Source organism: Gobio gobio (genome assembly GCF_949357685.1).
Source record: "Gobio gobio genome assembly, chromosome: 2".
Lineage (NCBI taxonomy): Eukaryota > Metazoa > Chordata > Actinopteri > Cypriniformes > Gobionidae > Gobio > Gobio gobio.
This window is the reverse complement of record NC_137098.1, coordinates 8,716,169-8,788,257: the sequence shown is the minus strand read 5'-3', so window position 1 is coordinate 8,788,257 and position 72,089 is coordinate 8,716,169. Positions and strand designations below refer to the sequence as shown.

General features: G+C 39.1%; 6 protein-coding genes across 19 annotated transcripts in view; 3 read left to right on the top strand and 3 right to left on the bottom strand.

Moving 5' to 3' along the window:
* Positions 1-2,073, bottom strand: part of sbf2 (SET binding factor 2) — a 220,477-nt gene extending 218,404 nt beyond the window's left edge. For 2 of the 3 annotated variants that reach the window (XM_079802011.1, XM_079802013.1), the window contains exon 1: positions 1,922-2,071. In XM_079802011.1, coding sequence (XP_079658137.1) covers positions 1,922-1,976 — 55 coding nt within the window. In that variant the 5' untranslated portion in view covers positions 1,977-2,071. Of the gene's footprint in view, positions 1-1,921 lie in introns of all 3 variants that reach the window. The other variant, XM_079802012.1, reaches the window with a different exon arrangement.
* Positions 2,074-5,477: 3,404 nt separating this feature from the next.
* LOC307143621 (pro-adrenomedullin-like) lies at positions 5,478-7,703 on the top strand. The gene is made up of 4 exons (XM_079845348.1): positions 5,478-5,574; positions 6,028-6,131; positions 6,228-6,341; positions 6,440-7,703. Exons 2-4 carry the CDS (start codon positions 6,040-6,042, stop codon positions 6,738-6,740), a joined length of 507 nt encoding a protein of 168 aa, XP_079701474.1. The 5' UTR covers positions 5,478-5,574; positions 6,028-6,039; the 3' UTR covers positions 6,741-7,703.
* Positions 7,704-20,159: 12,456 nt separating this feature from the next.
* Positions 20,160-21,212, top strand: LOC307139653 (uncharacterized protein; the record flags this gene model as incomplete). The annotated part of the gene is made up of 4 exons (XM_079838704.1): positions 20,160-20,240; positions 20,653-20,756; positions 20,853-20,966; positions 21,065-21,212. Exons 2-4 carry the CDS (start codon positions 20,665-20,667, stop codon positions 21,210-21,212), a joined length of 354 nt encoding a protein of 117 aa, XP_079694830.1. The 5' UTR covers positions 20,160-20,240; positions 20,653-20,664.
* A 6,134-nt stretch (positions 21,213-27,346) lies between these two features.
* On the top strand, positions 27,347-59,185 carry ampd3a (adenosine monophosphate deaminase 3a). 7 transcript variants are annotated; one of them, XM_079808212.1, is made up of 18 exons: positions 27,347-27,423; positions 29,860-29,906; positions 29,992-30,031; positions 30,300-30,377; positions 39,624-39,846; positions 40,349-40,526; positions 40,655-40,820; positions 41,217-41,436; positions 41,530-41,659; positions 41,739-41,933; positions 42,019-42,150; positions 44,257-44,420; positions 44,508-44,634; positions 45,217-45,380; positions 49,326-49,446; positions 49,901-50,074; positions 54,442-54,552; positions 54,635-59,185. In XM_079808212.1, the coding sequence occupies exons 4-18, from the start codon at positions 30,317-30,319 to the stop codon at positions 54,803-54,805; spliced, it is 2,337 nt and encodes a 778-aa protein (XP_079664338.1). In that variant the 5' UTR covers positions 27,347-27,423; positions 29,860-29,906; positions 29,992-30,031; positions 30,300-30,316; the 3' UTR covers positions 54,806-59,185. The 7 variants fall into 7 exon arrangements, with proteins under 7 accessions (XP_079664338.1, XP_079664339.1, XP_079664336.1 ...); XM_079808213.1 differs by having other exon boundaries at positions 27,359-27,423; positions 29,860-30,031; XM_079808210.1 differs by lacking the exon at positions 29,860-29,906 and having other exon boundaries at positions 27,371-27,423; positions 29,963-30,031.
* A 161-nt stretch (positions 59,186-59,346) lies between these two features.
* Positions 59,347-65,452, bottom strand: lyve1a (lymphatic vessel endothelial hyaluronic receptor 1a). The gene is made up of 6 exons (XM_079808276.1): positions 65,085-65,452; positions 64,767-64,929; positions 64,552-64,691; positions 63,596-63,856; positions 61,982-62,060; positions 59,347-59,816 (listed from the first exon to the last, which is right to left on the bottom strand). The coding sequence occupies exons 1-6, from the start codon at positions 65,167-65,169 to the stop codon at positions 59,651-59,653; spliced, it is 894 nt and encodes a 297-aa protein (XP_079664402.1). The 5' UTR covers positions 65,170-65,452; the 3' UTR covers positions 59,347-59,650.
* Positions 65,453-71,022: 5,570 nt separating this feature from the next.
* mrvi1 (murine retrovirus integration site 1 homolog) overlaps positions 71,023-72,089 on the bottom strand; it is a 72,277-nt gene continuing 71,210 nt past the window's right edge. For 4 of the 6 annotated variants that reach the window (XM_079845273.1, XM_079845276.1, XM_079845275.1 and 1 more), the window contains 2 exons: positions 71,844-71,972; positions 71,023-71,758 (listed from right to left, as the gene is read on the bottom strand). In XM_079845273.1, coding sequence (XP_079701399.1) covers positions 71,518-71,758; positions 71,844-71,972 — 370 coding nt within the window. In that variant the 3' untranslated portion in view covers positions 71,023-71,517. The remainder of the gene's footprint in view (positions 71,759-71,843; positions 71,973-72,089) is intronic. The other 2 variants (XM_079845274.1, XM_079845277.1) reach the window with 1 other exon arrangement.

Sequence of the window (72,089 nt, the reverse complement as noted above, 5' to 3'; positions counted from 1 at the left end):
GCTCAGTTGCTTTTAAAACAATGTAGCTTTTCCAGAAGCTAACTTCTTTTTCCAGCAAGTAGCGGTGTAGCGTGACCAAAAGCTACATTCTGTTTTGTGTTTTGATGAGCCTGCAATGCATTGAAGCAGCACAGTTTTCTTCTTATTTGATCACGTCCTAACATCGCATATATGGAGGACTAAATTACTCAAAATGAAATAATTCAATAAATAATTAATTCAATAAAACAACAAATAAATGTACCAGTTTATTCTGAAATAATTAAATAATTAATTAAAAAATTAATTAATTAATTTCATAATTAACTAATTAATTTAATTAATTATTAAATACATAAATAAATGTATATTTATTTAGCGAAATTACATGAAAATATAAAATAAATACAAAATAAATAGATTTATTTATTGAATTAATAATTAATTAAATTAATTAGTTAATTATAAAATTATTTAATTAATTATTTAATTATTTCAGAATAAACCGGTATATTTAATTGTTGTTTTATTAAATTCATTATTTATTTCATTATTTCATTTTGAGTAATTTGGTCCTCCATACGCATATAGCCTATATATGCATGCATTTTTGTCTACTCCTGTGTATCAAAGTTGCTTATATTTTGTTATTGCATTGATGGGACATGACATTTGTAGCGATTTTACACTTTGACAGTCAGTTTGAGATATAGACTACATTTGAGTATCGTATATTTGGATAGTTTACAAAATAAAACTTTACTCTTATCATAATTGTATTGCATTGTGTTGTTTTAAACCCCAAACATTTAACTTAAAACATTCTTCATTAACGATTATTCAGTTATTTTGTAAATATGCAATTTAATTGTAAAAAAAATCGAAGTAGTTTCGATGTAGCTAGCTACATTTTGGTAGTAACTTGTAGTGTGTATCTAACTACTTTTTCAGAAGGGTAGCTTGACTGTAGTTTAACTACTTTCATGTATAACTAGCTTGTAGCTTGTCAAACTACTGTTTCAGAGTAGCTTCCCCAACACTGTATACACCTAGGATGGCTTGAGGAGAATTTTCATTTTTGGGTTAACTAACCCTTTAATCAATGTTCATAATGAACAGAAGTGAAAGAAATAGACACTGCACGTATTTCATGTGACAGTCAAAGGGCTAATAATAAAGGATAGTGGAGAACATGACTTTACAGCATCGTGTGTGTGTGTGTGTGTGCGCACGTGCGGTTTCCATCATGCAAACATGATGATGTGCTGTAGATGACAGCACCTGTAGACTCACTCCACACGATTACGCACAGCTCGAGACACGTAAAGTCCTGTTTCCTCTGCATCCGCTTTCCACAACACAGGAAGAGCTCTCCGGCGGATCCACACACAGAGAGACCGCTCTTAAATGAGCCAAACCTCAGGGCCAAATGTGGAAATCAATGCGGGATAGTGCGCTTAATACGCCATTTAGAGATCAATGCGTGCGGCTTGAATGCACATTAGTAACCAAGTAACCGCATGAATCATCGCGCGCGCGCTTTATTTTCACTGTTTACATTTACACGCGACAAATTACAGTAGGTGTGTGCTGAGATTTACTGACTAAAACACTCATATATCAAATTAAAACACATTATACAGAATGTTATCATAAAACATTCGCCTGAGCGGTGTTGTATATACATATCAAAACAAAAGCAAGGACCACCCCATCAAAGTCAGCTTTAAAGCTCCCATTATTAGACAAGCACGTAATTCATAAACACAAACATCAATAATCAGTGTTGGTAACCGACGCGTAATTGCTATTGATACCGATTATAACACGTCAAAGAAAGTGAAATCCATCCATTAATCTCTTGAACCACAGCAGCAGCACTGTTTGTTGCTAACGGCCTAAATAAATCACAACACTCCTCCAAACACACACCGCAACTTACCAGCTTTCTCCTGGTCGTATCCCACCACTGTAAAATAATCAGCAAGTCTAGCCATGGTTTCCTCTTTTGGCGAAACTCTGCAACACAATTCAGCATTTTTCTTTCTTCAAAAGCACAGCCATGTTTGACACAGAGAGGGCCAGTGCGCCTGCGCGGACGGGCAGTTGTCGGACCGTGCATGGGCGTGGGTCCTGCGCGTGCATTCACTTACTCTAGAGATATTAATATACTCATACACTGAAAGGAATTTCTTACGACGGTAATAATGTCGATTAATGTTATACTGCTGGCAATTTCAGTCATGTTTGTTTGTTTAACTTCTCAGCTACTATGCAAAAGTCGGTCAAAGCATCATGCCTCAGAATTAGCTTTTGTTTTTATGATGTCACTAAGAATGTTTCAATATAATATTAAAAATAGCATTTCATGTTGCCTAATAAGGTTTTTATGATGTCACAACCCTATGAATGTTTCGAAATAATATTAAAAATAACATTTAATGTAGCCTATATTGCTGTTATGATGCCACAACCCTATAAATGTTTCAAAATAATATAAAAAATAGCATTTCACGTAGCCTAATATGTGATAATGATTAACCTTTGAACTCAATTCACCACTTTAACTGTTTGTTTGTTTTTCTCAGGTAAAATGGGGACAGATGATCGGCAAAAGTGTGATTGTAAGTTTGAAAAAGTGCATAAGTATTATTATTTTACAGCCCTATACTGGAATGTCATATCTAGTTAAGCTGGTTTTGGTAGCAGGTTGTGGTTTACCAGCTCTAACCATGCTACCACGTCAATCTTAGACCCACCAGTCCACATTATTCATAATCTAGATCCTTTTGGACCAGCTAATGACAACACATTACTCACATCGTAACCATATAATAATATCCAGACCAACTATAACATGGCTCATATTAGGTTATAATAGTATAAACAGTGTTGGAAGGTTACTTTGGAAATGCAATAGGTTACAGATTACAAGTTTAAAATGTAATAAGCAGTCTAACTATTTCAATTACTTGTAATGTAACTGATTAGCCTACATTTGATCACTTTTCTAAATTTCTAACGGATCTAATTTCAAACCTTTAACCTCTAAAGAAATTAGAGATAGTTATATTTAGTTATTTTTTAAAGAGAAAACCCAATTCTATATCATTATACTCTAGTAAAACATGTTTTTCTTCTCACTGATATAAAAAATAGTAAAAATCAGCATACTGTTTATTTGACCAATGTGTGTGTGTAAAGGGAAAACACTACACCATATAAGGCCTCATATTAAGCTGTCATAACATGCATAGTGTTTTTTATATATAAATATATATAGTTATATTCCACCTAAAATATTGTTTAGACTCAATGATAAATCGTAGTTAAATAGCCAATATTTTGCCAGACAAAACAGGACGAACTAATAGAGAGATCTGTCCACTAGTTAGCGCTGAAGGTTAACATTCATCATAGGAGATGCTTCCGCAGGTCGATAGCGTCTTAATAGTTGGCAAACCTATTTTGCACTGAACTGTTATATTTGAGACCTTTTCTAATTTCTAGACTAAATACTTTTTACATATCCAGCACTGGAACGCATTTTTATCACCCTTTTATGTTCATAAACCATCAGAAAAGTGTTTCGTAGTGATTATAGTACTTATAAGATCCTTGCAAATGACTAGTTTTTCTACTATAGGCTATATATTTATTTGTTTTACATAATATTAGTTTATTTATATTATTTTAAAAAATGGAAATTGTCCATACATTTTGTGTAATTAATTTATATTCTTTATTCCCATTGAGAATAAAGCAGTTTTCAAAGGTACTGAATGATTACCATATACTATGGTATTTACTAGGGATGCACCGATATGAACATTTTGACCGATACGATAATTCTTTGAAAGCTGATAACCGATATATTTGCCGTTAAGTTTTTATATATATTTTTTTTGTTTTTATATAATTAAAAAATATATTTTTATATAATTTTTTATATAATTTTGAGAACCTGGTTACAAAACCAGAAGTCTCACCATTAAAAGCCATGTCCCAAGCACACAATGTTCTCATTTTCATTTTATGTAGCCTATGTGACAGATATGGTGCACTTAACTGTATTTTCCATTTTTTTATTTGAGTCCAATCATATTTCAAGCATTTCAAAACTATCATGGCGAACAGTGCGTATTTGAAGTGTTTCAGTGGAAGGGAATAAACCATTATTGATCGGCTTTAATATATCGGCCGCATTTTCTTATCAGGCCAAAAACGATAACATTAAAAATGGACATATATGTCGGCCGATACCAATATGGTGGCTGATATATTGTGCATCCCTAGTATTTACCAAAAAAGTACTTCCAAGAATTTCATGGTACATTTTTGTTAGGAGCTACATGACACATTACTCAAGGAATGTTGCAGTTTAAAAAAAAACTCATCCTATGATCACCCCAAAACAACAACAGTATGAAATTGCTCAATGACATTCGGGGGACTCATTGTAACTGTAGCATACCTGAACATGTGACACACAGGTATATCTAAACTTCTCACCTTCCCTTCATCATACATGATCAAATATCAGCAATTCCTGTGATGGCTATGACATGTTGGTTTAACAAACAATATTCACCATATATGGGCTGAGAGGCAAACAACTGGATGGTGTCAGTGTGTGGATATTGTGCAATCTCTGACTTTCCATATAAGGATAAATCAGGATTGCACAGTAATTAACATGAGCCGATGACATTTATGGGAAATTAATGATGGTGATTCAATAAAAAAAAAAAATTACAAATCAATTTCGGAATTTATTGATTTATTATGAGATAAATTTAGTTTTGATTTTGATGTAATTTGATCTAGTGTCAAGTATATAAAGAACTAGGTGAAGGTCAGCAGGCATTCTCCCCAAAATGTACCGTTATCTGTGTTTACATATACCCAGGAATAGACAGTTTTACCTCTTGCATAGAAAATCTCAAAGGTACTTCAGTAGCCACAGATCAACTGTTTATTTTCTAAATGACTATAAATATCAGCTTAATGTTCATTTCTGACACTGTCGTGAGCATTATATTTTGTATAAACTCATCCAATAACTAAATCGCTTCATTAAATAATAATAAGAGTCAAATCAAGCCCAGATGAATTGCACTCCATTATTTTTATCCATGATATTAATTAAGTTTTGTGCATGAAACAAGAAGCTGATTTTACATTCGGACTGTCTTTTTTAGGAACACACAAATCGTAGTTGTACCCCCAACCAACACCCAGATATAAAAATCATGAGCAATGTTACTGGCATTTTTCAAATAATTCCCCAGATTGGCGGTTGCCATTATTCCCAGAAACACTGATTAAAAAAAATCTGCAATAACCCGTCGATATCCCCAGTTTCGTTTTCATCTCTTTTATGCTGTAATTGAGGTGATTACCCCGAACTACAGGGAGGAAGTGCTGGGATGAGAGAGTGTGTCAGACGCGGGCCCCTCCCATCTCCCTCCTGTATAAAAGCACTAACGCCTGCTGAGGAGAGTCAGACTATTAGTAGAGTATCAGCGCTGCACCAGCCTCTGGATTACTTTCTACTCAGACTTCTGAAGCCAGCCCAAGAGTACTTCAACACAGGTATGCATATGTGTTTCTGTTAGTTGCTCAGTGTCAAGGCTCAGTATGCACAGGTTATCTGTACTGTTATGTAAGTAACTGAGACGTAGTTTTAAATCTATAAGCCAGGGAAGCATGTCTATTTGGCAAAAAAATCTCTTTTTTAGAGTGAGTTTTTTAATTGGGTGCTGATGGAGAAGGAGAAAAATCCACTGTTTTATACATCATTGTCCATTTTGCAGCTCATCAGGGACCTTGGGCATATTTGCAAGTTTACTTATTCGTAGAAAGTGCAACCTCAGCTTGACATTGTAAATAAATGCACGATGAGTGTAAATAGCTTGGATTTTGGACTCTTGTGCAAGCGTGAGCAAAGCATGGTTGGCACAGAGTAGGGGAGTTGCATGCAGGTGATTGGAGGTTTCAGTTGCTTTCTTTCAAAGTGGATATCTAACAGATGCTTTTTCCTTGAAGATTTCAGTCACGATGCAACTGATTCTGCAGTCAATCTTCTGCTGCTGCCTGCTGGCCACCGTTGCACCCAGTGTGGACAGTGCAAAACACGACCTGAAAAGAAGGTAAGCTGATGTGCTGATTTGATCTGGGGTTTTTAGTGGTGTTCGGCATTGGTTGAAATGTTTCTAATGAACGTGGTTCCTCTTCTTGGTGCTTAGTGTCCGGCTGCAGAGATCAAAAAGGGATTTGAGCCTTGCTGCACTGAGGACTTTAGACAACAGCCAGTTTGTCAGACCAGACGATGTCAAAGACAACTTAAGGCCACATTCCAGGTAAGAAAAAATGCCCAAAAGTAATTTCACATGATGGAGCTGTCAACTAAGGCTGTAAGCCATGCATTAACGTCCTCTTCCCTTGTCTGTCTTTCCAGCACTGGCATCAGCATGAGGACAAAACGCTCCAAGAACTCCATCACCCAGTCCAGGAGAGCGGGCTGCTCGCTCGGCACCTGCACGGTGCATGTTCTGGCTCACCGTGTCCATGACCTCAACAACAAGCTGAAGATCGGGAATGCACCCGTCGACAAGATCAATCCCTTCGGGTACGGCCGGCGGCGAAGGTCCGTTCCAGAGAAAGTAATGACACTGCGACGGGAGGGCAGCAGGCTGTGGAGCAGCTCAAACTCTCAGTCGCGGCTGCACAAGCTAGAAGCGCTACTCAGACGGACGTGAGCGCGCAGAGTGGGAGCGCTCAGGGACGCGGCGACAGAGGCTCGCCGGCCAACTATGAAATTCTGCAAATGCCTCAGACTCCTGCCAAGAGTGCTCCAGCGCATTCTTCTCCAAGCACAGGGGCTGGAAGAGCAATCTTGTCTCCTGAAGGCTGTCCTCGGAGGAGAAAACCACAAAGAGAAGCGTAGAAACAACAGCAGCTGTTCATCAAGCACCGTGTAAAAAAGAGGGGAGATGCCGATGGAGCAACTGAATAAGTGTGCCTTGGATATCATTGCACTGAAGTGGACTGGCCTCAGGGAAAAGCAGAACCTCCTCTTCTGGGACAAATGGACTGCCCTCCTGGTGAACCAGTCGGTGGGATTACGACCCCAAGTTTAGCTTTGAAGTCTTTGGACTTCAAGCCGATTCAACAGGGAAAGATTCACGATTCTAGAAAGGAATACACACACACAGAAAGAGAGAGAGACTTTTTAAATGCCAATGAAGGTGTTTCTAATTTGGAATCACTTCTGGACACTGTAAGCAAGATGAATGCCTTTGATTATATGGATTGTCTGTGCCAGTCCACAAGGATTGTATTCTAACTTACTTGAACACTGTTATTGCTATTATTTGTATAGAGATATGTGCAATCTATTTCTTTTTTTATTGCAAGTATATGTATATTTGGGGGAAAAATGGTCAAAGATATCACTATTTAATAGTTTTATATTACTTTATACTACTTACAGAGATCAAGCTATTTTTGTACAGGGAAGAAATAAGGGCATTGAAGGTAGCATTGTTATTATATATATATATTCATTTATGTCAAGGATGTCTCAAGCTGTTGTAATAGGATAACTTTTTATGCAATTATATATTTGTAAATGGAATCTATTTTATTTGTGCGTGCGCGCGTGTGTCTGTGAAATGGATTAATGTTGTCATTCAATAAACTTTTGCATACAATCAAAGCTGATTTCTTCTGGATCTCGTTTGTTTGTTCCACAGGAAGTGTATAGGTAGTAAAAGGAAAGTGACTCTCTATTGTTCCCCGTCCGGATTGCCTGGTGGACAGACAGATGATCAGCACCTGGTCTGGGTTAATACATGTTAAAGGCCCTGGAGGGCAAACGGGCTGCCAAGTGCATTCCTTCTTTCCGTTTTCCAGTCTCACTTCAAGTTATCTGTATTTGAAGGCGCTATGGGCCAGGACTGTGTTTAATGGGAGCTCTGCAGGGGGCGGGTTTGTGGGATGTAGAGCAGAGGTGAGGGGCGCTCCATAGGACATTCCACTTAAACACATAATTTCCATTCCTGTCTTAATGAGATGGAACTTCCGAAATGCACCTTTTTACTGTTGCACCCATGTAGACTTAATATAAAAGCACCATATGATGCCAATCACAAATGAACACATTCAGTCAGGGGGGAAATTTTTTTTTTCTTTAAGAACTATCCATTGAATTTCAACTGTAGCCTTCCATTAATAAAAGTACTCAATAAGCCTGAAAAATTTGACACATTCTGATGCAAAGAAAGCTTAAATCAACCTAGCCAATATTCACATCAGCAACTTCTGGAGTCGAAAACTGCAACTTTAGAATCAACTCTGACTAATTTTGAGGGTATTAAAACATTTGAAAAGCCCAACTAAAACATATCTACTTATTTATGAAAATGTTCACTTGAATAAAGGGTTAAGCCTTTTTGAAGCTGGTCAGACACTTCCAGCCATAACTCACCTTGCAGCTAAAAATAATGAATTGATTCTTTCTTTAATGCTAATGTAATGCTATAGCTCCACCTTGTGGTGATATCATTATTGGAGTTGGCGTTCTTTTGCTAAGAATTTCCTAAATGCATTCTGGGACTGATGCCATCTCTCACTCATCCACACCTCATTAATCTTCCCTCCTGTCAGTGAATATGGACCAGCAATCAACACAATAACTCTTTGGACTTTGGAGTCTGCATATATTCAGATTAGAGGTCAAATATTTTGGGGATTTTTATAAAAGTTTGGGTAAAACTATTATAACTCCCGACGTTTTTAAAGTCAGTTTTGGTGTGCCTTGTATTAAATGAAATCAACATCATTGAAAAGGCTACCTACCTCCCTCAAATGAAAAGAGGTCAGCATTTCACGGTCCTATAATGATAGATTGTTTCCCCTTTTTTAAATATAGTGCTATATCTATCTATCTATCTATCTATCTATCTATCTATCTATCTATCTATCTATCTATCTATCTATCTATCTATCTATCTATCTATCTATCTATCTATCTATCTATCTATCTATCTATCTATCTATCTATCTATCTATCTATCTATCTATCTATCTATCTATCTATCTATATGCATGCCGATCAGACATAACATTATGACTAAATATTGTGTTGATCCTAATATTGTGTTGGTTCCCCTTTTGCAGCCAAAACAGCCTTGACCCGTCGAGGCATGGACTCCACTAGACCGTGCTGGTGCTGTGGTATCTGGCACCAAGATGTTAACAGCAGATCCTTTAAGTCCTGTAAGTTGCGAAGTGGGGCCGAATTGAAAGGCCAAGTCAACTCCTCAAACTCATTGTTGTGCTCCTCAAACCATTCCTGAACCATTTTTTTTGTGGTCTGCTTAGGTAAAGTAACATTCACATGGATGGCAGGACCCAAGGTTTCCCAGCAGAACATTACCCAAAGCATCACTGCCTCCACCGGCTTGCCTTCTTCCCATAGTGCATCCTGGTGCCATGTGTTCCCCAGGTAAGCAACGCACACACACCCGGCCATCCACGTTATGTAAAAGAAAACGTGATTCATCAGACCAGGCCACCTTCTTCCATTGCTCTGTGGTCCAGTTCTGATGCTCACGTGCCATTGTTGGCGCTTTCGGTGGTGGACAGGGGTCAGCATGGGCACCCTGACTGGTCTGCAGCTATGCAGCCCCTTACGCAACAAACTGCGATGCACTGTGTATTCTGAATTTCTATCAGATTTTTGAGCTAGCTTGTATGTTTTGATCAGACCACACGGGCCAGCCTTCGTTCCTCATGTGCATCAATGAGCCTTGGCCGCCCATGACCCTGTGGCCGGTTCACCACTGTCCCTTCCTTGGAGCACTTTTGATAGAGACTGACCACTGCAGACCGGGAACACCCCACAAGAGCTGCAGTTTTGGAGATGCTCTGACCCAGTCGTCTAGCCATCACAATTTGTCCCTTGTCAAACTCCCTCAAATCCTTACGCTTGCCCATTTTTCCTGCTTCTAACACATCAACTTTGAGGACAAAATGTTCACTTGCTGCCTAATATATCCCACCCACTAACAGGTGCCGTGATGAAGAGATAATCAGTGTTATTCACTTCACCTGTCATAATGTTATGCCTGATCGGTATAAGGATTAATATTTGCGTATGCACACCTGTTTTGTTGCTACTGTTATGTTAGCTTCCCCTTTAACTGTGTCCAATGTTGTTTTGTGAGACTCGAAATGAATAAAGTAATAACAAGACCCATGTGGAATATAATAATCCCCTTGCAGGAGATCATTTCTAGTGATGGCGAAGTGAAGCTTTCGATTCATTACCCAACGTTTTTTAAATCACAGCTCGACGAGGACCTCTGCTGGTGAAAGGGATGGAAAGCGCTGTGTCGCAAAATGTTTTGCAACCAACCAGAGAATGGGTTAAATTGGAGGGGAAATTGCTGCCGCTCCAGCCCGCTCACATTGTGTGCATCTCAATCAGCTCCCTAGTTCAGTATTAAGGGCACTGATCAGGTAGTCAGCCCATTGACTTATGTCCTGATCAGTGCCCTGACTAGGTCTACTGAACTAGGGAGCTGATTGAGATGCACGCAGTGTGAGCGGGCTGGAGCGGCAGCAATTTCCCCTCCACGCTCTAAGCATTCAAGACCCTTTTCACAGACTGTGCGTGCGTCTCAATCAGCTCCAGAGTTCAGTAGTCAGGGCACTGATCAGGACATAAGTCAATGGGCTGACTCCCAGATCAGTGCCCTGACTACTGAACTCTGGAGCTGATTGAGACGCAGGCAAAGAAGGAGTATTTGAACGGTCATCAATATCGTATTATATTACCTTTGCATCAAATTACAAAAACAAGTTTCCGCTGCTGTGAGGGTGTTTCTAATACAGCGTCTATGGGAGTGATGGTAAAAATGTACATCTTTCTCTCATTTCACTGCCGTTATCAATCTCCCTCTATTTGTTCCCTCTTTTTAAAAGTTGTGAACTAGTGTGGAGTTTTTCTTTTGCTATGGGGACAAAAAATATATATTTAATGTATACTCTCATTCACCGCTGTAAAAGTTAACCCAACTATGATGACTTCCGCTCTGAGAAACCCGGAAATGTGAAAAGGGTCTTACTCCGCTCCAGCTCCGCTTCCGGGTTCACCATTTCCCAGTCCCCGCTCACTGATATCAGAAACACTGCTCTGTCTTTGCTCCGAGGAAATTTGCAGCTAAAGTATTTAAGTAAGCTCTGAAATATTACAAATGGTTTATAACATACATTAAATTAAAAAAATAAATAAACAATAAGAGATAGTTTCAACGTAGTTTATTGTTTATGAAAAAGTACGTTATAGTAGTTATTTTAACTACGGGTTACTACATTACAGATTTCTGCTCATTCAAAATCGGATACAGATAACTGTAAGCAGATAAGCACTGTAAGATTTGTTTGAATGCATTACCCAAGCTACATAACCTTCTACCCATGATAGTGCACTGGAACGGCAGTCAAACCCGTGACTTCCCACCCGTGAACACCCGTACTAGATTGATGTACTCCCAGTTACACGTTCTGACGTCTCACATAACTCGCGATACAACAGTGGCAGCCCCTACGGATGCGGTGTTTATAAAAGTCGTACACGAATAACGTAAATTAAAAGGTATAACAGCTTGCCTTATGCACTGTTTTTTCTTTCCTCCGTTTCCCTCAAATAAGCAAGGAGTAAGCACCTTTGGCGATAGAAATCATTGTAAATGAGCATAAGCCCTGTACGGTTTATGCAGTTTCTTTTGGCGTCTCCGTGTGGTCCAGTTCGGTCTTGACATCTAAAATTAAAACAATCTCGTTGTTGTTGCTCTGTAACTATACACTGTGAATCAGTGGCGGCTGGTGATAATTATTTTTGGGGGGGCGGTTTTTTTTTTTACGGGGGTGGGGGGGGGGGTAGACAGTGTCTTCACTTTTATCTTTTTACACATTCATTTCCCACATATAATTGAATGAGGAAAGGAAAAACAAAAAACAGCAACAACAGACTAGCATGTTGACTATTTGAACATAAATTTTGCTTTCCTTTCTTTCTGGCCAGCAAATTTCTCAATGACTCTCTGATTAAAGTCAGTCATCTCAGTAGTGTCATGACGTTTGCATTGTTCAGTCAGATACCCGTGGTTGTCCACAAATCTTCAGTACCGACACTTTTAAATAAAAGACAGGCAAAGCAATAAAGGCCATTGCTAACAACATCCAGTCAGCCACCTACGTTTATCATAACAAGCGCGTGAAGCTCCAAGTGCAGCTGCGTCATCTGTCACTGACCTGCTGCTGGATTTGTAAATCGCGTTGGTCCGGTTCGGGATCTTCCAACGAACGCCTTGTGAAAGAATTTGGTTTAACTGCTGCCATCTCTACGAAAGTGATCATCATAACAAGGTTTTGGCGAAGTCGGAGTGACTGTGTCGCCCGCGCACTTTCGCTTTAGTGGCCAAGAATGGAAAGTTGAATGACAGGTGACAAGAACCAATCAGATTGGATAAAATAACACGCATCCAATTCTGATTCGCCAGGGACGCAGCGGCCTGCGTCCAGAGGAGGATCTTTAAAAACCAATTAGAGACCACATGCTGCCCGTATATTTTAGGACTCAGATAGACATCCATTTGTCTGGCGTCCCTCACGCATGAAACCGCATGAAACATATTGAAGAACATATTAGTTAACCAATCAAAGCCAGTTTTTATTAAATGCTGAGGCTCTTACTAACAGCCGTCGTATGAGTAAAACTATTTTATTTTTATTTCATTTTTATATCATTTTTGTATACATGTATATGCCAGCGCCCTCTATTGACCAGCCGCCACTGCTGTGAATTCTGTAAAGTTTTTTTATGTAATGTTTTTTTTATGGGTGCTTAGGTGTGTATAAATGTATTATATAATAGAAGTATATGGACTCCTTATATTTGGTGTCATTTTGGAGTCTCCAATGATCCTTGAAGCTTGCAGAAAATACAGTTTTGTGAGAATCACCCCTCAATCTGATTGTTTACTTTGGATATATCAAATTTTGACAAAATGAATGTGTTTAATAAGATAAATGGCGTATGATTAATTTCACGATAAGTGTGCGATTAAAAATGTTAATCTATTGACAGCCCTAATACATATACAGTATATATATTATTTATTTATTTATTTACAAGCATGGTCCACTCACTAGCCTATGACTTCATACATTATAGACAAGTAGGCCTATCCTTAATTTTCATTTTTCTTTTCTTTTTTTAGGTGAAGTGTTTTAGGTGAAGTGTTCTCCCAGCATACGGCCTATAATAATAATACATCATCCAAGTTTAGGCATTTCCATGCAAAGCATGACAATGCCAGATCCTCTGTCCAAGTTATGGCTAATGTTGTGAACTTTTATCTTCTAAAGTGTAGGAAACTCAGAAGTGAAAACCAGGAGACGTCGGGATTGCGTTCAAACAGAAGTTATTCTTTTAATGAGAACTCTCTGTGCTGCAGGTTGTCCGAAAACAGTCTAACTTAACAGTACCAAACAATGCAATTTATCTACATTTCAGGGGGAGGGATTATACAGCAGGGGAGGAGACATTCAAACAAAGGAATGCATATGTTGTGTAGGTAAAGGGCACACCTAAGAAATAACAGTGTGACCCGTCCTAATTCAATCAGCATAAAAGTGTCATTCAAATGCATAGATGCTAATCCAATCACTCAGGCAGTATTGCTCTAAACTTGTCATGGTAAATAATCAGGAAGTGCATAAAGACAAAGGACTTAATGTCTCAAACACTTACACGGCCTGACGTAATCTCCTTAGAATTTCCTCAAGTTTACTTCAAAATGTAAAACACAAATATAGATAATGTTTTCAGTTATATTCTATTACATTGGAACCTAGATATAACAATGTATAAATTTGTCATCTTACACTAACAACCAGGGTGAAAGCCAGCCTGCTATATACAGTGTGTGTGTGTGTGTGTGTGTGTGTGTGTGTGTGTGTGTGTGTGTGTGTGTGTGTGTGTGTGTGTGTGTGTGTGTGTGTGTGTGTGTGTGTGTGTGTGTGTGTGTGTGTGTGTGTGTGTGTGTGTGTGTGTGTGTGTGTGTGCATGCACCTGCATTTATTTAGTCTTCTTCCTTTATTCATGAGTTTTATTTGTTTACAAACAGGAAAAATGTCCACCCCTGTCAAAAAATCCTATTGGAATTTCAGTTTATATTGTAGGATCTCATTGGATTCTTAGAATCCTATTGGACATTCTGATTTACTGGTCCAATAAGATTCTAAGAATCCAATAAGATCCTACATGACAAAGTGAAATTCCATTAAAATAAATCAGAATGTCCAATAGGATTCTAAGAATCCAATAAGATCCTACAGGACAAAGTGAAATTCCATTAAATAAAAACACAATGTCCAAAAAGATTCTAAGAATCCAATAAGATCCCACAGGACAAAGTGAAATTCCATTAAATAAATAAAGGCCACGCGCCTCATAGGCCGCAGAAATAGCCTCAATCAACCAATGAGACATTCTTTACTTGGTGATGGCAGCTATTCTGTTTTTACCGCCAAAACACCCAAATAATTTTTCCGATCTATGCCACTGGGATGTCCGGTCGACATAGATCTTCAACGCCTGCACCAGGAAAAGACCAAGGGGTCGCACATCACTCCCAATCTCTGCGCCAGGAGGGGAAAAAAAACCTCCAAGACTACTTGCTGGGAATGAAAGGGGGTTGAAGCGACCATGGGAACAACCTAGCCTTGGTCACAACAAGACTTTAACCAACCCCGGGACAAAGTCCATACAAGAAGGACTGACGCCGCATTCACACGGGGCTTCGGCGTCAACACTTGACGGAGGGCGTGGCTGAAGCTTGGTGCTGACGCGACCGTCATAGTGACAACAGCTAATCACATTACTTGCCGCTTGGACCACAACACAAAAAAAGCGCCTTTTTTGACAGCTAGTCTGTGAGACTATTTTGTGTATGAAAACTGATCACTTTAATATTTGATTCCTCATTTGGCTGGGGGATAGCGCCTATTTGAACCACACATGATATGATATGCTGCCTGTCATTCAATGATAAACAGAGTACACGGACGGAATACAAGCATGATACATTCCAGATTCTCCAACCGTCTCTGCCGCCTCCTTCCAGGCCTGGTCTCTCCAGTTTGTGTCCCGGTATGTAAATAATGATTGGTAGTAAAGGACCGGGTGATTACCCACCGGAATTATTAGCTTTTCCTCCATTTTAGATCGTTCTTCACTCTTCATTCACTCTTCATTCACCGGTGTTTTAAACGAACGCGATTGGCTAGCGTCTGCTCTAGGATATTTGCATAGGGTGATCTGATTGGATGACGCCTGATTTGGCGCTTGAAAAGTTGAGAAATCTTCAACTTTTGCCACTTGCAACGCGAGTGAAGCGACGCAACGTAACCCACAATTCAGTTCGTCAATGCATGACGTCACCCATTCAAAGTAAACGAGAAGCGTTGACGCCGACGCCCCATGTGAATGCGGCGTGATAGAAAGAGCCTGCAGATCCCCTATCCTCTTTAGAGAGGACAGAGCCATAGGAGGACAGTTTTGAGGGTAAGAACCAACCAACTCCAATGGCTCAAAGGGTCACGTGTTTGTCCCTCTAGGACGACAGAAAGATCCCATGAGGGAACTTGAGCAGGGTAGAAAGGCCTAAACCATCTCGTCCCTTGCAGAAAATGAGAGACCAGGGGGAGACGTTCAACGGAAGCACCCTCCATCTGTATATGCTTGGCAGATAAGCTGCCACACAGACCTTCAGAGTGGCCGGAGCCGCCCCTGCCGAAAAACTACTTTGTAAGAACTCAGTATTGAACCAATAGGGCAATTAACTGGATCTAGATTACATTGTGTATACCAGGAGATGAACAGCTTCCACTTGAAGGCATAAGTGGAAGGTGGAGGGGGCTCTCGAGTTAAGAATAGTATCTGTAATCTCAGCCAAGAGACCATAACACCTTAACGTGCCCCGCTCAGGGGCCACACCCAAAACTTCCATAAGCCGGACAGGGGTGCCGGATCATACCCTGAGCTTGAGCCAGCAGGTTTTGTCTGAGGGGAACCTCCCACGGAGGGCCGACTAACAGACCAACCAGGTCTGAAAACCAAATCTGAGTGGGCCAGTGAGGGGCCACCAACAAAAGGTGTCTTACTTTGTCCATTCACACTCTGAGCAGCACTGCTGAGAGCAAGCGAATCGGTGGAAAGGCAAAAGACTGGCCCTGGGCTATGTATGGGCCAGAGCATCTATCCCCAGAGGCGACGGCGGTGACAGGGAAAAACCACAGTGGGCAGTGCGTAATCGTGCTCGAAGCGAACATCTGCCATATGCGACCCACTGAGGATGCAACCTCCAAGCTCTGGGATCCAAGCCCTGCCTCGAGAGTAGGTCTGACTGACAGAAAACTGGTCTGCGCCTAGAGAAGCACACGTTTTGCTAGCCTGTACAGGGGGCGAGAGCGTAGCCCTCCCTGACAATTCAGGTACGATACTAGTCATGTTGACCAGGTGACCAATACATGACACCCCTTCTTTAGATGGGGTAAGAACCGCTTGAGTGCCAGAAACTAGCAACTGCTAGCAACTCCAAACGATTTATGTGCCAACCACGATGCACTTTGCTCCAGGTTGGTAAACCTGGTAAACTGCCTGTAAGGGATGCGTCCATCGTGACAGCACGTCCCTAACTGAACTCCTCTGCGGAGCAGCGGGAGCCTCGTCCATGGACGCAGAGCACGAAAGCCTCTGCGTGTAACCAGAACTTTGCGGAAAGGTAGGCAATGAGGTGAGATCCCCTGACTCTTGACTGGGGATGCGCGGTATACCGGTACTGGGAAAATACCGGTATGTATTTTATTTCAAACGGTACGATATCATGATTTTGCTCATTTTGGTATATACTGCTGTTCCGAAGTTCACCGCTAGGTGGCAGTGCGCTACCCAAACTGACGCGAAACCGGCAAATGTCATGTGGCGCCATAGAGGAACAAAATTAATACAGCAGTTGAATCTCACTCAACACGCACAAAAGGAGTTAATAAAGAGAGGATTAGACGTGAAATTTGGAATTACTTTGCTTATAAAACTGCTGAAGAACCATCAAACCTCGCCAAGCATCTGCCACTTGCCCATCCTGACTTGTACAAGACATTAAGAGATTGACAGGTGAGTGCATAAATCAAACGATCTAATTTTTACATTTATTTTCTTTTAACACTGATCAACGCACATACATAAGATCGTATCGTTTAAATATAATGAATTCTCCAGCGTTCGTTTCAACCAATGACATTTAGATTTCATAATATTTGCACGCATACTATTGCACTATATTCGCGTAAGACGTAACCAACTGTGTTTATGTGACTGCTCACTAAAGATGGACATTTGACATAAGTTTGTGTGTATTTGACTAAGGAAAAACAACTTAATTTGGAATGCGCGACGCTCTTTAGGCTTGTCTGTTTGTTGTTGGTATGAGCACAAAGAAAACTCTCTCTTAGCTTCCATCCCATGTTTGACGGAATGCTATAAAATCGCTTGCATGTTCAAATTGGCAAGATTTAAAAAGACGTGGGTAGTGATTTCCGTCAGCTGTCCCGAAACGAAAGCATAAGTTTTGAATCGGAGCGCGCAGATTGCTTTTATAGTGCATGTGTGATGTATTTTGAAGCTAGAAGCAATTTGCTCATTTTGAGAGCTAGAGAAGGCACAAGAAAGTTTCCAAATGACTGATTTGATAATCTTTGTTGATTCATTTAATAATAAACATTTGCGTTAATTTCCCGCTTTATAAACCTCAAACCTGCGAGAGTAAAATTATGCGCAATACCCGCGCCAAAATTCAGACCCTGTATGGTATCGATTTAATATCGGTACTTCGGTATTAGATTGTGGTACCGTACAGAAGCCAAAATTGTGGTATCGAGCCATCCCTACTCTTGACCCACCATTGGAATGGTCTCATGTGGAGCAGGCCCAACTGAACTACATTGGCATAGACCAACATGGACTAGACGACCTGTCTTGAATGACTCAGACAGTTTTGCAGTGACTGAACGCGTGCAGGAGACAATTATGCCCGCATCACGCCAGAATCTAGATCCACACCCAGGAAAGTTGTCTGCTGACTCGCAGGAAAACACTCTTCTGAGGGTTAATGTGTAAACCTAGGCTCCTCAAATGGCAGTGAACTAAGTCTCGATGAACTATTGCCAATTCCAGTGATTGAGCTAATATCAGCCAATCGTCCAGGGAGTTCAAGATCCGGAGGCTCTGGAGCCGCAATGGGGCCAGAGCAGCGTCCATAAATTTCGTGGAGCTAAGGCTAGTCCGAATGGGAGGACACGGTATTGGTAAGCTTTGCCCTTGAGAGCAATCCCGAGAAACTTCCTGTGTCTCTTGACGATCTGGATGTGGAAGTACGCATCCTTTAGATCGATGGTCACAAACCAATCTCCAGTTCGAACCTGAGACAGAATGGACTTCTATGTCAGCATTTAGAATTTGCTCACTCTGAGCGCAAGATTTAAGCGACGCAAGTCCAAAATCGGACGTAATCCATCAGCCTTTTTGGGCAAAAACAAAAAAATGACTGTAGAAGCCTGCCTCTGCCTGAGTGGGGGGTATCTCTTCTATAGTCCTTTTCTCTAAGAGACACACAATTTCCACTCTCAAAGCCGGAGCCTCCCAAGGACGCACCGTTGTGGGAAGAGCACCACTGGAAAAAGGTGGGCCTTTGCGGAATTGGATGGTGTAGCCGTGTCGAATAGTACGTAACACCCATAGCGAAACCTCGGGCAGGCGTTGCCACAAGGCCCAGTGCTCCACAAGGGCGTTAGCCACTCTGTTTTGGGCACCTGCTGTTACTGTGGGCGCCAATGCATTTCCTAACTGCAGAAAGCCTCTGGCGTCTGCAGAAACAGAAGGCACATGTGGAGCTATGCGCTCTCTGTCACAAGGTGGTCTACCTGTATAGACCTCTAATACAGGGGACCGTCCAACTGCCTGACCGGGCATGGGGGGGCTCGGACGCCATCATAAACAGGCCATGCGCACATGACCCAAGGGCTTTCTCCTGAACTCTGAAGGCGGTGGGTGGAGTTAGGCCCTGACCAGGGGTTGAGTTACCCTTTAATAGTTTGAAAACATATTTTGCACTTAAATGTTATATTTGCGCCCTTTTCTAATTTCTAGATTAGATGATTTTTAAATTTCCAGCACTGGAATGCATTTTTATCACTCTTTTATGTAACAAATTACAGTTTTATTTCGTAATTAAATAACTAGTTACTCCCCAACACCGAGTATAAATAATGTTCATAACCCATCAGAAAAGTTTTATACGCTGTCCCGCTCTGAAATGATTATAAGATCCTCGCAAAGGACTTAATGCAATATTTCTATTATAGGCTATATATTTATTTGTTTTACATAATATTATTTTATTTATATTATTTAGTATTGAAATTCTCAATACATTTTGTGTAGTTTATTTATATTCTTTATTCCCATAAAGAATAAAGCTTGGTACTGAATGATTACCATATTCACACACTATGGTATTTACCAAAATGTGCTTCCGAGAATGGCATAGTACATTTTTGTTAGGAGCTACATGACACATTACTCAAGGAATGTTGCAGTTAAAAAAAAAACTCATCCTATGATCACCCCAAAACCACAACAGTATGAAATTGCTCAATGACATCCGGGGGACTCATTGTAACTGTAGCATACCTGAACATGTGACACACAGGTATATCTAAACTTCTCACCTTCCCTTCATCATACATGATCAAATATCAGCAGTTCCTGTGATGGCTATGACATGTTGGTTTAACAAACAATATTCATCATATATGGGCTGAGAGGCAAACAACTGGATGGTGTCAGTGTGTGGGTATTGTGCAATCTCTGACTTCCCATGTAATGATAAATCACAGTAATTAACATGAGCCGATGACATTTATGTGAAATAAATGATTGTGATTCAATGAAAAAAAAATTGTACGAATCAATTTCGGAACCCTGCCCCTCCCATCTCCCTCCTGTATAAAAGCACTAACGCCTGCTGAGGAGAGTCAGACGATTAGTAGAGTATCAGCGCTGCACCAGCCTCTGGATTACTTTCTACTCAGACTTCTGAAGCCAGCCCAAGAGTACTTCAACACAGGTATGCATATGTGTTTCTGTTATTTGCTCAGTGTCAAGGCTCAGTATGCACAGGTTATCTGTACTGTTATGTAAGAAACTGAGACGCAGTTTTAAATCTATAAGCCAGGGAAGCATGTCTATTTGGCAAAAAAAAATCTCTTTTGAAGGGAATTTGATACATCATTGTCCATTTTGCTGCTCATCAGGGACCTTGTGCATAAGTTGCAAGTTTACTTATTCGTAGAAAGTGCGACCTCAGCTTGACATTGTAAATAAATGCACGATGAGTGTAAATAGCTTGGATTTAGGACTCAACTGCAAGCGTGAGCAAAGCATGGTTGGCACAGAGTAGGGGAGTTGCATGCAGGTGATTGGAGGTTTCAGTTGCTTTCTTTCAAAGTGGATATCTAACAGATGCTTTTTCCTTGAAGATTTCAGTCACGATGCAACTGATTCTGCAGTCAATCTTCTGCTGCTGCCTGCTGGCCACCGTTGCACCCAGTGTGGACAGTGCAAAACACGACCTGAAAAGAAGGTAAGCTGATGTGCTGATTTGATCTGGGGTTTTTAGTGGTGTTCGGCATTGGTTGAAATGTTTCTAATGAACGTGGTTCCTCTTCTTGGTGCTTAGTGTCCGGCTGCAGAGATCAAAAAGGGATTTGAGCCTTGCTGCACTGAGGACTTTAGACAACAGCCAGTTTGTCAGACCAGACGATGTCAAAGACAACTTAAGGCCACATTCCAGGTAAGAAAAAATGCCCAAAAGTAATTTCACATGATGGAGCTGTCAACTAAGGCTGTAAGCCATGCATTAACGTCCTCTTCCCTTGTCTGTCTTTCCAGCACTGGCATCAGCATGAGGACAAAACGCTCCAAGAACTCCATCACCCAGTCCAGGAGAGCGGGCTGCTCGCTCGGCACCTGCACGGTGCATGTTCTGGCTCACCGTGTCCATGACCTCAACAACAAGCTGAAGATCGGGAATAGATAAATGATATAAATGTATATACATGAAAATATTTCTGAAATATATACATGAAAGAGCAGGGCCGTGCACAGGGGGGTGGCCCGGTGGCTAGAGCCACTGCCCCTCTGCCCTCATCAGCTGAGTTGCCCCTCTTGCAGTCTATGGTCGCTACCCATCCCTGCTAAAAGTGTTCTGTTTTCCCCACAGACTGTAAAAAAAATTTCCCTCCGCAAAAGATCCACCGATTCCGCGAATCCGCTCCCGTGTTTTCCTGCTCGCTCCCCAGCGTCACTTGTGTGCGGAAATCTGGAAAGCGGAGACGACATTAACAGTATGCATTACAATCCGCGTAATTAGTTATTTGGTAGTTTGTTTCTGTATTTCTATTATTTTGCTCCTGATCTTCTAATAGTGCTAACAACTTGTACAAAATACACGTTCTTGGAAGAGAATTATAATTCTTGTCTAATTAAGTTTTTGTTCCTGATCTGATCTAATATAAATAACACCAACTTTGCTGTTGATGGCATATTTTGTAGAATATATATATATATATATATATATATATATATATATATATATATATATATATATATATATATATATATATATATATATATATATATATATATATATATATATATATATATATATGCCTAATTTCATATAATAACCCATAAACTGTTACAGAATGTATAAATTACTTTTGATTTAATTCTTATTAGGCCTACTATTTATATCTTCGGTGTCATTAATGTAAAATACTTCAAATATTCTACTTAAAATTTTATTTTGACAATTTAGTAGAATAATTGAATAACTGATAACAGAAAAATCTGAATCCCATTAAAAGATAATCATCTGAAAGGTAATTTTTTTATGACTTATGTACAAGCATATCAATATTTACTTATTTAATTGCCCATATTTTAATTGAAGATATGTCATAATAAAAAATAAAAAAAACATAATAGATTTTGTCATAATAGAATTCACTCAATTAACCTATAGGTTTTAATGAAAGTGAAGATGCCTGAAATGTACATCTAATTCATGAAAATATTAAATAATAGCCCCGTTAATTACAATAAGTAGGCTATTACATTTAAAAACAATAACACCAGAAACAACATGCCACTTGGGGCCTTCTGTGCCAAATATGGTTGGGTCATCTTACCCCAAGAGTCTAATTTGAGATAATTCAAAATAAAAGCTATAACATTTACTATACAAAGCCAAAAACATTTGTGTCCACAAATCCCTCATTAACAAATAGACACAAAAACGTTTTATATTCAACATAATACAATATCATATATCACTATTTTCGATAGACACAAAATTAGATCAAAACTGTTTTGACTGACTAGTAAGAGTAAGATGGATAATTTGTATGGACAACCCAATCCTCGCCCCCAATGCCCCACCCCAGTGCCCCTTTTTTTGGTTTGGGCCACTGCTCCTCAAAATGTCTGTGCACGGCCCTGTGAAAGAGTATGTATTAAATGTTTCTTGAGCAGCAAATCATCATATTCGAATGATTATTTTAATGATTATGTCATTTTAATAATATTTCACAATATTACTGTTTTTTGTATATTCAGCACAAACTGGGCTACCATGATATGTGAGCAGTACATGCTTGTATTTTTGATCAAATAAATGCAGCCTTGCTGAGCATAAAACATTATAAATCTTACCGATCAAAACCTTTTGAACAGCAGTGTGTATATCAAATGTAAATGCATGTTACAGTTAATGATGTCACTAAATTGTAATCAATTTAGATTTTTAAAGGGGCCATGAACTGGCTTTTTTATGAAAATAAAATAAATTCTTCCCTAGTTTTGAGACTCTCTCAGTTTTTATGGGCGTGCCGCACTGAAGACATGGAAGTAAACGCCCACGGCTAGGATTGGATAAGATTTGCATATTGCGCGTGCCCTTCAAACATCAAGTCAAGAGAGTGAACAACACACATCAAGAAAGGAATGTTATTTCACTAGTTAAGATAGCCCATCGGCAGGCCGGGCTTACGTTTTGGTTGCCCGTCTGAAAAACACATAGCCCCGGGATGTTGGTCTTTGCGAACCCTGGCCCATACATGTCCGAGTCTGATCCCGAATCACAATTAACCACAACACCACAAATAAAGGATTATTCAGCCTTTGACAGTGTGCTAAGGTATGTTCAGTTAGACACGTACACATAATCAATACGATTTGTAACAATGCAATACTATCACATATAGAATTTTTTTTTTACTCACATTAGTGTGTTGCTTCATTCATTCATGTAATCTCATCCTGTCTGCAAATCCAGCCTCTTGTTTACAAACGAATCCGTGGTTCACGAAACAAACGCGCAATGTCTTCCCCACGTGAGCTGGATATTCATTAAAAATAAAGTTCATCCATGCATTCATAATATTGGAATCCGAATGAAGCTTACGTGGTATGTTTACTTTTTAGAAATTCGATGCGGTTTAGCTCTATGTAGGCCTATATCATCTCCAGGCGTCCTGCTCTGCCCGTGCCGCCCTGGCCTCCTGAAATTTGGTCTGCGAATTTTCTGTCTCTCCCATCCCTCCCTGGTCTGTCCCTCCCGTCCCTTCCTGGTCTGTCCCTCCCGTCCCTCCATGGTCTGTCCCTCCCGTCCCTCCATGGTCTGTCCCTCCTGTCCCTTCCTGGTCTGTCCTTCCCGTCCCTCCCTGGTCTGTCCCTCCCTGGCCTGTCCCCCCCTGGTCTGTCCCCCCTGGTCTGTCCCTCCCTGGCCTGTCCCCCCCTGGTCTGTCCCTCCCTGGCCTGTCCCCCCCTGGCCTGTCCCTCCCTGGTCTGTCCCTCCCTGGCCTGTCCCTCCCTGGTCTGTCCCTTCCTGGTCTGTCCCTCCCTGGCCTGTCCGTCCCTGGTCTGTCCCTCCCTGGTCTGTCCCTCGCTGGCCTGTCCCTCCCTGGCCTGTCCCTCCCTGGTCTGTCCCTTGCTGGCCTGTCCCTCCCTGGCCTGTCCCTCCCTGGCCTGTCCCTCCCTGGTCTGTCCCTCCCTGGCCTGTCCCTTCCTGGTCTGTCCCTCCCTGGTCTGTCCCTCGCTGGCCTGTCCCTCCCTGGTCTGTCCCTCCCTGGCCTGTCCCTCCCTGGTCTGTCCCTTCCTGGTCTGTCCTTCCCATCCCTCCCTGGTCTGTCCCTCCCTGGTCTGTGCCTCGCTGGCCTGTCCCTCCCTGGTCTGTCCCTCGCTGGCCTGTCCCTCCCTGGTCTGTCCCTCCCTGGCCTGTCCCTCCCTGGTCTGTCCTTCCCATCCCTCCCTGGCCTGTCCCTCCCTGGTCTGTCCTTCCCATCCCTCCCTGGCCTGTCCCTCCCTGGTCTGTCCTTCCCATCCCTCCCTGGTCTGTCCCTCCCTGGTCTGTCCCTTCCTGGTCTGTCCTTCCCATCCCTCCCTGGCCTGTCCTTCCCTGGTCTATCCCTCCTGTCTCTCCCTGGTCTGTCCCTCCCGTCCCTAGTGGAGCATCTGGTAGCCGCTCCTTAAGGAGGGGGTAATGTCACATGCCTGTCCTGTCTTGTGGAGCACATGTGGTGTTTTGTTATTTTGGGCCATGTGCTCTTGTCTCGGTCTGATCCCTTCCCCTTGTTATCTGATTAGTGTTTGATTTCTCCAACCTGTTCCCTCCTGATGCATATGAGTCCTCACTCTAGTTTTTCCTGAGTTTACGAGACACTAGTTATTTTAGTCTATAAAGTTTTAAATATGGATATTTTTCTCACACAAACGCACCACTTCGCTTCAGAAGGCCTTTATTAACCGCCGGAGCCGTGTGGAGCAGTTATATCCTCCTGGGACCCACGAATAGACTTTTGTCCACTGTAGTGGACATTATATTTTAGTGAATTTCTCTGACATCATACATGTCACATGTCACAGTCTGGATGTCCTATAAAGAGCACATTCGGGGCTTTGCAGAGATACCAAATGTTTGGAGGTTTTTACCAGGACAACAACAACTTCTTGGTCTTTAAAAACGACTGAAATTAATGTTTAGCACTCTTATGGAAATATGATAATATTGTGTAATTATAATTTAAATGTATAATTTCGGATTAATTTTCAAATTGTTTGTTATCAACATCTCAGGAAAATGTTATGAGGTTTCTAATCAAAATATGACTTTCTGTTACAAAACCGGGCATTGATTTCATAAATGTCCACTGTGGAGGACGCTAGGACTTAAATCATGTTTATCAGGCATTTTGGAGACAAGTGAATAGGGAAAGAAATTACATATCAATATTCCTATGAAATATTAGATATTATTATGAAAATGTTGCCAATTATTCCTCCCATTATTACACTTTTATTTTGCTTACATATTGCACCAAGAACGCATTAATATGCAAATTAGATGCAGTGTATAGATACATTGTATTGGATAGGAAAATCCAAGTATAAAATCCATTTTACCCACACATTGCATAAAGTAAAATGGTATATCAATGCATTCCATGATATCTTTCATAACATAGATCAGAATCATCTATAAACAAAGTTTGTTTAAAAAAACATCCTGAAACCTAAAAATTGATTGGTGAATGAAAAATAAATTCCATAGTTTTTGCCTATACATGCAATTTCATGTAATTTTATTTTTTAAACAACTGAGTCCTGGTGTCAACTACAGAGGACATATCATAACATATTAATAAAATATAAATTTGAATTTTTTTATGCTCTAAACAATGTAATGACATACTAAATTCAAAAAACTTTTATAGACTTCAAAAATGATGCAACAATTCACTGCCTTTATAAAGCTTGGAAGAGCTAGGATATTTTTTTATATAACTCTAATTTTATTCGTCTGAAAGAAGAATGTCATGCACCTAGGATGGCTTGAGGATGAGTAAATCATGGGCTAATTTTAATTTTTGGGTCCTGTAAGTTGCAAGGTCGGTCCTCCATGAATCGGGCTTCTTTGTTCAGCACATCCCACAGATGCTCGATTGTATTGAGATCTGGGGAATTTGGAGGTCAAAAGTCAACACCTCAAACTCATTGTTGTGCTCCTCAAACCATTCCTGAACCATTTTTGCTTTGTGCCAGGGCACATTATCTGCTGAAAGAGCCACAGACACCTGGGAATACCGTTTCCATGAAAGGGTGTACATGGTCTGCATACAATGCTTAGGTAGGTGGTACGTGTCAAAGTAACATCCACATGGACGGCAGGACCCAAGGTTTCCCAGCAGAACAAAGCATCACTGCCTCCGCCTGCTTGCCTTTTTCCCATAGTGCATCCTGGTCCCATGTTTTCCCCAGATAAGCACACACACCCTGCCATCCATGTGATGTAAAGGAAACATGATTCATCAGATCAGGCCACCTTCTTCCATTGCTCCGTGATCCAGTTCTGATGCTCACTGTTGGTGCTTTCGGCAGTGGACAGGGGTCAGCATGGGCACACTGACTGGTCTCTGTGGCTATGTAGCCCCATACGCAACAAACTGCGATGCACTGTGTATTCTGACACCTTTCTATCAGATTTTTGAGCTACAGTAGCTTGTATGTTTTGATCGGACCACACGGGCCAGCCTTCACTCCCCAAGTGCATCAATGAGCCTTAGCCGCCCATGACCCTGTCGCCGGTTCACCACTGTTCCTTCCTTGGATCACTTTTGATAGAGACTGACCACTGCAGACCGGGAACACCCCACAAGAGCTGCAGTTTTGGAGATGCTCTGACCCAGTCGTCTAGCCATCACAATTTGTCCCTTGTCAAACTCACTCAAATCCTTACACTTGCCCATTTTTCCTGCTTCTAACACATCAACTTTGAGGACGAAATTTTCACTTGCTGCATAATATATCCCACCCACTAAAAGGTGCCGTGATGAAGAGATAATCAGTGTTATTCACTTCACCTGTCAGTGGTCATAATGTTATGCCTGATCGGTATGCATATATATATATGCAACTATATGACTATATGCCGTATGCTTACCTTTTGCCCTGGGCTGTTTGCGTATAACGACTTCTAAGGATTAATATTTGCGTATGCACACCTGTTTTGTTGCTACTGTTATGTTAGCTTCCCCTTTAACTGTGTCCAATGTTGTTTTGTGAGACTGGAGATCCTCTGTTGTAATTGGTGCGTGATCACTTCTATCATTCTATCTTTCCCCGCCTATCATCGAATGAGTGCGCAGCGGATACGCGCCGGTCGAAATTCTGTCACGCAGAAGCAACGCCAGGTAAAATGAATAAGAGAAAGAAATAATAAGACCCACTGTGGTAGTGCGGCGGCGGCCACGACGCGAAAAAACTACGTTCGCATCTTTAAAACAGCACAAGCCTCCGTTGATAATTACAAAGCGTCATTATAATAACGCAGGATTGAGCTGTTGCTGTAAACAGAGCGTGTGAATGTCAATTACTCGCGAATGACCGGCTTTCCTGAAACTATTTTATCGTTAAAGTGGCTTACGCTTAAATGTTGTATGTGTGTGTGTGTGTGTGTGTGTGTGTGTGTGTGTGTGTGTGTGTGTGTGTGTGTGTGTGTGTGTGTGTGTGTGTGTGTGAGAGAGAGAGAGAGAAAATGCGATGTCTATAGAGGAGAGTGTTGTAAGATGAGCCATTTTTACAATGTTGTCCTCAAGATAAGATAAAATGAGGCAGAAGTGCAATTATCTAAAGTAATTTCAGTAATATGTTTTCAATAGTTATAAATGATCAGAATATATCTATGACAAAGGGTTCTAAAATATGGCTTCTTTTAATAAAAATGCTCCTGAGGATCAATTTACGCCAGACTAGGGGTAAATTGCACCATCTGGGTGTAAATGGACCATCTAATTGAATCTGAATCAAACCAACCTATGTGAAATTGTAAAGATCATTTACCTCTTTTAAAAACACCTTCAATAATCAAATCTCCTTTTACAAATAGTCATATTTCTTTTCTTAAAGCTAACTTAAGCAACATAAAACCAAGCAAATGAAGTTGAAATGTCAATATCTTTAATTGTTTGCATTTCTGAAACAATGTGTTGAACACCAAAGTTGTAACCTTCCCAAAAACAGCCTAAACTGAGTTTGTTGAGTAGGCTACAATTAAATAAAAACTGAATTAGAATGAATGATTGTCATTGAAACTAATACAAGTTAAAGGGTTCTTGGCATGGTAGTTTTTCTGCAGTGTTGAACATGTTTAGGCCATTATGGACTACAGGTGGAAAGATATATATGATTAAACATCTTCTGGTTCTTATCAGAGAAGGATTTGATGTGCTTGTACATTGTTCCTATCAAAAACTCAAGCTAAACATTTTTTAAAAAGGGAATTATAATCTAAACCAGTCGTGTATAACATTACATTGAAATTATACAAGTTTATACTTCAGAGATTTAACTTAACTACAGTGCCTTATGGTGGGATAAGTTAAAACGCTGGCTCAATTTACCCCACCCGCATTTGGCTCACTTTGCCCCACAGCTGCCGTTTTGGATTAAACTAACTCTCTTACCAATTCAGGCTAATATTTAGCTAAATGATTTGCATGGGTTTATACATTACTAAATCACCAATATGGATCATAAATAGTTAAGACCTGGACAAATTTGCATTGCTGTAACAGCCGTTACATCTATTGTGCAAAAAGTTTACTTTGGCAAGCCAAAAACAGTTTTTAAAGGAAATGTGTGCCTTCCACTCCTCACATGTGTTTCTCCTTTTCACAGTCTGGCAGAAATGATGGGTGGTTCCAAAATATATGGTCACATGACAATAAAAGTGTACAGTTGCCAAGATAAAGGGTGTGACTTGCCCACTGGCTAGACCCACTGATAGAGGGTCATCTTACCCCACTCTCCTATATATATATATATATATATATATATATATATATATATATATAAAGTAGCTATATTTTTTACATGTACAAAGACCCACTTGTACTGTGTGAGAAAATGGCATCATATGCTAAGTATAAATGTATATATGTTTTGGCTTATATGGCCACTGTACTAAAAAGCCAAAGCAAATTGAATAAAACATATTGGAATATTTAATTTGTACAAAAAAAAAATTCTACCCACTAGCATAAAATGAAACATTAAATTGGTAAAGCACTTTTTACAATATAATTCCAAAGCAACAGACTTGTATAATACATCTGTCAACCAATTTTAATTATTTATTTTTTAACAAAACAAATGTTACTAATAAACCAACAACCTAAAAACACATTTTTCCTTTTTTTTGTGGGGTGGCATGTTTGGGGGGTCCTGTGACTGAGCAATAGTAAACCACTTTTTTTATTAGGACTAATAAATATATATATTGTGAATTCAGGGGGATCACTTTGATCTCAAGTCATCTCAATGGCAAAAAGTGTAAAAAAAAAAACATATATATATCACCTTGGTTTGCTATTCAATTACATCCATGTATTTTTAAGAGTGTAGTAATTGTCCAAATACTTGTTGTTAAAGGACATATGTCCACATGTCCACAAGGGGGCATTATTGAATTACGACAGAAAGAAAATATGACAGTACATTACTTTTAAATATATTTACACTGTCTAGTTCCATATTGCTAAACGTGTGAAAGAAAAAATAATTTTATAGCCCTGTGTTTTGACTCTAGATGTAAGGTGGCTGAATGACTGTTTTCTCTCTTTGCTCAGTGAATTTCATGTGCCATATCTCATACATCACTGGGGGGCAGAACTGAGTGAGTTTTCTTTCTTTATTTTTTCTCTTCTTTTCCTTTCATTTCTTTCCTGTGAGAACATCATGGGTTTGTATTTGCGGTGCAGCTGCAGAAAGGACACAGAATTCTGCAAGATCTGAGGCTAGGTAAGTGCTTCAATAAGATTACTAACATTTCATCACATTATGAATACATGCCTATTTCTCTTTCTCATGATGCAAAACATATTAATCTGTAAAATTGTATCATACAATTATTCTTCGAAAGTGTTCATTTTTACCCTTTACCAGAAATTCTAATCAATGGTTACAAACAGATGCACTTGTTCAGCATGGCATCAAATCTGTTGCAATAGCGCTAAGAAATACCCACCGCTTCATCCTGCTCATGCTGTTTTGTGCTCTCACTCTCCAGGCCTGAGCACACAGGAAATGATGCGGAGACTCCAGACGCCCATTGTGAAGCAGCTCTCCAGCCCATGTATAGGAAAGGGTGAGCCCTTATGATTTTTCTCTCTCTCTCTCTTTCTCTTCCTATTCTGCAGCAAGAAACTGTCTAATATCAGAATGCCTTTATTGTAATTTCATTTTTTATTTCATCATTGAACTGCTCTCTTTAGGAATAGTTTCTGATTCATACCAGACGAGGGCAACCAGGAATGTTATCCTGGGCCCTAAAAAAGGGAGTCATTGCAGAAATATTTACATTATTTTGTTAATTTAGCAAATGCCTCCCAAAGTAATGTTCATCCTAAGGAGCCAGTAACATGAGAAGTGCTGCAGTACAAATTCTAGTAAAAGTACAAGCTAGAAGAAACATGTAGGTATACCGAAAATAGAGTTTGTTTTGCTAGTTTAAGAAAAAAAGGACATTTTTAATATAAAGAAGGGTACAAACATGGGTCCTGCTATTCCTGTCTGCATCCCTGCCACAGTCTGTCCTCCAACTACTGCATATGATGAACAAACATTTTTATCTCGTGCTCATTTCCCTAGGAAATTAGAGATTTGCACTGAAGCATGAATCACACAATGTTCTCACAGTAGTCTTACAAGCTCACTATTAACTAGTTGCTTATTAGCATGCATACCACAAGCTTTATCGAGCAATAACACATCAGCATTTTATATACAATTACATATAGCTTACATACGCATGGATGTATGTATCTACATTTGCATATGCTGTTATCTATGACTTACAAGATGTAGAGAGGAGTAGCACAAAAGATGGGGAAGAAATGTTCCTTTGGAAAAGTAGAGAAAATAAAGATTTCTTGCTAATAGGAAATGCTATTATTTATGGTTATTGATCAAAGTAAATTATGTAATTTTTGTTCTGTTTAAGTTTTTCCGAGGTTTTCTATCTCAGCTTTATATGCAAAGACAACTATACAATCTGATACATTGTAGGGCTGCAGGATTAATCTAAATGAAACCACACGAGATTTGGCAAAGGTTGCGATTATTTAAGGGGAAAGTTCACACGAAAATGAAAATTATGCCATAGTTGACTCATCCTAGGTGTATATGACTTTCTTCTTTTCTGACGAATACAATCGGAGTTATCTTAAAAAAAAGTCCTGGCTAATCCAAGCTTTATAAAGGCACTGAATGGCAGCCCAAAAAGTGCATCCATCCATTATAAAAGTAATCCACACGGCTCCAGGGGGTTAATAAAGGCCTTCTGAAGCAAATCAATACATTTATGTAAGAAAAATATCCATCGGGAAAAAAAACCCCATCGATTCGCTTCAGAAGGCCTTTATTAACCCCCCGGAGCCGTGTGGAGTACTTTTATAATGGATTGATGCGCTTTTTTTGGACTTCAAATTTTGGGCTGTCATTATAAAGCTTTGAAGAGCCAGGACATTTTTTATATAACTCAGATTGTATTCGTCTGAAAGAAGAATGTCATATACACCTAGGATGACTTGAGGGTGAGTAAATCAAGGGGTCATTTATATTTTTGGGTGAACTATCCCTTTAAATGCACAGCCTGTCAGTGAAGCACGGCTCTGTGATTTGTAAATGCTGCTCCATCTGAAAGCCAGAGGGTGCTCTCACGCAGAAACTCCCAATATGCACCACAGAAGTACAATAACGCTAGCCTTGCTCCGCCCTCCTACGTACTTCTGCTCAATTATCATTTTCCTTCAGTACTCCGTCTGGTACTGCGGTACATTCTTAGGTTTTCTCCGAACAAATTTTTACCGGTCCAATCAGCGAAAAGACGGAGTGGCTGAGAATGATGACGTTGATGTCGTTCGCTAGTTTGAGTTGTAGTTCAGTAATGGCGGTGGAGAAAGATGCGAGCGATGCCATTCATTCTGTTGTGGCACCGCTGCCGAATATCCAGAAGTTAAAGCCTTTCCGGCTCGCTCCGTTAGTGGTGAAGGAGTTGGCTGAAGCCCCGGTAATTGTTTCTTGTGCGGTCGGAAGGTATTGTCATCATTTACAGTGGGGATTTTATTGCCGTCCGTCTCCCACCACCCGCGTAAAAATGACCTACTGTTTTAGACAAACACCAAGGTCGTGTGGTAATGTAATTGCTCTCCGAATCCACACCTCTGAGTTTTCAAGAATATATCACTTAAAAATTCACTTTTTATATAGTTTTCGACCCCTGCAGAGCACCGTGCAGTTGCGCTGTAATTTGGATGCATTTCTAGACTTGTATTTCTTTAAATGCTGGCAAGTATTTACAAGAGCAATATATTTCATCACGCTCAAAAAATAAAAGGAAGAAAAGCACGTAAACATTTGAATTGGGCCGTTATTTACAGCAGCATTTATTCTTATCATACCAAGCATATGACATTTTATTTACAGCATACTATCATGTTACGGACCACGTGAGCAGCGCATTCCCAATCACAAAACTGAATAAATCACAATCCGAATGCACAAGTTTTAGGTTTTATCACTCAGTACGTTTACATGGACAACAATACTCCGATATTAATCTGATTAAGACCATACTCTGATTAAGAAGCTACCATGTAAACAGTGATTTCTAATTACCTTAATCCGGTTAAAGCCATACTGGAATTAAACAAAAATCGAATTAAGACGTGGAGAATGCCTATTTTAGTCGCATTATCGAAGTGCATTGTAGACATGTACACACCTTAATCTAACTATTAACGCCGTGTAGCAGTTTTCGCCGCATTTTGTGACAGGACACACACACACACACACACACACACACACACACCAGGCAAGTGCAGAGGGGAGGGCTTTTGGGGGCTCGAGCCTGCCCTTTTTAAAAATGTATCAAAAGTGCCCCTCTCAACAATCATCAATAATATTGTGACAAATAAAACACAATTTGAATTATAATTAATATAACAGCGCATTCAAAACAGTAACAAAGCGTTCAAATGTCCTGTTTATCTTTTACGTATCTGTCAGTCTGAGATGTCGTTGCCATGACGTGTTGCTATGGTGTGTGTCTTGCTTGACTGCTCATTCTGACACTGCCTCCTCTATATTTTTTTCTGTGTTGTAATAATTCTGCTCATTGTAAAAGTAAAATACAATAAGTTTGTATCTCTAATCCCAGATTCATAATCGTCTGCTACAACAACGGTCGGGAACCTCTAGGCTCGCGAGCCATATGGCAATTAAGTGAACGCCTGTGGCTCGACGGCAGAAAAAAACAATCCAAATAATCACAATTTTGAAACCTTAATTTTCATCATTAATCAAAGCTATTATTCGAAATGTAGGCTGTCCAGAGTACTCGCCTTCAAGGAAGAAAACACTTGTCAATGGGGAGTGGCCAGACTCGGTACAAATGAAATGTATGAGAGTCTGGTAGGACCAGGCTACAATAACGCATGTCGTTCCAGGAAATCCCTATGGGCATCGTACTATTGCTGTAGCTGAATAAACAGAAGATTGAAACGCTTTGATTCATTAAAAAATAAACACACGACTACAACAACATATGGTTTATCTGAGTTCTTTAAGCCTTCTTGGGTATTTTCATGATAATAAAGTATATTATATTTTAATGCTAATTCACATCGCCTTTATCACTGTATAGAATACTATGAAATATGTTGTGTGTCTTATAAGAAGCCACATCATCTGTCAGCTAACATTATGAAGTGAGTAAAAACATGTTATTAAATGTTGCCTTTTGTTGGACAAGTGGTTCATAAATGCTTCTCATGTTTTGAAAGATGTTTGACGTGTGATGCTTTTTCAAACGCACGTTATAAGCAACTCAAACTCACAGTGATTTCAGATGGAGCAGTCCTTCACTGACAAGCTGCGCATAAAAAAATAACCTTTGCAATTTTATAATCGCACCAAATCGGTTTAACCCTTTAAGACCTAAGGGTATTTTTACAATTAATTTTCCGCCTGGTGTTATTTACTAAAAAAGCTTGTAAAACATCAACCCTGTTGTGCACAGATAATTGACACACCTCTTTTTTTTCAAGACAAGTTGCACTGTCAGTATATTTGTGTTGCATTGATGTCACCTGAATGTAAAATAAGTTATGGGACCATAAAGACAAATGAAAACATAAAACGGAAATTGAATCACTCAAATATTTATTGAAAACACAAATAAATAAAAGCTAAGCATATTTCCTCTGGAAAACAGTTTGTTCAAGTCTTTGGAGTCCTGGAACTCAGGAATAAACATGATAACTTATACAGAACCAAAACTATTTACATTTTTCCAAAAAAAGTCCAGGCGCTTTTGGCCTCTTTGGATTTTGGATATTTACTGGTGCCAAGCCTCAAAACAGTTCCTATCAGGAACTTCTCCTCAAACTTTCTTCTCAAACTTTCTCCACAAAACTGCAGCGCGTCTCTCTCTCTCTCTCTCTCTCTCTCTCTCTCTCTATCTCCTCAACACTAGCCGTGCGTCTCTCTCTCTATCCACAATAACAGAGCTGTGGTTCATGCGTAATGACGCACACCAACATGGATGACGGATCAGCCTATCATTGGTCAAACCCTCATCCAAAATGGCAGCTAGCATCGCGCTAGCGGCAAAAATGACAGAAAATTTATAAATTATGGACATCAAGTGGATATATCTTGGATGTAAGCGTTTTGATTTATTGCTGAACAACTCCAAAAAGATGCACATGTTCCAAGCTGGATAGAAAACCTTCTGTAAAGGCTACAAAGACACCAAAGACACCCCCGTGATGGCTAGCTCGTTAGCTTTCTGCTGGAAAAAAACGGTAAGAAAATCGATAAAAGTTTCATGAAATAATATAGATATTTATCGGAGGTGCCGTGTGACGTCGTGGGCGATGCCGTCGGGCTCTGAGGGTTAAACGCAATTTCATGTTAATTGCGATTAATCGTGCAGCCCTAATACATTGTGTGTAGTTACATTGTACACAGGGCATCGTGATGGCAAAGCACCTCTGAGCCATCGAATAGACCCTCAGGTGCAAGAAAACAGAGTGGTTGTCATTTATTATTTACACAAGCATTTACAGCTTCGGTGTAGCAAGGCATTCACAGAGACTTGCACAGCTTATATTACAGACCGTGGCTTCGATTTAGCTCATATACTCATCAACTCTGAGCTGAAGCCATTAGAACCTGCCTGTACTACATTAATCTCTGATAAAGCTTTATACCACACACACACACGCACACAGACCCTCAAATCCCTTAGTCACATGATCCAGAACTCCCTCTGATCGATATGTGGAAGAGAGAATGAGATGGGGAGATATTCAAGCTGTACCTTAATTCCATCCTGACAAATCCACTTCCAGTTCCTCCCCCAGCCATGTCTATGCAGCCTGTAATAATACCCAACACATCACCAGGATTGTTGTCGCGTCCACGTGACCTGTCTCCAAGTTTCAGGTCAGGCTGACAGGCGCACTTGGTCTGACAGAGAGAGCTGGGTAGGTTTTGCTGTTGGAGCTCCAGCTGGATAAGGTATGAGATAAAAGCAGCGGTTACAGCAACATAAAGGACAACTGTTGGATCAGGTAAACCTAATTCCCCTTTGTCCCTTATAGTCTGCTTTTCATACCAGGGTATACAAATATGCGCAAGTGGATCTTGCTGTGCACTTCAAACGATCACTGTGCCTGAGAATGGTTTGTTTATTCTATGGTTTCAAGTGGATGTGATACAAATAGAGGCTGGGTGGGCATGCTCTCATGCTCTGGGACGACATGAACAGCACCCTTTCTGTCAACACCCATTTTAAGCTCTGAAGTAACGAAGAGGTATCAGTTTCGGGGTGATTACCTCTGGACTTTTACTGACATGATGCCTCGTGCTAATGGCCAGCAGGACTGTTTATCTGGGTCTGAAATGATACGTCCCTAAAGCAAGGTCAGGATTAAATGCTGTTCTAGGGGTGTGAGGGATGGCTGAAGCTATCAAAGCAGATGCTCTTTTGGCCACCGATTCCATTCACGTGGACAGTTGGGTTTCGGAGATCAGCTCGGGGATTTGTAGGGCTGGATTTTAGGGGTAGTGAGCGAGTAAATCCCTCACTACCCCCTAAAATGAGTTGGGAAAGCCAGGTTTGTATGTACGCATGAGATGGGTTGGGAGGATTGAGTAAGATCCTGTTTATAAGCGGTTCTATGTAGGATACAGGGTCGCTTCTTGTTGACAGGCGGTGGTGACATATTCAAAGGATTAGTTGCTCTGTGGACGTGAGGCTTTCTACCTCTTAAAATAGAGAGAGTGAGAGAGATACTCAAGAAAACAAAACGGCAGTCAGACGACAGCAGTTTCCCAGAGTGTGGCTGGACATGTCCCACACCACACACATGCACACACAAACATATACCAAGTAACCCACTTGAAGTGCATCCTAAGAACAGCCGAAGCCGAGATGGCGCTGACGGGGGTTGAAGGTAAGAATGGCAGCAGTCGCACAGCTGTGCATGTCAGGTCTCCACGGACAGAAGTAGTGTACCAGAACCAGCGACTGTTTTCTGACAAGTCTTATAGGTACAGTGGCAGGCTAGAAGAACTTCCTTGTTGTCCTTGCAACATTTAAAACCAGTGATCCTAAGCAAAGTTTGGTGGAAACCGATGCAATAGTCTATCGAAACCAAACTAAGGGCACTTTCACGCCTACCTTGTTTGGTCCGAATCAAAATTACAGGTGTGAAACCTCCCCCGGACCAAACAGATGAAATTTGGTCCGGCGAAAAGAGATAGTCTTGGTCCGGATCAAACTGAACAAAGGTTCGGTTCTTTTCTAGTATGAAAGCATTTTCTGTATGGTTCGTACTTTCAGACCATTTGCAGAAAGTTCCTGTTTATGTTTAAATATTCTAATGTTATTTTTAAATTTCATCTAGGCTACGTTGATTATGAAAAGTGAAAAGATGCGCAATATGTCAAGACAGAAGGTCAGAATGATTTTGAAAGAAATGTTGTATGATTTTGCTTAGAAAGCCTTTCTTTAACGTGAATTTCATTTTGTATAAATTGTATCTTAATTTTAATCAACGTTTAATCAGATAATTGCCTGGATTTAATAATTAAGAAGCAAATAGTCTATAGCAGACAATAATCACAGGAGCGATCACATGCTTTGCACATGAAGCTGGAGCGCGTCTCAAATAAACCGAAACTCAGCAGCTACTTGTCTCACAAACATAAGAAATATGTGTATATAAAGCTTGAAATGTCCACTTTTAAACATAACGAAAAGAAAATAGTCAAGCGATGCGCACTGTTCACTAGTGGCAACGATATGCGTCCGTTCATTCATCTTGTCAAAGACGCTGACGTCAGACAGACGTTCGTTTACGAACCAATCAATGTCAAGATGCAGCCCACATAGATGATGACGAGTGGACGCAAGTGTCATGCAAAGTTCTCTAGTGCGCTCGCATAATTGCAATGTGAAACCAAACCAAAACTAACCGAATGTATAAAATGTGTCAAAACATGAACTTCGGTTCGGACCTTGGTGCGGACTTTCAGGTGTGAAAACGGCCTAAGAGAAGCTCATGGTCTTGAGTCAGCATTATTTTTTGGACAGACTTTCACTATCTGTGTTTTCATTACCCTTCAAATTGAAATTGCGAATTGAAAATACTCCCAATGGAAACGTGTGAATTTTGCGAAAACTCCCATATATCGCAAAAAAAGTTTTCTTTCCTGATTTCCTGGCCATTAATGCTTGGATAACACGCCTACATCTCCTTCGATTAAAAACAATGGCTAGTGCGGAGGCTGCAATATATGTAAACCTACCAACATCCGTGATTTGACATAACATCAGTTAATGGAAACGCTGTCATTTTGCATTAGTTTTTTACTGCAAATCTGTAATGGAAACTAGGCTTGTGTTTTGGAGGACATATTGAAGCTTGTGATCTTGTGGGGATTGTGATTAAAAATTGATGGTTTTATTTCTCAGTCAATAGAGCTAGATAGAATATGCTCCAGTTTCATGCCAGATATCCTCGGGCTTGTTCTCTGATGTCTGTGGTACCTATGGTTACACAGCTGGTACAACAGTCAGTATGACAGGCACAAATTCTACTTGGTATGGGAGTTTCTTCGAAAACGACCAAGAAGAATGGAAACCTTGACAAAGGGATTTAGGTTTTGCCCAGAATAGCATTTGATGTGGCCACTGTGGACCATGTTCCTAACTGTTCAGGAAAAAGTCATACCCAGGACTCAGACACTTGATCTGTCCTTACACAAGCATAACTGTTTTATAGGGCAGTGTGTCTGCAGCTGTGCACTGGCCTAGTGACTGACTTTGCTGGCCTGAATCAACGGCCTGGGAATGCACATGGCATCTCAGGGACTATTTACAGCAAGCGTGTTGACAGGAGCCATGAAACATACATCAAAGTAACAGTGTTGTTTTAGCAGTAACAACAACTGAGGGGTAGTACAGCACTTTTGGAGACTAAACACTTTTGACGTTTGACTTCAACATGGACACGCTTATGGGATTGGTGGACATAGGCCTTGAGAAACTACTTCATAAATTCAGCAGCTTAATAGGGGCCTATTATGCAAAATTCACTTTTATATTGTTTGTAAACATTTTTATGTGTCCGCATTGTGTACACAACCACCCCACTGTACACAATCCATCCACTTGGTTTATTTTCCCCATAAATCTGAAACTTTATTATTACAATTCTGTCACTTTAATATAGAGATGCACATACACATGCGATTTCTTTACTTGCTGTTTATGTTCACAGACTTTTTGTGTGTGTTTGACAGTTTAAGCGCAATAAGACGTGAAAGAGAACTTAGTTTAACACTCACGGGACGTGCCGCCTGACATGCAGCTTTCTGTGTGTGTACTCAGAAAACCATATGTCAGAAGTTTAAATTGATATGACTTTAAAACGCATGCAGATAATAAAGGTTCATGATGATGAAGAAATGCAATGTCGCGTGACCGCGATAAAGATGATGATCAAAACCAAACAGATGTTTTAGTTTTTGGCAAAGTGTCCGAGGCAGGAGCTGTACAGGCACTTTCTTCTGGAAAGTGGGGCAGGGAGCAGCAGCTCATTTGCATTTAAAGATACATGCACAAAACAGCATGTTTTTCCTTACACTCAAAAATGGGTATTTACAACATGGTATAATAAACAATCTGTTTGGGGTATTTTGAGCTGAAACTTCAGGTACATTCTGGGGACGCCTGATATTTATATTACATCTTGTAAAAAGGAGCATAATAGGTCCCCTTCAATGTTACTGAGGTGTGTGTAAATGTGCTTCTTTACAGATATGCCACGGCAATTCCCGAAGATTGCTCTGAGTGATGTGGATGAGGAAGTTCGTCTGCTGGCAGAGAAGGTGTATGCCTCGGCAATAAAGGAAGAGGACACAAAAGATGCCCTGTCCATGTACACTGTCCCTGAGGACTGTCCCATTGGCCTGCAGGAAGCCAAACAGAGGGAGCTACTCAGAGAACTGGCTGAGCAACAGTCAGAAGAAAGTGCCAAACGGTCAGCATCATTTTATTTTTCACTGTAGACTGCTACCAGTTGCTTTATCCTGTTTGAAACACCAGAGCAAACCAGTCAATGGAGGACAAGCTGATCTTTGGAACATGGTAGCTGGTTTGCTGCCGGCCTACATGGTTGAAACCAGGTCCACCAACTGGTCAATCATATAGACCTAGGGTGTCCAATCCTGCTCCTGAAGGGCTAATGTCCTGCAGAATGTTGCTTCAACCTGCCACAGAATACCTGCGTTGACATTTCTTGTGATCCTGAATACCTTTTTAGCTGTTTAATTAGGGTTTGGGGATAAACTCTGCAGGACAGTGGCCCTCCAGGATTGGAAACCACTTGTAATGACCACCTTGGACCGTCTTGAAAACGTGTCTAACCAGCTACCATCAGAAGCTGGATTTCATTGGATTTTCCAGCAGGGTAAATAATGATACATGTGCTTAGTAAATTAATAATTACATTTTTAGCCTCCATTCGCTTTAATCCTCTGTAGGAAGAAGAGTTTTAAGATTATTCGATCTCAATCTATGTCACTGCAAATCCCATTAAGTACGGAGGGTGTCCGGGGTGGGGTGACCCCCGCCATTTCCCCTTCCTCTACCTGCTCCTCCATCTCACAACATTTCCCGGAGTATCAAAGAGTCATCATTAGCGGAGACTACTGTGCTGGGGTGTGTATTATTAGAATGGACAATCAACCACCTTTCTGTACTTTCAGTCATAATCTGTTGAAAGTTCAACTAAAGGCCCTTTTAACAGCTGATTTAACAATCATGTTTTGTTTTACAATCACTTGCAGATTACAGTTGAGGATTATGAGCAAGCAGCTAAAAGTCTGCTAAAAGCTCTCTTTATTCGAGAAAAATACTCAAAACTGGCATATCACCGGTTCCCACGGACCACTACACAGTTCCTACGTATTGCAGCAAATGAAAGGTGGACAGAAGAAGATGAAACCCTTCCAGGTACATCTGCATTTGCTCAGGGTTCATAACCAGATATGACATGGAGACCATTTTCTCATTCTAGGTTTATTTATGGCTCTGTAAACATTTCAGTGGAATTTCTGTTCACAGATGTTAGCTTGATGTCCCTGCCTAAAGTCCCTTCCCAAGACATCAATGTTTAACTAATTTTAGAAGACATAAGAGTTGACATGAGTTATGTGTAGCTCAACTAAGAAAAATATGTGCCAGAATGGGAACGATTCGGAAGGGGAAAACAGCTTTTTTAAGGGATACTGTATTGGTCTACTGATGTCTTCTTTCTAATGTGGCCAGCAAGACTTTCTTGGTCAACCAGCTTCACCAGCTAACTCTTGCCTAGCCTTTTTTTTTTGGTGAACCTTGTGCTCTCCACAGATATCTGTCCCTGCCCTGGTGAGGGTGAGGACCCTTACAGCATGGAGAATATTCCAGAGAACCTCAATTATCAGATGCAGATGAAGGATGGCATTATTTATGTATATGAGAACGATGAAGCTCTGAGCATGAACAAACCACGCTGTCTGCCTTATCCAGACCTGGAAACATTTGCCATTGACATGAGTCATGTGCTCGCCATGATCATTGATGGGCCTACGTAAGTCTCCAACCAATATTACCACAGTGGTCATCAGTTCTCTGTATTTGCATATCCAAGATGTAAAGCTGAACATATTTCTTCTTTAAACAGTAAGACCTACTGCCATAGACGACTAACCTTCCTTGGGTCAAAGTTTTACCTTCATGAAATGCTCAACGAAATGGCGGAACTGAAAGAACTCAAGGGTGTTCCTCATAGAGATTTCTACAATGTCAGAAAGGTATACTTTGAAACACTCATTTGTTTAAGTAAATGTGGTATCCCATGCGGTCTAACTGTACACAAATGCTCACTTACAGGTAGACACGCATATTCATGCAGCAGCATGTATGAGCCAGAAACACCTGCTTGATTTCATCCAAACCACCAATAAAATTGACGCAGAGAGAGTCGTCCTGGAGAAGGCAGGGCTCAAACTAACTCTCAAACAGGTGTTTAACAACCTGAACATGGACCCTTATGATCTTACTGTAGACTCCTTAGATGTTCACGCCGTAAGTAACGTCTTATCTATGTGTTTACAGCCTAAGGATATGCTAGTGCCTTGTACAGTATGCATCATGTTTAGTGTATTCACAGGGCAGGCAAACCTTTCATCGCTTTGACAAATTCAACTCCAAGTACAATCCAGTAGGAGCAAGTGAGCTAAGGGAAATCTACTTGAAGACTGATAATTACATCAAAGGAGAGTATTTTGCCCGCTTGGTCAAGGTATAGTCATTTTGTCATAAGACTAAAGGCCTGTGCACACCGGGATGATTATTGCACACGCTTATCGCCAGCGTTTTCTCTAGAAGTTTTTTGGCGCGTCTTTGTGTTCACACCCAAGCGATTTTCACTGGCGATGCGCTGAGTGAACGGGCAAATTCAGTAGATGCCGCTCCCGGTACACCAGGTGGTGCTGCGGCACTTTACGCTTCTGACACTCGCTTGTCACACAGAAGAAGAAGAGAGACAGAATTTAAGTGCTTGCCAAAACCATAGATATCCATAATAAAGGCTAGATGTCTCGTCCGCGCTGCTGGCCAATGGAGGTCGACGTCCGCACCTGGCAGCCATCTTGTCACAGGCAGCTCGCCCACTCGTAACATTGTTTTCATGGGTGCGTGCACTTTTTAAATAACCATAACTTGCTCAATTTTTTACCGATTTTTCAAACTGTTTGGTTTGTTATAAACGTCAGAGATGTAGTTATGACACTGCATACTTATGAAAAATGATTCATAATTTGTTCAAGCATCCATAATTATAGCCACGTTAATAACATTTGTAAGAAACCAAACCATTTGTAAATCCGTCAGGATTTCAGTGAGATAAGAGTATTTGTGCTCAGGCAGATCATCAGGTTCCACAGAGCCCTGCCTGTGACAAGATGGCCGCCGGTGATGACGGTAGAGACTGCGCTGTAAGACATCTAGCCTTTATTATGGATATCTATGGCCAAAACCATTCACATACTTTTTGCTAACTGGCGAGTAGCATTAGCAGCTCATCTTCTTCTTTGTCAACTGACTTCCTGATCGTCGTATCAATGTGTGATCGGCAAGACTGTTTTGTGCTTGAGCGCCACCAAGTCGTGTTTTACTGTAACTTCAGCAGCTCCAGGCACGTGCACAAAAGCGCAGTTCTCATTGGTCGGCCAGGTTTTAACGCGCCGCGTCAAAACAAAACAAAAAACGAACCCATAGTGTTTTTTAAAAAATTGCACTTTTACGCATGGCCTTTTGCGCGTCGGTGTGCACACTCGCATTGGCGCCCTTTGTTTATTCACGAGGCGATAAATGCGTGCGGAAATCGTCCCGGTGTGAGATTTGGTTGGGAGTGAAATGTAAAAATCTGTCAAAGTATATATATTATTACAAATATTAATGCATATTCATGTTTAAAATCAATTTCGTAAAATGTTTTATCAGTATAAATGTCAACATTGTGAGGCTCAAAAATGTAGACTTAAAGGCCCACTGAAGTGCTTTGAAATGCGCAGCGTTACTCAATGGGTTACGGTGATTTCTACTAAAACAGGAAGACAGTGTGGAACAGATCGAACAGCTCATCTCCTCTTTTTAAATACCCACTAGTGTTTAGTTTGCATCATAGTTCGGCCAGAGCCGTCGAACTTGGGAAAGCCGCAGTTTCCTCCTAATCTCTAACCATTTCCCCTCCTGATCTCCTCCACATTGCTTAAAATACAGCATTCTGTGCAGAATTCAAATGGGTCTGATACATTTTGGGTTCTGCGCCAACTCGCACATAAGATCCGTGATATCATGTCTCTGGACCGTGCGCTGTGGCGGTTCATGTGACACTAACGTCAAACCAGACTTCAATTGCCCCAATGGAAAGCATGTAGAAAGCTTGCCTATCACCATGTGGAAAATAGTGAACAAGTGGCCGATTTTAGCCACAGCTTCAGTGTCTATTCAGAATGTAGGAGGCGGGACGCTTTAGATTCTAGAGAGCATTTGATTGGACAGGAAATTTTATGAGAAGCTGAAATGCAGAGTGATGTCATCAAAATAACTGGTCCATATTGGCAGAAGTGATCGATTAAGTTTTGAATGCTTATATCTTCTAAATGGGAATTTTGTCGTTGTTTTGGAGCACACTAGCTTATAGATAACAGTAAGGCTAACATATTCATAGTAAAAGCCAAAAGACTTTAAATAATGTTAGTTCAAAGACAAGAGAGTGCAAACACAGAGTCATTCTAGATTTAGGGTAAATGTAAAGTTCAGGCTCTTTTATTTTATAACTTAATTTTGTTGTACCCATATGTTTCTCATTTAGAAGTCTTCTGTGTCTTTTTGTCTCTTTTAGGAAGTATCACATGATTTGGAGGAGAGCAAGTATCAGCATGCCGAACCACGACTGTCCATCTATGGTCGTTCCCCTGAGGAGTGGGAAAGTCTCTCCCATTGGTTTATTCAGCACAAAGTGTACTCTCCAAATATGCGCTGGATCATTCAGGTGCCCAGAATATAGTAAGTAGCTGCATTAATTCTAAATATGTTCAGTGTTTTCCAGAAAGTCTTGTTTTATAATCATGTCGTTATGCTTATTTCTTCCAGTGACATTTTCAAGTCACGCAAGTTGATTCCTAATTTTGCCAAGATGCTTGAGAACATTTTCCTTCCTCTGTTTGAGGCTACAGTGAATCCTCAGAAGCACAAAGAGCTCCATGTATTTCTAAAATATGTAAGTTCAAGGTTCATAATAGATGATTTTTAATCAATGGACTTCATGTAAAATTCATGTAACTGTTTGAAATATCACGTGTTCTAATTAACTGGTTTGAATAATATTCCAGTGAATGCAAATCTATCTTTTTTACAGCATACATTAACGTTTTAGAGAATTGTGTGCTTTCAGCATTTCAAAAAGTTTAGGGAGGATATTTTCTGCTCCAGCATGAAAAATGTGACTGGTCTGCACAAAGCCCAGATCCGAACCCCACTCGACATATTTTCAAGGATTAATTAAAATGACAACCACAAGTCAGGCCCCATCAGCCAACATCTGACCTCTGACCAATGCCTGGCCTCACTAATGCTCTTGTGTCTGAATGGGAGCAAATCCCTGCATCCATGTTCCAACATCTAGTGGAAACCTTCTCAGAGGAGTGGAAGCTGGAGTCCACATACTTCTGTCCATTTACTGTAGTTTTGATTTATATCATGATCATAGGTACTGCAATGTTAGAACTTTGGGTGCACTTAAAATGAATAATTTTGCAAGACTTTATCACACATCCCTCATTGGATGTCCCTTCTTTCTCAGGTGACTGGCTTTGACAGTGTGGATGATGAATCCAAGCATAGCGATCACATGTTCTCTTATAAGAGCCCCAAGCCCGAGCAATGGACAACAGATGACAACCCACCCTACAGCTACTACCTCTTCCACATGTATGCCAACATCATGGTCCTCAACAACCTCAGGAAGTATGTGCTCCCATTACATCTGTTCCACACACCAGCTGGAAAATTCCATTAGCTGAAGGGAGAGGCTACATATCCCATAACAATAGGAGAAATGTCTGCACTAAAGGGGAAAGTAAACGGAGATTACTTTAATATTTGAAAGATCTTCTATTATACCCTCAGGCTTTAATACACCTTGAATTAGTACTGGAAGACATTCAAGAACAAAAGGTTTCCAATTGCATGTGTGAGTGTTTTATCCTGCACCAGGACATCTATAAATACCACTGTATCAGGAATACACACATATTGGGTTACAACTGTTAAAGCCTGTGGAATACTGTCAGTAGAACAAACTGACATCATCTTTCCACTTTATAAAGGATGGATTGTGGACCGGATCAATGGGGTCAGGAAGAGGTATAAATGTATGTACACAGGAAATCCAATGAGAGAAACAGCAAATGCTGCAGAACAAGTTTTCAGATATCCTAAATAATGTGCTTTATGTGGTACAAATCAGATTTAAAGGATTAGTTCACTTTTCAATAAACTTTTGCTGATAGTTTACTCACCCCCATGTCATCCAAGATGTCCATGTCTTTCTTTCTGCAGTCGAAAAGAAATTAAGATTTTTGATGAAAACATTCCATGATATTCCATATGATATATGTAATGGACTTCAATGGGCTCCAAACGGTTCAAGGTCCAAATGACAGTTTCAGTACAGCTTCAAAGGGCTTTAAACGAAACCAAACGATACCAGGCAATAAATAAGGGTCTTATCTAGCGAAACGATCAGTTTCTGCGAGAAACCGAGCAGTATTTATGCTATTATTTATGCTCTTATCAGACAAAGTTTTGAATCTCTGAGCTCCGCCATTACTTCCGCCTAGTGAGGTCAAAATACGACTGGTCATAGATATATACGCAGATGCCTCATTAGCGCCTGAACGGATCAGTGGAATGAGGCATCTACAATCGATATATCTATGACCACGGTCGTATTTTGACCTCACTAGGCGGAAGTAATGTCAGTTTGGAGCCCATTTAAGTACATTACATGGAGAAATATCATGGAATGTTTTCATCAAAAAAACGTAATTTCTTTTCGACTGAAGAAAGAAAGACATGGACATCTTGGATGACATGGGGGTGAGTAAACTATCAGCAAAAGTTTATTTAAAAGTGAACTAATCCTTTAACTGGCTAAATCATCTGACTATATCAACCTGACAAATGAAATCAAAGGAAGTATATAGATCTGGAAATAAGTGCAGGTTACTGCTTTTTTTTCCCTATGTACGTGTTAGTGTGCCACCATAGGATTTTTTATGTGCCCCTCTGCCACTTGAGATAACCACTATGGCACACTGTAGATTCATCATATAGACAGACAAGCAGCACTTGAACGTGTGCCAGTGACTTTTTTAAGCACAATGTGAAACTGGACTAACAAATATCTGTTCCTCCCATCTGAAGCACTAGAAGTCAGTCCCTTCAGGATCACTGAATTGAATGGAAAGTCATCCAGCTTGCATTCTTGTCTTATTTCTAGGGCTGCAAAGATTTTTCTAGTCGACTGGTAGCCATTAATTTTAGACATTAGTTGACTAGTCGCTATTTTATGATATTAATTGAATTACTTAAATATATATTGTGGTGGAAGGGTGGTCGATATAACCTAAATCCTACATCACAATATGAGTAATATTATTTCACGATAGTGAAATAATGATATGATATGAACATTTTTGATACCACTGAAAGTTCTTATCACTATTTTCAATATCATTTAAAATAAACTACTAGCCAAAAAAAAACCTCTCAAGCTTACTGAAGACAAATAAACATAAAGAAATGGCAAAGAAAACAAACTCCAAGACACAAATGAAATCGATCTGAAAAACTTCTAGTACTAGAAATGCTACATACAATGTATAAAGCAATCATCGTATAAAAAATGCATCACCTGTAGTCAAAAGCAAAAGATTAGACTATACAGAAATGTAAATCTACAGGTAACTCTAATACACACTAATACATGTAGTCACGCAATGCTGAGGTTGCTATAGTAATATAATTATAATAAGTGTTTAAAAGCAATGAAAAGTTCCGATATGGGGCAGACCTATTTGAGTGATGGAGAGGGACAATTGACAATTATATGATTGTTATATTGTAAAGATATACAGTATATAATCAGTGTCACTGACTGATTACATATTAATTCAATGACAGTGTGCAAGCTATTGTGTCTCTGTCTAACACAAATCTGTATTTTTGGCAAAGCAGAATTATGAGTACTTATGCTAGTTTCACCAGTGCATTGTGCAAGAGGGATGAGAACCACAAAAATATTAACTGTAATCTTACTGTCCGTAACACTAATTACATAAGTGGACCATGATAATTGGTGGGTTTTCACTGTAATCAAATCGGAACAATTTGCTTTTAGAAAAGCTGCAGCAAAATCAAGTCAAAGTCATTTTAGACCCTAAAAATCTGAAAAAAAAGACCACAAAATCATGGTCGGACTGAAACATGCTTTCTGAACATCTTATAGCAGCTGTGATAGTGAATTTTGTCTCTTTAGCAATATACACTCACTGGCCACTTTATTAGGTACGGTACACCTTGCTAGTATCCCCTTTTGCATTCAGAACTGCCATAATTCTTCATGGCATAGATTCATGAATGTGCTGGAAACTCCTGATCCAGCACATCCCAAAGCTGCTCTATTGGATTGAGGTCTGGTGACTGTGGAGGCCGTTTGAGTAGTGAACTCAGTGTCATGTTCAAGAAACCAGTTTGAGATGATTTGAGCTTTGTGACATGGCACGCTATCCTGCTGGAAGTAGCCATGAAGAAGATGTGTGGTCATAAAGGGATGGCGTTTAAACAATGCTCAATATAAGGTATAAGGGGCCCAAAGTGTGCCAAGAAAATATCCCCCACAACATTACACCACCAGCAGGCTGAACGGTTGATGGATCCATGCTTTCATGTTCTTTTACGCCAAATGCTGATTATCTGAATGCCGCAGCAGAAATCGAGACTCGGCACACAATCGTTTCCTGTTCTTAGCTGACAGGAGTGGCACCAGTGTGTCTTCTGCTGCTGTAGTCCATCTGCTTCAAGGTTGGAGGTGTTGTGTGTGTTAAGAGATGCTCTTCTGCAAACCTTGGTTGTAACGAGGGGTTATTTAAGGTTACTGATGCCTTTCTATCAGCTCAAACCTGGCATCAACAAGGCATTTTCAGCCACAGAACTGCCGCTCACTGGATATTTTCTCTTTTTCGGACCATTCTCTGTAAACCCTAGAGATGGTTGTGAAAATCCCTGTAGATCAGCAGTTTCTGGGCTACTCAGACCAGCCCGTCTGGCACAAATAACCATGCCATGTTCAAAGTCACTTAAATCGCCTTGCTTTCCCAATCTGATGTTCAGTTTGAACATAATCTTGACCTGTGCTGCGTCTGAAATCAAATACTTTCCTACTATATAGTATGCCAAAAATGGTATAGCAAAAGAGTAGTATGTCCGAATATGTAGTATTCAAAAAACAGTAGACGAAAAGTCCCCGGATGACCTACTACTTTCACAGAGATTCTGAAATGCACATTCAGTGGACACTTTACTATCCCATGAGGCCATGGGAGAGGATTTATAAAGTGTAGTGAAACAACGCAACTGACACTGGCAGGTCACGTGACCGACCTATGTCTACAGACCCATGTCTACATGCCTAAATGCATTCAGTTGCTGTCATGTGATTGGCTGAATAGATATTTGAGATATTTGTGTTGACAAGCAGTTGAACAGGTGTACCTAATGAAGTGGCCATGAGTGTGTATTATATTTATTTCTCAAATTTCTCTCTAATTTGTTATTTTGACATTATCTTTGCAACAAGAAGGGGCCTATTACATTGTGTTTTCAACTTGTACATGTGTGTTTTTGCAGGGAACGTGGTCTTAGTACCTTCCAGTTCCGTCCACACTGTGGAGAAGCTGGTTCAATCACCCACCTGGTTTCAGCTTTCCTCACCGCAGACAACATCTCTCATGGATTAAACCTGAAAAAGGTTAGAAGTAGAAGATTAGTCCAAACTACAGTGCTCAACGGCACTTTAAAATTAGGAAAATGATGCAGTATGCTTTTGAAATTTAGTTCAAAGTCATCATTCTGACAAGATGAAAGATGACTATTAATTGTGAGAGCTTATTATTCGAACTAGCAAATATCTTGTGCTTTAATTTATGGTGGCAGCAAAGAAGAGGAAAAGAGTTCAGAAAGAGTTCAGATCCTTGTCCGGAGTATATTAATGAAGCAAATGCATATGTGACGTGTGTTACCACATGATTTGACTATGTACTTGTGTTAGTGATGAGCCCAGAATCAATGGAGCCTCTGATGCTGTACAGAAGCAGGCAGATCTAAGAGCCGGATCGGAGCATTTGATCTGATGACCGAACTGAACATGTGAAATGATAGATGGAAGCTATCATATGTAACGCATATGTGTGTTTTTTTTCCAGAGTCCTGTGCTGCAGTACCTGTATTATCTTGCCCAAGTGCCCATTGCCATGTCCCCTCTGAGTAACAACAGTCTGTTCCTGGAATACTCCAAGAACCCACTGCGAGAGTTCCTACACAAAGGCCTGTGTGTGTCCCTCTCTACTGACGACCCCTTGCAGTTCCACTACACCAAGGTCAAACAACAACCATCTTATTCACTCTTTCATATAAAGGTTCTTTATTGCCATTGCAGGTTAAATGAAGAACCTTAAACATCCATGGAACCTTTCCATTGCACAACTGGTTCTTTATAGTGGAAAGGGTTCTTTTAGATATTTAAATTCACAATAAGGGAAAATGGTTCTTTTAAGAACTGTTCAAAGTTCTTAGGGGAACCAGAAATGAAAACAAACAAACTGTGACAATCCCATTTAGGAACATTTTCCAGAAGAATCGCCCAAAAATGTAAAATAATGCTCTAACTAGGGATACACAATATATCGGCCGCCATATCGGTATCGGCCGATATACATTTTATTGACAAAAGTTTTGGGACATCCTCTGTTACATGCACATGAACTTTAATGACATCCCATTCTTAATCCATAGGGTTTAATATGGAGTTGGCACACTCTTTGCGGCTATAATGGCTTCAACTCTTCTGGGAAGGCTTTCCACAAGGTTTAGGAGTGTGTTTATGGGAATTTTTGACCATTCTTCTAGAAGTGCATTTGTGAGGTCAGGCACTGATGTTAGACGAGAAGGCCTGGCTCGCAGTCTCCGCTCTAATTCATCCCAAAGGTGTTCTATCAGGTTGAGGTCAAACCAAACTTGCTCATCCATGTCTTCATGGGCCTTGATTTGTGCACTTGTGCGCAGTCATGTTGGAACAGGAAGGGGCCATACCCAAACTGTTCGCACAAAGTTGGGAGCATGAAATTGTCCAAAATGTCTTGGTATGCTGAAGCATTAAGAGTTCCTTTTCCCCCCTCCACCAAACTTTATACTTGGCACAATACAGTCATGAAAATACCGTTCTCCTGGCAACCACCAAACCCAGACTCGTCCATCGGATTGCCAGACAGAGAAGTGTGATTGGTCACTCCAGAGAACACGTCTCCACTGCTCTAGAGTCCAGTGGTGGCGTGCTTTACACCACTGCATCCCACGCTTTGCATTGCACTTGGTGATGAAAGGCTTGGATGAGCTGCTCGGCCATGGAAACCCAGTCCATGAAGCTCTCTACACACTGTTCTTGAGCTAATCTGAAGGCCACACAAAGTTTGGAGGTCTTTAGCTATTGACTCTGCAGAAAGTTGTTGACTTCTGCGCACTGTGTGCCTCAGCATGCGCTGACCCCGCTCTGTGATTTATATTATTTTTTTACGTGGCCTACCACTTCAGTTGCTGTTGTTCCCAATTGATTCCACTTTGTTATAATACCACTAACAGTTGACTGTGGAATATTTAGTAGTGAGGAAAGTTCATGAATGGACTTATTGCACAGGTGGCAACCTATCACGGTACCACGCTTGAATTCACTGAGCTCCTGAGAATATTAAAACCTAAACCATCATGGCGAACAGTGCTCATCTGAAGTCCCATTCTTTCAAAAATGTTTGTAGAAGCGTCTGCATGATTGAACACCTGAATTCATTGATTTGGAGGGGTGTCCCAATACTTTTGGCAATATTATAGTGCATGTTCATTTTTACTGTTATCATTATCGACCCAATTAGAAAATTTGGCCGATATATTAAAGCCGATAAATAATGGATTATTTCCTTCCGCTGAGAGACTTCAGATGCGCACTGTTTGCCATGATGGTTTTGAATTGCTTGAAATATATTGGGAATAACTTCCAAAAAAAGGAAAATACAGTTAAGTGCAACTGGCAAGTCTGTCATTTAGACTACATAAAATATATCATAATGAGATCATCATTCAAATTGTGTGCTTGGGTATTTTAATGGTTAGACCTTCTGTTTTTATAATCAGGCTCTCAAAAATTATATAAAAATTTGGATTTAGATTTAGTGGCCAATATATCGGTTATCGGTTTTCAAAAATAAAGAATTGACGGTTATCGGTATTGGCCAAAATATCATATCGGTGCATCCCTAGCTCTAACCTTTCAATAAATATATTCAATAATGGATTTTTTGACCAGTTTAAGCATGACATATGAAATAATAGTCAGAACCTGAACTAAAACTAAAATTAGTTTATGAACCCATAAGAAAAAAAAAAAGAAAAAAATGTTGCGTATGTGTTTTTTGTTGAGTATCATATTTGATATGTCAGGCTTTTATGGTTCCTATAATATGATATAGTGAGAATATGGAGCTCATTCTCGAGGAGGAAAAACACTTTATTTAAATCAGAGATCCAAACTGAGTGCTCAAATTTGGTGCAGTTTCTGACACACAGTTTCTATTTATATGTCCAAAAAGTAAGATGAAATTCTGATAGCTGATAGCTTAATAACAGTATAGCAGACTACTTGCATAAAATGCATATAAATTTCACTCCCTATTTGCTAATAATATGTCCTAGTAATTAGTAAGATGAAATGCTAAAAAGCTTTTTACTTTACTTTTTACTTTACTAAAAAAAAGTATGAATTAGAGGGCAGAATGTAGATTGTGTGCAACAGGTTTTTTCAGCAAAGTTTTGATCGTGTTGATAATTTGCATATCTAGTATGAAACAATAGTCTTTATAGGGTTAATGACTTAACATTTTCTAAATCAATTATTATTTATTACATCTATATTTTTGATATTGCACAATTTATTAAAACATCAGTACTGGATCAAAAAATCCATTCACAGGAATTAAATATTAAATACTCTAATCAAAGATACAACTCTAAAAATTCTGATGCGCAAGGAAGGAAAGTAGAAGAATCACTGGGAGTCCATTTGACCATTACTGTCCAAATTATGACAGAATGAATCAATATCGCACTGAATATGGCTGTAGGCATGAGGCTGAAGTAGCCCACGAAATAAATGCTGTGCTGATGATGAGACCAAGAGCGACCAAGATAGCTCAATAAACAAGAAATTAGTATTGAGTAACCTACATTTTAGACACCGCATTGCTGTCTATTTTCACTCCTCCAGTGAAAAACGTTTCCAAATGAATCCACAACAGAATTAAATGTATCGCGTCTGCGTGCAACACACAGTAGTTGTTTTGTTTTAGCCGTGTTTCCACCGCGGGAACTTTCCCCAGGAACTAGGGAATTTGGGATGGTACTCTGTGTATTTCGACCGCAGGAACCGGGGTGAAGTTCCGGGTAGAAATGTCCCCCTCAAAACGGCCCTGCTCGCGAGGTAGTACTGTTTCAAAGTTCAGGAACTTTCGGGGGTGGGACTTTGGCGCTGAACATGTTGATTGGTTGAGCTCACCCAGCATTTTATTTCAACCTAAAAGTCTGTTGCAGTGCGTGCGATGGAAACACAGACAGCAACAGGTCTGGGGGGAAAAAAGCTCCTGGGACAAATTGTTCTGGGTAATTTCGGCTTTTGTCCCCGACTGAATCAAAGACTCACTCACAACACACTTGTCGCCACCTACTGGTGTAGCGATGTAACTTGCAGAGAGTTGACTGAAAAAATCCCCACAATTAACGTCGGCATGAAACGGAAGTTGCATTAGACTTTTCTTCCATAATGGGATCTATATATCCAAGTGAAACGCTTCTCGAACAAGAAAAAATGTAGGGCGGGACTTGATTTTGTCCATTTGAGAATTGATTGGATTGTGGTTTGCTATTGGTGGATCTCATTTGAGTGACGTGTTGTTCTTCCAGTACACACATCATCAGAGAAGAGATGTCGCTGCAAGAGGGAGGAGAAGGTGTTTTGGTTTAAAGATTATGAAGGCACATGAATTAAAAAATAATAATGTGCACAGATGGATAATTTGGTCAAGCTTTAGATTAGGGTCCAATTCTCACTATTAACTAACTTTTGCCTCAATAAACTCCTAATTACTGCTTATTAATAGTTAGTGCAGTAGTTGTTAAGTTTAGGAATTGGGTAGGATTATGGATGTAGAATATGATCATGCAGAATAAGGCATTAATATGTGCTTTATTAGTACTAATAAACAGCCAATATCCTAGTAATATGCATGCTAATAAGCAACTAGTAAATAGTGAGACTAAACTAAAATGTTACCCATCATTTATTATAAATACTGCAATATTCCATCCAAAAACAAGAATTATTCATTTTGATTTCATTAACATGCTTTTTAAATATGCAGTATTCTCGGAGGCAGATTTATGTACCCCAGGATTGAACTTCAAAATGGCAATTAATGTAAATAAAATGAAATAAAAATGCATTAATTTACCTAAAGATGTATTTATGAATGTTTAAAGCACTGTTAAGTCCCATTAACCTTCATAAATACATGTTTAGGTAAATTAAATTGACTTAATGCATTTTTATTGCATTTTATTGCCATTTCAAAGTTCCAGCCTACACGAGTCTCTGTGAGAAACTGTGCTGGAATCACATATTATGTTTTATGTGTGTGTACTGCAGGAGGCTTTAATGGAGGAGTACGCTATTGCAGCCCAACTGTGGAAGTTGAGCACATGTGACGTGTGCGAGATCGCTAGGAACAGCGTCCTGCAGAGTGGCCTTTCCCACGAGGTAGTGCACATCCTCAATACATAACATTTAAGAAAATATTTGTTCAGCACAAACACTGAAGCCACTTTGCCATTTTCCCCAGGAGAAAAAGTACTTCCTTGGGGTCAATTACCTGAAAGATGGACCAGAGGGGAATGACATTCGGCGGACAAATGTAGCCCAGATCCGCATGGCCTACAGGCACGAGACAATGTGTAATGAACTCAGCTTCCTCGTAGATGCCGTAAAGTCAGAGGTCGTTGTGTCACAGTAGCTGTCCAGTATGTCTCTGCTAAGCCCTCTGTGCACATATACTGTACATGCATGTTTGCTATTTTTATAAACGGTAGGAATGGATGCACAGGGATCCAAATGTAATGTTTATTATCTAGTCTTGCACCGCTTCTCATATTCCTAATATCCAGCCTTCTCGTAAACGCCGCTGTCTGCCTATGCAATGCCTTGAAATGGGCGTTTCAAAAAGGGGTTGGCATTCTTGACATTACATTACATGGGCAGTGTCTCCCCCCTGTGGATATTTGTGAACTATATCCTCAATACATGTACATGTGCAATTGGATCGTGTCTGCCTGACAACTAGGCTATGAGATGCTTCTGTGGCAATAAAAATTGTCTGGAACATTCCACCGCTGCTCTGCAGAACCAAACATAATCCCACAGCAACTCTTGCACCTCTTGCCCATTTCACACCCTAAACCAGTTCATTTACCATTATTTCTCCACTGTCCTTATATTAAGAAAATGTTCATTAAAGGTACACTATGTTGCTTTTTTTGTTGTTGTTAAGGATGATACAAATTTAAATCACAAGTCAATACATCATCAGTCGTTCTTCCAAAACGACTTTGTCTTACCCTTATCCAGGACTTGACATTAACTTTTTTGCTCACCAGCCACTGTGGCTAGTGCTATTTCAAAGTTACCAGCCACTCAGCATTTTCCCTGGCGATACTTTGGGAAAAAAACTCCCATACAGATGTTTTTAATATTATCTCATAATTTGGCAGCAGGTTTATTAGGCTGCTGTCCCTTTAAGACCTGACACACGGATCTATTATACTGTTGCACATGCGTTTTCTTCCTCAACTGTTTACGTTCACTTAAAGGGGTCATGAACTGGCTTTTTTATTATATTATACTTTTGTCTGAGGTCAACTTATTACACTCGCGTGGTTATACATCTAAACACATCATAATGAATAAGTAATAGGCTACTTTCTGCCTTGGTTTTGAGCCTCTCTCCTGGAACGCTCGGTTTTTATGGGCGTGCCGTACTGAAGACTTGGAAGTAAACACCCACTGCTATGATTGGAACAGTTTTGAATAATAAAGATGTTTCGGCTCCCCAGTCAGTACATTTGGGGTAATGTTTAGAAAACTTCCAATGTGGAGAAACGGCAACCGGAATCCGCCCACAGGGCTCGCAAAATGTCTTTATCAAACAAACACAATAACACAATGATTTATCTCTCATCAACCCGCAATTATTATGAATGTTATATTTTATTACTTGGCCTCCCCGATTGGTGGATATATCCGCGAACCAGAACACACACAACCAGGCACAGCGCAATATCTTGCTATCTTTGGCATGTTTATTGCTCGGTAGCGCGATTCGTTTAGCTCCATGAGTCGGTGGGCGGGGCTACAGAACCAGGCATACTTATTCTTCTGTTGAGGCGGCGTTTCACCACACAATGACGTCAAGGGTTGGCATATTCTGAACTTGAGCGTTTGCTGGGCTTGGTGTCAATAAAAGCTTTTCTTTGACTAACAAGGAAGTTTTCAGCTCCGAAACGTACAGGATATTCTTATATCACGATTAACTTTTATCAGTGGCGTACCCTGGGGTTTCAGTCAGGGCCTTCACTAATGATCAACACATCCCACGCCGCTGCCATAACAACACCATACACACACACACCGATAAATATACAATACAATCATGCACTGTCTGCACTACTGTTACGAACCCCGCTTTCAAAGTGCTCGTTGGGAAGGGGGCAAGCAACATAAAAGTACACGCGAGACAAAAAGGCAATTTAACTATTTATTGATACCACTGCACTCACGCGTCACCGTTTAGGCAACCGGTGAAATTAATCAAAATCAACTCACTGACATAAATACTCTTAAACACACAAACAAAAACACAGAACAACAAGCAGTGTTGGGGAAAGTTACTTTGAAAAGTAATGCATTACAATATTGCGTTACTCCCTTAAAAAGTACCTAATTGAGTTACTTAGTTACTTTTTAAGAAAAGTAATGCGTTACGTTACTTTTGCGTTACTTTTTCTCACCTGGGCTGGGCTTGTTTTTGTTTATAACAAAAAAGTTATATTTTTGTGCAACGGTAAAGACCTCTTCATACCAAAATTTAAATAATAAGCCCCAGACTGAGGTAAAAATGCAAATTCACGCATGAACAGTGATAGAATTGGATGAACAGAATAGGATGCAGGAGAAAAAAGTTTTACCAATAAAAACAAAAAATCTAGTAATTTTCATCATCAAAGGTCAGCAGCAAGACATTGGTAAATTAAATATAAAGGTAGATTATGCATAATTTTTTTTTTTTTTACATTTCATTATTGGAGGTTTGCATAGTACTCTGCACTTATTTTTGTCAACATGGGGGCAGGAGAGCTGTCAGTCAAATTAACGTGAAAAAATAACTTGCATTACAAGTAACTTGAGTTACGTAATAATAGCGTTACCCCCAACACTGACAACAAGAACATCAAAAGAGAGACAGATAAACACAGCTTGTCAGCTAACGTTACCGGTTTGACATCAGGATGCACATAAAGCTTGCGCAGCCCGTCATCCTCAACGGCCATAGCTCATTTCACATAGATCGCTCACAACCCGCAGAAAGTTCAAACGGCGGATGACATCAGCGGGGGCCTTTGGGGCATTCTATCATTACACCTCAACATTTGATTGGCTGAGGACCCATGTCAGTCAAAGTTATGATCCAATGGAAAATGGCAGCTTCAACTGAAGGCTTGCTATTCTATTTGTGCTGGTCCACAGAGCTGTGATGCGTTTAGATGATGAAAATACAGCTCAGCCTCACAAAAAATAACCACATTCTTTCTGGAAATATTATTGTAACGTACTGAAATAGAGAGCAATTAAATTTAGATACATTCAGACACATATTAATTTAATTATGAAAAATGTATATATATATTTGATCTTGACAGCCCACCACTGACTTGTATATATCAAAGGCTGAATGAAAAGTTGATTTCTCAATTCATGACCCTTTTAAAACAAAACTGTGTTAACCTGAATACTCTCCGAGACCAGAATTTTGACAAATTTTGTGTCTATTTGACTGTTTAAGCGCAATAAGCAGCGAAAAAGAACAAAATTTATTAATGAGAGGAGACTTTATGTGTGCGCACTTTGGGTGTGAGCACAAAATCTGCGGGAATTAATAAAATTATGCGCAATGCATGCAATCCCACACTGAAATTCAAGCCCTGTAACACCAACAATATTCATCCACCGCAAGTAAAACGAGTGAGTGAGGAGAGGAGGGTTTGTGTGTAACTCGCTGTCGGAGAGATGAGAGAGAAGGCACAGCTGGTATTGTGTGTATATTCTATGAAAATGAGTATTGGAAACGTTTCAGATACGTATATATTGGAAAATCAATATTATGAAAAACATTACATTGCACTTAGTTTATTATTTTAGATGCCTTTTTGAAAGACTACAATTAAAAAATGTAAACATTATATATAAAATTCAACCCATCAAAGTGGCTAGGAGTGACTGCGTTACACACCACTGCTGAAATCCACCGCATTTGGCGGGTTAGTTGGGTGTTAATGTCAAGCCCTGACTGTTTCACTATGGTAAGCTTCTGTTTATCTGTTAGACCAGGCATGATGTTTTTCACATGAAAGATCACGTCACTCGCCTGTGAGTGTTTCGTTATATCCATAAATAGAGAAAGAGGAGAGTCTGCTGGCAAAAAGAGAATGCGACAAAGCTCGTAATAAAACAAGAATCAACATTAGCTTGGCTTTTCAGAGATGGCGAGAACTGAGGGATTTGAAGTGTTGTAAAAGCGACGCGGAGAGGGTGTTTTTATTACTCAACAGGTGAGCACGGTAAAGAACAGATAAAGTGCAGGTTTCGGAGTTCATTGTCAAGCATTATCTATTGTGAAGGGTCATTCATCCGCAGCACAGTCGAAGCACAAGCAAAACAATGTTCCGTTTTGTTTTTAACCACTAGAGGGCCAAAAGTTACATAGTGTACCTTTTAAATAATAATAACAAAAACTTCACACATGGTTGTCCATTTGAATTAAAGCAGCAAATAACGTCGAACGTAATGATGCCGCCGTTGAAAGTGAAAATGGAACTCATGAACAGAAAACGTGGCAGTACTTTAAGTACTTTAAAAGAAGGCGATTGTTTGAGAATGCATTATGTTTTTAATGTGTGAAACATTTCGTTTTATTTGATGCAGTGCCTGTAGTTTGTTTTCTGAGGCTTGCAGATTTATTCCTTGAATTAACTTACGATCAATATGCATATATATATTTTTCTTTTTATGTTTCAATTTTATAAATGGCTGAAAAATTATTTAGTAAATAATTTATCCTGTATTTTGTGTGCGCTTTCCTTTATGTTCTACTTTCCATGTAATGTTTTTTCCATTATACGAATATGAGAATATGTATATATATTTATATATACACACACGCATATTCTCATCCATCCATCACAGGAATAAATTACATTTTAAAATATATTACAATAGAAAACAGTTATTTCAAATTTTAATAATATTTGACAACATTGATGTTTTTACTGTATTTTTTATCAAATAAAGCCTTGATGAGAATAAGACATCTTTCAAAGACATTAAACAATTAATTATTTCAGACTTTTGTAGCGTATATACATATCTTACATAAAATACATAACTTTTACAACAATTCATTTGAATTAAATGTCCATTGTCCATTTTGTACTTGTAACTACATTACAAAACTACAACATCATGACACACACAAACGCTTTAGTTTCAGCCGTCACATGATGTCCTGATAAATACCCAGGCAGAAAGGTCAGTGCTGGTCTGTAGAATGGCTGCTGTTGTTTTCTTCCTCGTTCTCCTCCACATGCTCCTCCTGTGGTGTCTCCAGGTCTTTCTTACTACAGTGCTCCCAAACCTCCGTCTCGATGTCCTCCTTCTGCTGCTCGCCGTCACTCCGCGTCCTGCAGGGTCTGTTCCTGTAGAGCACAAACATGTCAGAGCCAAGACCAGGGATCGTTTTGGATACCAATTTCATTGTAGACATGTGCAATTTTTATTAGGCTACTGATATGACTGAACATCATCTGTAAGTGGACATGATTAAAAAAACACGTTTAATCTCACGATTTAAACTTTTCAATAAGTGAAACAGTCTTTAAGTAAGAATTGTCTTTGGAATTCCAGGGATTTGCTCTGAAGTTCGGAACTTAAAGCTGCAGACTGTAAGTTTTGCCTCTTTGTCAACACTGTTTGAAAACTGTTTGACTCTCCAGTTGTCACTGATGATCCTTTCTGGATTACAATCTAGGGATGCACCGAATCCAGGATTCGGGTTCGGATTCGGCCGAATATTGGGCTTTTTGACGGGGTTCGGTTTCTGCTGAACCTCAGAATTTTTTTCCACCGAACCGAACCCTAAGCTACGCTATGTGCGCTCCGCTGGTCGAACGTAATGATGCCGCCGTTGAAAGTGAAAATGGAACTCATGAACAGAAAACGTGGCAGTACTTTAAGTCAAAAGAAGGCGATTCAAGTCGAGCTACATGTTCAATTTGCAATGCCGATTTGTCTCGTGGTGGCAAGGACCCTAAACAACAGCCGCTGTTAAAACATTTGCATATGAAACATCCGAAAGAATACGAGTTGTGCATAGAGGACAAACAGCAGCCAAAATGTATTTTACTTTACCGTGCAAACAGCTGCATACAGATCAGATAAAATATAAATAAAAAGAATAAAATACATAGGCCTACACAAAATATTTTTCACTTAAATAATTACCAAATTAAGATGACAAAACGAAAATACACTGAATTCGTAAGCTTTGAAGAACCGGAATCGTTTTTTTGTGTTTTTTTGTCAAATAAAAATAGAAGGCCTAGGCTATCTCAATCCACACCTTGTATGTTTTTTGTTTGTTTGTTTTTTAAGTAACATGTCTAAGTGATGTGGGTTTGTCTGGAGCACAGCCTGTTGACAGTTAAACCCGCGGCAGAAAACACCCTCAATCCTTCTGTCTCTGCAGCGCGCAAGCCTCGGCTGACAGCGCGCGCGCACCTCCTGCGCTCTCCGTTGTGTTGTTCTTTAAAACGACAGAGGACGACTCGGGGTCATTTTTCTACAAACCATCAGGAAACAGCGGCGAGAAGAACATACACGACAATGTTTACTTTAGTAAACTTGACCAAAACCACACTATTAAAAGCATTAAACAAGGCTTCAGAATCAGATGGCACTGATGTCCCGCCTCGCTAGAGTGGCCAGCCTCGGGAAGCGCCGTTCAATTGCTTCCCACCAGTCAGGAGCTTGTACTACTGCTGTATTTTTCTGTCGAAATGGTCACACACAGTAAGCTTTCCCATTGCTTCATTTTGCGAGATATATCTGGTTTGTGGTTGCACGTCGACGCGCTCCGTGAGTGAACAAATAGCGCTATACAGCATATTTTTCTTAACCATGCATCAAAAAACAAACAAACAAAAAAGCCTTTAAAACATTTAAACCGTTTAACTGGTAGTATTAATCGGTCAAAGTTCTTACTTTCAGTTAAATGGTCAATAGCATCCCTACACTGCTGTGGACGTTGTTTACCCTGTTAATGTGTTTACTTTGATAATGGACTGAGGATGGGAGAAGGATTCGGTTTCGGATTCGGCCGAATCTTAACCAGTGGATTCGGGATTCGGCCGAACTCCAAAAATCTGGATTCGGTGCAACCCTATTACAATCCAACATCAAAATGAGATGTTTAATTATTCCAGCTGCTGGGAGAAAAGGCTATAAATGATCCACCACCTGCAGCATCCTCACATCCACACACGATATAGCCTACTAGCCGGACTCCTTCTTCATATATACTGACGTGACGTAACGACGCAAAGACGAACGACATTAGCTCGAATTTCCAGCGGAAACCCACCAGTACCACTCAAATTATAACACATTATTACAAGCTTACCGTTGTGAACCGGGCTAAGGTAAGGAGATCGTTTTGAACACTGGCTGGTTATGTACTTGCTCAACAATTGATAATGGATCATTTTTAACCAAAGAAAAGTTACAGATTGCAGCTTTAACTTTATATTTGAAAACATTTGGATAAAGTTAAAATTGTTAAAATAGTTAAAATTGAAGAACTTACGTTTTGAAATAGTACAGTGCTATAAATACAGCAAGCATGACTGCAAAGGTGACTGTGATCAGTAAGGCAGCTGGAACAGCTGCAAATCAGAAAAGAGAAAACGGTAAATACAAGACAGCTGTTTACACATACGGGGAATTTGTATTGGTGACAGAAGCTTCTGCAGCACAGACAGAGTTGACAGCGAAAAGATAATAAAAATAGACCATTTTTGCATGCACAGTATATGAAAGGGAATGTAAATAAGCCTTATGTGTGTTTGACCATGTCTAAATACATGTCCAAAAGCAATAGCTGATAAAAAGGAAGTCATTATGTCTGAACACTGTTCGTAGCAACTATATATACACTCTAAAAAATGCTGGGTCAGTCCATTTTTCAACCCAACTTGGGTTGTTTTTAACCCAGCATTTTTTAGAGTGTATATATAGTTGCTGCGAACAGGGTTAAAAACAACCCAAGTTGGGTTGAAAATGGACTAACCCAGCAATTGGGTTGTTTTAACCCAGTGAATGGGTTGTTTAAACCCGGCGGTTAGTTTAAATGTTTGCTTAAAACAACCCAATTGCTGGGTCAGTCCATTTCCAACCCAACTTGGGTTTTTTATGCCCTCATAATCTTAATCCTCATAATCAACTAATGATGGGAAAAAAAATCAAGTCCCGCCCTACTTTTCACTCAAATATACATGACAATGGGGACTATTGCAACAATAGATTATTGTAAGGTGACCATATTTTGATTACCGAAAACCAGGACACTCAGCCCGACAATGAGATACTCAAATAATAGTTGAAGATTCCTTATTAATTTCAATACATTTAAAGTATGCCCACTATGGATAGAAAATTGTTATATTAGGGCCAGGACAGGACTTGAAAACAGGACATGTCCTGGGAAAAACAGGACGTTTGGTCACCCTAGATTATTGCAACTTCCATTTCATGCCAACTTAGAGTCTGTGTGAACCAAAAGTTGCGACTGCTTTCAGTATTGTGACGTATTTTCTGAGTGAAACGGAATATTGAACGAGAAAAATTGAGGACGTGTCTTGTTTTTTTTCCCTCTGGGAATGGATTGGATCGAAAAAAAGAAGGCGTTCCAATATGCTCGTTGTCAAAGCTCGCAGCAGATCGACAGTTGGGAGGGAAGCTCTACCCAAGCCGTCAAACTGACATCATCAGAGAAGGAAGGCCATTGTGGAGGGGAAGCACATTTTCAGACTTTGACTAAAGAATTTTAGTAACACTTTCGTATGGGGAACACATATTCACTACAACTTTCGGCTCAATAAACTCCTAATTACTGCTTATTAATAATTAGTGCGGTAGTTGTTAAGTTCAGGATTAATGGATGTAGAATATGGTTATGCATTAATATGTGCTTTATAAGTACTAATAAACAGCCAATATCCTAGTAATATGCATGCTAATAAACAACTAGTTAATAGTGAGATTTGAAACCTAAACTAAGTGTTACCCGAATTTTTTTTAACTTGCATGGATTGTTTACCACAAGACTAGTAATATGCAAAAGGTCAATTTTGATTTCATGCCGACTTTAACTGTACAATAACTGTCATGTGCTCATATAATGAAAACAGCTGGAGTTTACCATCCGTTGTGGTGCCGCTCATGGGTAGATGTTCCCCTTTATCATCCACGTGGTTACCGGAGGGACTGTGAGAGAGTGAAGAAGGAACCGATGAAGAAAGGGAACGGAGCGGAGGCGATGGAGAAGGTTGTTTAGATGATGGGGTTTTCCTCAGATGAACTCCAGCTTGAGCAGTGGGAAAAGCAGATGAATGTGTTGTGATTGGCTTTCTTGTTGTCCGTTGGTGTGTGGTTGTGGCAGCCTGGTTTTGTGCCTCAAAATCTGCAAACAGAACCAATTCAGGCTTGTTACATAACAATCCAGCATATCTCAGTGATTACATTCGCCTTGATCGGGCTTTCGCCAATTCATCCCGTTCACTGTCTTCCGTTTTACCACCTCCCCGGCCCTCATAGGAAACCAATCTGTGATGATGTCACATCCAGAATTTCCTATTTCCTTGGCACACTCACAATTTGTGTTGATTTGATGCCAAATGACTCACAAACTTGGAAAGGAGTACATACAAAAAAATGTGGGTGACACAGATTAGAACGACTTTTGCCTCAATAAACTCCTAATTTTATGCTTATTAATAGTTAGGGTAGTTGTTAAGTTGAGATATTATGGATGTAGAATATGATCTTACAGAATAAGGCATTAATATGTGCTTTATGCATACTAATAAACAGCCAATATCCTAGTAATATGCATACTAATACGCGACTAGTTAACAGTGAGAATTGAACCCTAAAATAAAGTGTTACCAAAATGTGCTCAGATGCAGATATGCAATAAATGGGACTCATTCACTAATCACACGTATGCACATTTCTGCGTAAAATTATAGAGAACAGTAAGACTAACATATTCATCCATGGGAACTTGAAGAAGTTAACAACAAAATGATGTGCGCAAGTTGCCAGTTATGAATCCATAACCCTAACAATAATTCACAGTAATGTCAAATCTTTTACCTGTTGAATTGAAGCAAAACACATCAAATTCTTTCGTGGGATTGGCACGCCACACGACGACCCCAGTCTTGCCATTGCCACAGCCTGCTTTAACCTGAACTCGGGGAACAACAGCTATTTGCTCGTCTATCCACCCGAACCTGAGATGTAAAAAGACGGATGTCGATTAAACTGATAAATTAATGTGTTCATTATATATAGTGGACGGTTTGTACCTGCATGTCTCCAGACCGTGTTTCTGGGCCTCGGCCACCTGCGCTTTGCTTGCAATGGTCAAACCAAGATGCTCGCAGAGATCTCTGGCCGCCGCTGCATTCAAGGCGTAATTACTTCCCATGGACACTTCGGTCACACCGGAGACGGCTTGTTTGGGGTGCACTGTCCATTACAGGAGGAAAAAAGAAAGTCAAAAGATGTCAAATCAACAAATATTCAACATTGGTATTATCTATAAGCACTCATTCCATATCATCTAGGCATTCAATATAAAGAAATATGCATCCAATATTATTAAGATGAATAAATGCCATTACCTTTGACCAAATGGATGTCAAAAGTTAGAGCAGACATGAAGAAACTATTGATCATCATCATCATCATCATCCGGACTCTTGCCATGGTGGTGAAGTCTGCTCACTCTGAGCAAACTGTGATCAGTGGTGTGTCCCGAGTGCCAAGCCGAGAGGTTATAGTGAGGCTAATCTCCCCAGGGGTGCGGCCTGTGCGTAGAGGGGCGGTTATTGCATAAATGACCCGTACAAAGTGTCATGACCAAGCCGCCGCAGCGGGGAAGAGGAAACAGGAGGTGCGATGGCATCTCTGATGAGACAGTGTGCTCTTCAGGAGTCTGCTTCAGGCCAAGGCGAGAATGTTTTCACCATGAAAACACCCAGTGATGACTGAAGACCTGCTGACGCACCGCAGCGCACAGTCAAAGCTTTCCATCCTTTGTGTCGTAGCAAGTGTGCTGGGATTCCGTAACATATGGCAGGAAATCCATCCGAGCCGGAGGAAAATGTTCCTGGCATTTCAATATCATACACTTTGTTTTACAGTGGCCTTGTTACATGCACTTACTGTAGTAATAACAGCAAACGATGCATAATTACATGCAAATGACCCTCAACCAAACCCTGTTCATAATCCCAGAGTTCATGTGGTTCATTACTCAGAATTAAATGTATAATTACACTGTAACAAGGACCCCTTCAATAAAGTGTAACCCAACTTTCTCTCAGATATTTTTCTAAACTCCCTGATCAATATGGAAGACAATTATCACGACATATGAAATTGTCACAATTATGACAAGATACTAAGTAAATGTCAAAACTATGACATAAAAATGTCTAAACTATGAGATACAAAGTCATAATTATGACAAAAAGTCAAAACTATATGAGATATTAAGTAAAAGTCAAAATTATGACATAAAATGTCTAAATTATGATACAAAGTCATTCATATGACAAAAAGTCAAAACTGTGACATAAAAAGTCATAATTATGACAAAAAAGTCAAAATTATGAGATATTAAGGAAAAGTCAAAATTATGACATAAAATGTCAAAATTATGGGATAAAAAGTCATAATTATGACAAAAAGTCAAAATGACAAGTCGAAATTGAGATACTAAGTCATTATTTCATACATGTAAACAATTATGACATAAAAAGTCATTATTACAAAAAGCTGAAATTAAGAGAAATTAAGTAAAAGTCAAATTTATGACATAAAATGTCAAAATTATGATACCAAGTCATAATTATGACAAAAACTCAAAATGACATAAGTCGAAATTGTGATACTAAGTTATTATTACACACATGTAAACAATTATGACATAAAAAGTCATAATTATTACAAAAAGCTGAAATTAAGAGAAATTATGTAAAAGTCCAAATTATGTGTTATTAAGTAAAAATCCAAATTATGACATAAATTGTCTAAATTATGAGATACAAAGTCATAAGTATGACAAAAAGGTCAGAATTATGGGCTAAAAAGTCATAATTATGACAAAAAGTCAAAATGACACAAGTTGAAATTGACACACTAAGTCATTTTTCATACATGTAAACAATTATGACATAAAAAGTCATAATTATTACAAAAAGCTGAAATTAAGAGAAATTAAGTAAAAGTCAAATTTATGACATAAAATGTCAAATTATGAGATACAAAGTCATAATTATGACAAAAAGTCCAAATGACATGTTAAAATTGTGATACTAAGTTATTATTACACACATGAAAACAATTATGACATAAAAAGTCATACTTATTACAAAAAGCTGAAATTAAGAGAAATTAAGTAACAGTCAAATTTATGACATAAAATGTCTAAATTATGATACAAAGTCATTCCTATGACAAAAAGTCAAAACTGTGACATAAAAAGTCATAATTATGACAAAAAAGTCAAAATGACATAAGTCGAAATTGTGATACTAAGTTATTATTACACACATGTAAACAATTATGACATAAAAAGTCATAATTATTACAAAAAGCTGAAATTAAGAGAAATTATGTTAAAGTCCAAATTATGTGTTATTAAGTAAAAATCCAAATTATGACATAAATTGTCTAAATTATGATACAAAGTCATTCCTATGACAAAAAGTCAAAACTGTGACATAAAAAGTCATAATTATGACAAAAAAGTCAAAATTATGAGATATTAAGTAAAAGTCAAAATTATGACATAAAATGTCAAAATTATGGGATAAAAAGTCATAATTATGACAAAAAGTCAAAATGACAAGTCGAAATTGAGATACTAAGTCATTATTTCATACATGTAAACAATTATGACATACAAAGTCATTATTACAAAAAGCTGAAATTAAGAGAAATTAAGTAAAAGTCAAATTTATGACAAAATGTCAAAATTATGAGATACAAAGTCATAATTATGACAAAAACTCAAAATGACATAAGTCGAAATTGTGATACTAAGTTATTATTACACACATGTAAACAATTATGACATAAAAAGTCATAATTATTACAAAAAGCTGAAATTAAGAGAAATTATGTAAAAGTCCAAATTATGTGTTATTAAGTAAAAATCCAAATTATGACATAAATTGTCTAAATTATGAGATACAAAGTCATAAGTATGACAAAAAGGTCAGAATTATGGGCTAAAAAGTCATAATTATGACAAAAAGTCAAAATGACACAAGTTGAAATTGACACACTAAGTCATTATTTCATACATGTAAACAATTATGACATAAAAAGTCATTATTACAAAAAGCTGAAATTAAGAGAAATTAAGTAAAAGTCAAATTTATGACATAAAATGTCAAAATTATGAGATACAAAGTCATAATTATGACAAAAAGTCAAAATGACATGTCAAAATTGTGATACTAAGTTATTATTACACACATGAAAACAATTATGACATAAAAAGTCATACTTATTACAAAAAGCTGAAATTAAGAGAAATGATGTAAAAGTCCAAATTATGAGATATTAAGTAAAAGTCCAAATTATGACATAAATTGTCTAAATTATGAGATACAAAGTCATAAGTATGACAAAAAGGTCAGAATTATGGGCTAAAAAGTCATAATTATGACAAAAAGTCAAAATGACACAAGTTCAAATTGACACACTAAGTCATTATTTCATACATGTAAACAATTATGACATAAAAAGTCATTATTACAAAAAGCTGAAATTAAGAGAAATTGACAGTGACAGTCAAAATGATTAATTTTCACCACACACTAAAAAAATCAGGCTTTGGTAAACCATAATTATGACAAACAGTCGAAACTATGAGATTAAAAAGTCATATTTATGAGATAAAAAATTGAAATTAAGAAATTAAAAGTTAAAATTATGATAAAAATGAATAAGTCAAAATTATAAGATGACAGTCTAAATTTAGTCAAAAAATTGTATTCGTAATTTAGATTTTTATCTCATAAATATGACAGTCTCTCATAGTTTGTACTTTTTATGTCATTTATTTTTGTGGCAGAAATAGGCACATTTGGAAATGTCTGACTTTTGTCATCATGGCAAAGTGCGAGACATTGGTTGTAAAACACTAGCGATGTGTGTGAAATTACTGGGGTGTTTTTCTTATTGTGACAGTTCATTTAGTTATGAAAAGCTTGATCTGTATAAACTGTTTTTATTTCTATTGGTGTTACCCAACAGAGACTTGTTGAGTAATATTGCAACATTTCTTGTCAAATGTTTAGGTTGAGTGACAGAACGCTTGTATATGTTGAGTGACTCTTTCTCTATGTGACATGTCTCAGTTTGAAGAAGTGTGTTTGTGGGAAAGTGGAGTAGCTCTGAGCTGATGTTTATGAAGACGCTGTGCTCGGATCTCTGTGACCTCTTGAGTTGTTTGTTCGGCTTCGGTCTCTCAAATGGACAATTTCCTCCCGTTCCCTTGTGCTTGCTTATTAACGGGCTGATGTCCATCTAACTTCCTGTGATAGAACGCAGACACAGCTCTATCCCACTTCCGGCAAAACATCTCTCCAACACACACACACTCGTACAACATCATCTTCTCACTGCCAGGAAGTGACTTGGAAAAAATTAGCAAATCATTTCTCTGGAAAGAAGCCGACACGAATATGTTGCCACAATAAACAGAAAATAATTTTTGGGCAATGAAAATAACTCATTTAATATTGTTTCACTGTAACATTTAATTATTGACATATTTAAATGTTAAATGTAATTTTCCATGAGCATATGCAAAAACATATAATTAAGGAAATAATAAATTATTATATTTTAATGAATTATATTATTTAAATATCCATTCTACATCATGGTTCCATTTGTTGTACTTAAGTCATTATTACAGAAATGAAAAATACAATTTGCAGGGGAAATGAAAAATGAAAATCATGGTACAAAAAAAAAAATTCTCAATGGTCCTAAAAAACGTGGCTTCATCTTCTTTATGCATTATTATTATGCTCTTACTCTTCTTTTTTTTGGTGAAATATGACCCATATACCATTTTTGTTGTGAAATTCACCAATATTTACCGTACTGTGAAAAATTGGAGCAATAAATACCACATGTCCTCTAGAAACAAGTAAGTAAGTCATTATGACAATTATTAGATACTAAGTCATAATTATGGCATAAAAAGATGTAATAAATGATCATGGAAGCCAATTTCTACCACATAAGAAAAAAAATCATAATTATAAAATAAAATGCCATAATTATATTAAGTTGAAATTATAACTGGCATAATTATCTCATAATTTAAACTTTTTGTGTTGTAATTATGACATGTCTCACAATTATGACTTTCTTTATGCATAATTTATTAGGTTTTCTTTTGATTTTTGTGGTGAAATATGACCTGTACATTGTTTTTGTGAAATTTCCCTATTTACTGTATTATGGAAAATTGGAACAATAAATAGCACATATACTCTAGAGACAACCACGTCTGGTTTTCACACACCTTTAAGAGAGTAAATCATAATTGTGACATATCATGGAAGTCCATTTCTACCACATAAGAAAAAAAAATCCTGCTTTGGTAAATCATAATTATGTCATAAATGCGATATAAAAAGTCATAATTATGAGATAAAAAGTTTGAATGTACACCATTGGCATTATTATGACTTTTTGTCTCATAATTATGACTTTCTTTATGCATAATTCAATTGTTTTTCATTTAGATTTTTGTGGTGAAATATGACCCGTACATTGTTTTTGTGAAATTTCCCACGTGTGACTTTCAAACAACTTTCAGTGAGTAGAATTCATAATTATGACATAAAAAGTCAAAATTATGAGCTAAAAAATGTGATTGAACATGACGTTTTATGTCATAATTTAAACATTTAAGTTGTAATTGTGACTTACTTTATGAATGTGGTGAAATATGACCCGTACATTGTTTTTGTGAAATTTCCCACGTGTGACTTTATGCATTTTTTCAAATTAAATTCCCCCATTTACTGTATTGTGAAGAATAAATAGCACATATACTCTAGAGACAACCACGTCTGGTTTTCAAACACCTTTAAGTGAGTAAATCATAATTATGACATATCATGGAAGCCCATTTCTACAACATAAGAAAAAAAATCATAAATGTCATAAATGTGACATAAAAAGTCATAATTATGAGATAAAAAGTTTGAATGTACATCATTGGCATAATTATGACTATATCTCATAATTATGACTTTCTTTATGCATGATTTTTGTGGTGAAATATGACCCGTACATTGTTTTTGTGACTTTCAAACAACTTTCAGTGAGTAGAATTCATAATTATGACATAAAAAGTCAAAATTATGAGCTAAAAAATGTGATTGTACATGACGTCTTATCTCATAATTTAAACATTTAAGTCGTAATTGTGACTTACTTTATGAATTTTTTCAAATGAAATTCCCCCATTTACTGTATTGTGAAGAATAAATAGCGCATACACTCCGGAAACAACCACGTGTGATTTTCAAGCACCTTTATTACAAGGTGAAGTGGCACAACAGTAAACACAAGCACACATGTGCAAATATGGATTCGTTCATGCTAGTTAAAAGTGCTCTTCAAAGTTGTGAAAAATTCTGAACTATTAAAATCAGTGAAGGCACAAGCCCACACACAACCGTCCACTACCAGTCGCAAAATATTGCACTTCAGGATCTACCTTGGAATGTCGATTCAAATAAACAACATAGACAACTGTACCAAATTCTGTATTAAATATCGTAGTTAATATTTCAAACATATATTTCACAAAACCTGAGAAGTTTAATCATAAGGTTTGAGTGGTATAATCGTATATCAAATGTGACATTAGTCGCACAAAGCGTTTCTCCGCGAGAACTTTCCCTATCAATGCACATCTGATTGGTCATCTAAGCACACTTGGTCCCTAAACAATAACAGGTAGTTCTGCTATTCACTAAATGCAGTGTGAAAGACTCGTGGAAAGTCGTGTCATTCCGGGGCAGGAGTCTTCGACCCCACATTCAGTCCAAAAAACTTCTTCTTGCCTGGAACGGCCGACTTCTCGGCTGACGTGTCTCCGCTGTCACTGTAGCGGCTACTGAAGAAGTTTATGACATTGACCATAATGAATGAAGCGAAGAACAGGGTGAGGACAATCCAAAGCACCCGATTCCGTCGGAAGAATTTTGGGCATATCCGGTCAACGAGCTCCAATGCCTCCTCAAACCTGCTGAAAGACAGCACACAAGCACCATGACTAGAGAGTTCTTGAAAATGATGTGACAGCCGAACACTTTGAAGTCAGTCAGGGTTACCTATTAGACTTCCTGTCTTTATCAGCATTTCCTGTAGTTTCCTCTTCAGACTCCTGCTTCTCTTCTGCTTTCTCTTCCTCCTCCTTCAGCTCCTGAAGTTCTTTACTTCTCTTCAGTCCTTCTTGGTATCTACAGTGAAGTTCATTATAATACAGTAGGTTCATTCATGAACTGTAGAAACTTATTTTGTTTTGTAAAGCTTCAGTAAGATCATTTTCAGGAAACATTTATGCAGCATGCCGTGCC

Bases quoted from the DNA above. Each gene is read 5' to 3' on its own strand.
- LOC307143621 (XM_079845348.1), top strand. From the start codon at position 6,040: ATGCAACTGATTCTGCAGTCAATCTTCTGCTGCTGCCTGCTGGCCACC. The intron at 6,132-6,227 runs GTAAGCTGATGT...CTTGGTGCTTAG, and splicing joins AAACACGACCTGAAAAGAAG to TGTCCGGCTGCAGAGATCAA. The intron at 6,342-6,439 runs GTAAGAAAAAAT...CTGTCTTTCCAG, and splicing joins AACTTAAGGCCACATTCCAG to CACTGGCATCAGCATGAGGA.
- ampd3a (XM_079808212.1), top strand. From the start codon at position 30,317: ATGATGCGGAGACTCCAGACGCCCATTGTGAAGCAGCTCTCCAGCCCA. The intron at 41,934-42,018 runs GTAAGTAACGTC...GTGTATTCACAG, and splicing joins ACTCCTTAGATGTTCACGCC to GGCAGGCAAACCTTTCATCG. The intron at 45,381-49,325 runs GTATGTGCTCCC...GTGTTTTTGCAG, and splicing joins GTCCTCAACAACCTCAGGAA to GGAACGTGGTCTTAGTACCT.
- lyve1a (XM_079808276.1), bottom strand. From the start codon at position 65,169: ATGGCAAGAGTCCGGATGATGATGATGATGATGATCAATAGTTTCTTC. The intron at 64,692-64,766 runs GTACAAACCGTC...TTTACATCTCAG, and splicing joins CACGGTCTGGAGACATGCAG to GTTCGGGTGGATAGACGAGC. The intron at 63,857-64,551 runs GTAAAAGATTTG...TTCTGTTTGCAG, and splicing joins GTTTTGCTTCAATTCAACAG to ATTTTGAGGCACAAAACCAG.